The sequence below is a fragment of the Musca domestica genome, unplaced genomic scaffold (genome assembly GCF_030504385.1).
Source record: "Musca domestica strain aabys unplaced genomic scaffold, Musca_domestica.polishedcontigs.V.1.1 187, whole genome shotgun sequence".
Classification (NCBI taxonomy): Eukaryota; Metazoa; Arthropoda; class Insecta; order Diptera; family Muscidae; genus Musca; species Musca domestica.
This window is the reverse complement of record NW_026712243.1, coordinates 166,293-238,381: the sequence shown is the minus strand read 5'-3', so window position 1 is coordinate 238,381 and position 72,089 is coordinate 166,293. Positions and strand designations below refer to the sequence as shown.

At 35.8% G+C, this 72,089-nt stretch overlaps 3 protein-coding genes across 3 annotated transcripts; 2 read left to right on the top strand and 1 right to left on the bottom strand.

Moving 5' to 3' along the window:
* Positions 1-19,688: 19,688 nt before the first annotated feature.
* On the bottom strand, positions 19,689-20,932 carry LOC131801945 (small ribosomal subunit protein uS11A). The gene is made up of 3 exons (XM_059121085.1): positions 20,775-20,932; positions 20,172-20,421; positions 19,689-20,098 (listed from the first exon to the last, which is right to left on the bottom strand). Exons 2-3 carry the CDS (start codon positions 20,406-20,408, stop codon positions 19,880-19,882), a joined length of 456 nt encoding a protein of 151 aa, XP_058977068.1. The 5' UTR covers positions 20,409-20,421; positions 20,775-20,932; the 3' UTR covers positions 19,689-19,879.
* Positions 20,933-24,746: 3,814 nt separating this feature from the next.
* LOC101888150 (zinc finger SWIM domain-containing protein 8 homolog) lies at positions 24,747-47,919 on the top strand. Its single transcript, XM_011296599.3, has 8 exons — positions 24,747-27,367; positions 38,667-38,909; positions 39,007-39,170; positions 39,434-39,744; positions 42,213-47,003; positions 47,072-47,410; positions 47,468-47,617; positions 47,704-47,919. Exons 1-8 carry the CDS (start codon positions 26,971-26,973, stop codon positions 47,768-47,770), a joined length of 6,462 nt encoding a protein of 2,153 aa, XP_011294901.2. The 5' UTR covers positions 24,747-26,970; the 3' UTR covers positions 47,771-47,919.
* Positions 47,792-62,252, top strand: LOC131801949 (probable basic-leucine zipper transcription factor Q). The gene is made up of 2 exons (XM_059121091.1): positions 47,792-49,362; positions 62,147-62,252. The coding sequence occupies exons 1-2, from the start codon at positions 47,792-47,794 to the stop codon at positions 62,250-62,252; spliced, it is 1,677 nt and encodes a 558-aa protein (XP_058977074.1).
* The last annotated feature ends 9,837 nt before the right edge of the window (positions 62,253-72,089 follow it).

Below are 72,089 nucleotides of genomic sequence, written 5' to 3'. Positions count from 1 at the left end.
TTCTTCAAATTTCATGGGGAATTTCCGAATCCAGAATCTCTCTCTTTTGGGACTCAGTCACATTATTCTTTATATAATCAGCATGGATTTTAAATAAAATTATTCAATTTGGTATTATTAACTGCTTGCAGGTAATCTTCTAATTATTATACCCTACACCACATAGTAAGGGTATTATGTCTTTGTGCCTTTGTCCGTAAAATGGAGAAGGAAGCGAGATAGACCCATAGTTACTTTTGAGAAACTTCATAGAATCACTTTCTGAGTCGATTTATGCATGTCAGTCCGTCTGTGCATGTATTCTTGTGAACAAAATGCAGGTCGCATTTGTTATCCGATTGAGATGAAATTTTCCATACAATATTTGCTTGACTCAAGGACGAACCCTATTGGTGATTATCGGATTAGATTAAGATATAGCTCCAATATATCTTCAACCGATTTCGGTTTTATTGTGCACCAAATGACCAATATAAGTGCAAAATGGCCTGAATTCCAACCGAATTCAATGTAGAAGCAAGTACATCAAATTTGGTAAAAATCGGTTCAGATATAGCTATAGCTCCCATATGTAGGATCCATCAGATTTGGGGTTTTAAGTCCCTCACATGCGTAATATGCTCTCCAGTAGAATGATATTTGCTACGAGACATCAGATACTGCTCGAAAATATCTGTCAAATTTTTTGGATATCGGTTCAGATTAGGCTCCTATATTAATCCGATATCAGGTTTATTGTGCACCAACTGGCTAATATCAGCCAAAATGGACTTAATTTTGGCAATTACGACTAAATTTATCCTATAAAGGAGTACTTGAAATTTGGTGTAAATCGGTTCAGATATAGCTATAGCTCCCATATATATGTTTTATCCGGTTCGGGGTTTAAAATCCCTCACAAGCGTAATATGCATTCCTCAACAATGATCTTTGGTACCAGATATCAGATACAGCTCTGAAATAAGTGTCAAAATCGGTTCAGAATAGGATGTAGGTCCGATATATATCTTCAACCGATTTCGGGTTAATTTTGCACCAATTGGCCAATATCTGTCAAAAAGTCCTGACTTTTGGTTTATCCGATCGAATTCAGTCTAAAAGCATTGGAATTTGGAGAAAGTCAGTTCAGATATAGTTATAGCTCCCATATATATGGGAGGATTCATTCGATTTGGTTTTAAAGTCAATCACATTCGTAATATGCATTCGACAACAATGATATTTGGTACCTGATATCGTATAGAGCTCGGAAATACCTTTGCCAAATTTTGTCGAGAACGGCCAAGATTTGGATATAGCTCCCATAATATCCTTAATACGATTTCAGGTTTATTGTGCAAATAATGGTAAATATCAGCCTAAATGGAGTGAATTTCGAGAGGAATGTTTCGATTTTGTGGACCTCGGCTCCGATATATATTTTTTAATATAAACCTTTTCATGCACTCTTTGGCAATGTTATTTGGCATAAAAGATTAAAATGTCTCCGTCTAATTTAGTGAAAATCGATTCAGAATTGGATAAGCCTCCCATATATTAGTTCGACCTGAAACCAAATTATAACTGTTCTAAAGCCGAATGTTGACTGGTGGTATGATCTACTTCAAATAAATTCTTTTGTTACGGGAGCTCTACTAAATATGTATAGTAATGTAGGGTATCATATAGTCGGCCCCGTCCGAATTTTGACTTTTCCTTATTGGTTTTGTTTTATGGTTGCTAGTTCTCTTCACTTTAAAGAAGGGAGGCCTCGAAAAGCCATCGGTTAAGTGAGAAAAAGCAGCCATATGGTTTGATTGTTGATTCGATTCTGATTTTATTTTAAAAAATGTTCGTAAATACTCCAAAATCTAACTTAACCTCATTGCAGCCACAATTAATTATCTTTTCAAAACCATACATCCAATCAATTCCACACTTCGACTTGAAAAGTAGTACAGAATGAATTTCAGATCATTAAGCTCACCTCGATAGAGAAATAAACACAAAATGTTTTTATTCCCGTTTTTATTTATTTTTCTACATCACACATTTCTTGGTTAAAGCTGAACATTTTTTGGAACAGCAATTATCATCGATCTAACAATTTCCTCCATAACCCATGCAGGGAATTATTGCTTGAGACATTTGAAAAAAATGTTGCCAAAATAACGAAGATCGCTAATGCAAAGAGTGCGAAGTTCATTGTCGATCCGCTATGTATGTATACGTTCCTGATTCGAGTGGCTCTTACAACTGTCATACTTCACTTTAAATGACAACGTTATATAGGTACTGAAGAAGGGAAATCCATGCACTTGCGTAAATATTGAATAATGTCATGCACTTGAGTAAATATTAGATTTTTTTTGGCATGAATTGAATGAATTGAAATTATTATTTAATATTATTTATAGAAAATAATATAAATATAAAATAGCTAAAAGTTTGCATGTTAAGTTTGGATAATTTTTACGGTACGTTCTATTTTAGAGATGGCTAACAAGTGACAGTAATATTGAAACTTTCTATTGCACTTATTTCAAAATATCTCTGTTTTCCCATAAATGCTGCAAAGTGTAAGAGGTATTTACCATGCTCGTTCTTCGTTCTAATATGTTTCGAAAAATGTGGGTTTCAGTTTCTAGTCGGAATTTATTTATAAAAATTATGTAGAAATCTAAACTACTTCAACTAATATTACTACTTCACTTTACAGTACCGTTTTCTTTGGGTTTACCTTCTGTTCTCTTCGGCCCGTAGGACTAAATGCTGAGAAAAGAAACCAAACACGGGTTCCTTATTTTCAAATCTAATTTTATTTATCAACTAGCAAGAGCCCGCTACTTCGTCTGCGAAAAAATCTTTCTTAAAGTGATCGTGTTAGGTCTTTTGATACCCTCCACCATTCTACGGAGGGTATATTAGCTTTGTCATTCCGTTTGTAACTCTTCGAAATATTTATAATAGACCCCACAAAATATATACATTCTGGATCAGGGTAAAATTCTAAGACTTTCTAGCGATTTCCGTCTATCTGTTGTAATCACGCTATCATTCGAACGAATTGAGATCGAAAGCTAAAATTTTGCATACATACATAGTTTACCAGTCCACGTCTTCGTATAGCCCCATGTAACGGTACCTCTCGATAGTCGGTATTTTGATGATTTCAGCAACATTCTTTACCGGAATCGTTCCAAATTTCATATTTGAATTTCGAAATGTGTACTACAACCTATAGCAAATAATTTTGTATGCAGGTCCACGTCTTCGTATAGCCCCCATATAACGTTACCCCCCGATACTCCGTATTTTTATAAGTTATAACTTGACTGAGGAGGATATCAGTAAAACCATTGCAAAATAGACCCACATCCAATTTTTCTGTCCAAAACTATTTCAACGTCTCCATATGCACATGCAAGAAACCAACAGTGACCTCAATAGCAAATTTCAGAATTTCAACGCTATCCTAGTAACAAATCTAATAACATTTAGTATATATATCAAAAATAATTCTGACCTCTCCATCCTAGACCCCAACAGTGATCCAAAATTAGTACTTTTCGAATAATAATAGTACACAGTTCCAGCAGACTTTAATATCAAATTTCGAGATACCAGCTCTATACATTCACCCAATACCAAATTTTGTAACATTTAACAACTTTTCGTACAATTTCCAAAACCACCTCTATATCTCAACCACAGAAACCAACAACTTTAGAATTTTAGCGCTTTAACTACCCCCATTACCAAATTAATACAATTTAGTACTTTTCAAACAACTATACTATGTATTCTCGAACCCACCTCCATATCTAAACCACAGACCCCAATTGTGACATCTATGTCCACAATTAAGTACTTTTCGTACAATTATAGTACATATTTCTACAACTACTTGCATATCTCAATCGCAAATACCAACAGAGCACTGTAATTTCCCCTGTTGCCAAACCTAGTACCGTTGTCAAACCTAGTACACATATTCAAAACTGTTTCCATATCTCAATTCTTCACCCAATCTTCTCACCCAATACAAAATTTGGTACCATGTAGTACTTTTGGTACAGTTTACACTACAATTCCTTCACTCAATACCACATTTAGTACTATTTAGTACTTTTCGTAAAATTATAGTACGCATTTCCACAAACCACCGTATCAATCCCAGATACCAACACAGACCTCAATGTCAAATTTCGAAATTCCAGCCCTTACCCTTCACCGAATACCAAATTTAGTACCATTTAGTATATTTCGTACAAATTTAGGACGCCATTCCAAACCACCGTCAAATCTCAAACACAAATATCATCAGTAATGTGAATATCAAGTTTCTGAATTTTATCTCTATCCCTTCACTCAATACCAAATTTAATGTATCGTATAAATAAAGTACCCATTTCCGCAATCACTTCCATGTATCCAGACTACACATGAACAGTAGCCGTAATACCAAATTTTAGATTTCAAACACTATATGTTTACCCAAAGCCAAATTTGACGAAACCTAGTACTATTTAATAGTACTGTGCCCCCACTTAGTACATCTTTCCAAAATCATCTTCGTATATTAAGCTTAGCTTTATTCGTTCACATTAAACCAAATTGTAGCATTTTCGAATTTTTGTAACAGTTTAGAACATTTCCAAAATTTAAAATTCGAATTTCCATGCACCTTGGTGCATCTATACTGCATTCCGCCAGTGACTCTCATTCCAAATTTCAGAATTCCAGCTTCATCGGCTCATCAAAATTCCACTCTGTGCCAAATTTAATAGGAACGAATTTCCAAAGCTTCCTACATGAACTTATTCTACACCCCCACAGTAATCCCAATTCCAAATTTTAGAATTCCGCCCCTGTTGGTTGTACTTTATTTAGTACATTATAGTACATATAAGTACGAATTTCCAAAACTTCCTATATAGCCCAATCCTACACTCCGACAGTAGACTTATTTCAAACTTTAAGGAGACGAACCGTATTGGTTCACCGAAGTCCAAATAGTACAAAATTAAGTACCATTCAGTACATTTAAGTTCAAATTTTCATAACTTCTTACATCATACAAAATTTTTGTACCATTTAGCACATATAAGTACGAATTTCATTCCTCAGTCCTAAAATTTAATGGTAATCTTTTTTCTATATTTTAGAATTCCAGTTCTATCAGTTCATCCAAATCGAAATTTTATAAAATTTAGTACCATTTAGAATCTTTTAAAATCTTTAAAATATCTAATATAAGAAGGTGCCGATACATGGGGGGATATACGATATTGTGGACCTATAAAGACAAATCTATGTCTGCGTGTAAAGTACTCACAAGGAACTTCTTGTATGGATTTTCAGATAATTCCATTGAAAAATGTGGCAAAAATCATCAAAATACCGAATACCGTGGGAGGGCTACATATTGGGGACCTGTACGATATTGGGGACCTATATAGATAATTCTCTGCCGAGGTATAAAGTACCCACAAGGTACTCCTTGTGTGGATTTTCAGACAATTCCGTTGAAAAATGTGGGTAAAATCATCAAAATACCGAATATCGGGGGGGGTACCGTTATATGGGGGATGTACGATATCGTGGACCTGTATAGAAAATTCTCTCTCAGGGGGTAAATTACTCGCAAGGGACTACTTGTGTGGATTTTAAGACAATTCCATTGAAAAATGTGGCAAAAATCATGAAAATACCGAATATCGTGGGGGTACCGTTACATGGGGGCTGTACGATATTGGGGACCTATATAGATAATTCTCTGCCGAGGTATAAAGTACCCACAAGGTACTCCTTGTGTGGATTTTCAGACAATTCCGTTGAAAAATGTGGGTAAAATCATCAAAATACCGAATATCGGGGGGTACCGTTATATGGGGGATGTACGATATCGTGGACCTGTATAGAAAATTCTCTCTCAGGGGGTAAATTACTCGCAAGGGACTACTTGTGTGGATTTTAAGACAATTCTATTGAAAAATATGGCTAAAATCATCAAAATGCCGAATACCGTGGGAGTACCGATACATGGGGCTGTACGATATTGGGGACCTATATAGATAATTCTCTGCCGAGGTATAAAGTACCCACAAGGTACTCCTTGTGTGGATTTTCAGACAATTCCGTTGAAAAATGTGGGTAAAATCATCAAAATACCGAATATCGGGGGTACCGTTATATGGGGGCTATACGACATCGTGGACCGATATAAGCCATCTTCGAACTTGACCTGCCTGCAGACAAAAGAAAGATCTGTGCAAAGTTTTAGCTTCCTATCTTAAATCGTTTAGACTGTAGCGTGATTACAACAGACGGACAGACGGACGGACAGGGCTAAATCGTCTTAGAATTTTACGCTGATTAAGAATATATATACTTTTTTGGGTCTAAAATGATTATTTCGATGAATTACAAACGAAATGACGAACTTAATATACCCTCCATACCTTTTTTGGTGGAGGGTATAAAAGGTAAACAATCAAACGGATCAATTAAAAGCTGAAACCAGTAAGGAAAGGTCAAAAGACGGGCGGGGCCAACTATATGATACCCTACACCACTATGCGTATTTAATAGAGCCCGCTTAACAAACATGTTTATATCGGGAATTTAAGTGAAGTAGATAATTTCAACTATGATCCAAATAACATTGCTGTATTGTGCATGGTATGATTTCGATAAGGATTATATTAAAAAATATTTATTGGTGCAATAGATATACCGTACCGAGTTTCACGGCATGGTAAAATTCGCTTGAATATGAAACAAGTTAAAAAGCCGTAAGTTCGGCCGGGTCGAACATAGGATACCCTCCACCATTTGAACGAATTTGGAAATTTTCAAAAAATAAAATCAGTTAAAAATTCTGTTAAAATCTAAAAAAATACCGAATATAGACAGACGACGTGGACCTACATAGAAACTTGAAGTAAACGGTGAATAAGGTAGCTAAACTCATCAAAATGACGTATATATGGAGGTTCCGTTATATCGGAGCTATACGAAGACCTGGACCTGCACAGACAATTTTTTGTCACAGCCTGTAGCATCCATTACGAACTTCAAATACGACATCTCAAACAATTTCTGTGAGTATTGTACCTAAAATCATCAAAATACCGAATATCGGGAGGAACCGTTATATGGGGGCTATATCAAAACATGGACCTGCACAGACAATTTTCTGCCATAGGCTGTAGTATCCATTACGAACCTCAAATACCAAAATTGAAACAATTCCGCTGAATAATATCGCTAAAATCTTCAAAATACCGAATATCGGGAGCTACCGTTATATGGGGGCTATATCAAAACGTGGACCTGCGCAGATAATTTTCTGGCTTAGGCTGTAGTATCCATTTCGAACTTCAAATACCAACTTTGAAACAATTCCGGTGGATTGCACCACAGCGGGAATTAAGTAAACCCGTTAATAATGTAAATATACCCGTTGATAAAGATTTCGATTATTGCTTATAGTTTCATTAGATATTATAAAACCATAACTATTAACACGACTGCAAAACACATAAATTGTTCCAGTCGGTTTCAGATTGCACTCCTATAGAATGGGCGGGTTTCATATTAAAATTTATAGACAAATTGCTACAAAACAAAAATAAAAACAACAACATTTCTTACGCTTATAAGTGAGACTGGTCCAAGAAAGCCAGGTTGAATATACGTCTTCCACCTCATTTATGACTACATCCGATTCGAATACTGCCCTACTTACACTCCATCACTTCTCATTCCTCCCTGACATGAACTTTAAATTGTGTATAATAAACAAGTAAAGAAGCAGCTAAGTTCGGACGGGCCGAACTTTTTATGCACTCCACCATTCGCAAGGAACTTGAAAATTTTAAAAAAAAAAATTCCGTCGACATATGCCGCTCAAATGAATATATGGGGCAATACGATGACGTGGAGCTGGATAATTAATTTTTTGTGATAGGATGTAGTAACGATTCCGAATTTCAAATACGAAATTTGACGCAATTCCAGTGAATAATGTTGCGAAAATAATGGAAATATCGAATTTCTGGGGTAGCGTTATATAAGTGCTGTACTAAAATGTAGACCTATATAGACAATTTTTTTTAGGGGGTAACGCACTCACTGAGAACTCCTTGTGTAGAAATTCAGACAATTCGATAAAAAATGTGGCTAAAATCATCAAAATACGGAATATCGGGAGTTAAGTTATATGGGGGATATACGATATCGTGGACATATATAGACAACTAGCTGAACCCGGTGCGCTTCGCTACCCCTTTTGATTTTATATGCATTCAAAATTTTATTTACGAATATATGTTGGATAAAAAAAAAACAAATTTAAAAATTAAAAAAAAAAATATTGCACTAATTTAATGCGTAAATAACCAAAACCATTAGAAAAGCAGAAAAATGACATACATACACGAAGGGTTTGTCCTTCGGATTTATTTATTTTATAGCAAATACCAAGCGTGCAGTAAACTGCAATCTTTTGAAGTTGAGTGGCATTTCTATTGCAATTAGTGAATTCGAGATAGCAAGATACTTCGCCGTAATAAGCGTATTTCAAATCAATTGTTGTGTTGTTTTTTAGTGTTAGCCTAAGGCGTTGTGGGTCAATGGTTCTTATTAAAATGATATCCCAATCTGATCCGGTTTAAATATAATTTTAAAAAAATTACTTTTACACCAAATTCCGCCACACCTTTTATATTTCATTGAAATTAGTGCGTCAAATATGTGAAATCGGCCAATAATATATATATATATATATATATATATATATATATATATATATATATATATATATATATATATATATATATATATATATATATATATATATATATATATATATATATATATGGGAGCTATATCCAAATCTTAACTAATTTCCAATTAATTTGTCACACCTCAACTGATTTTAATATAATTTGGCAATTTTTTCTGGTGCCACATTTTGTGTCTCTCGCTTTGGGTGCATCAAATATGTGAAATCGGCTGGGTATATATATGGGAGCTATAATCAAATCTGAGCGTATTTGAATATAATTTGTCAAATTTATTTTTGTACCAAATTTAGCCACCCATGCCGAATTTCATTGGAATCGGAAATACGTATCGTGTTTTGTGCATCAAATATGTGAAATCGGCGGAAAATATATATGGGAGCTATATCCAAATCAGAACGGATTTTAATATAATTTGACTAATTTATTTTCTAATCAAAATCCCGATACATATTCCAAATTTCTTTGGAATCCAACATACATATCGTGTATGGTGCATCAAATACATGAAATCGGTCGAAAATATATATGGGAGCTATATCCAAATCTGAACCGATTTCAATTTAATTTGACAAATTCATTTTGTCTCCCAATTCCGTTACTTATTTTTAATTTCATTACAATTGGAAATACATATCGTGTTTGGTGCATCAAATGCTTGAAATCGGCCGAAAATATATATGGGAGCTATATCCAAATCTGAACCGATTTTAATATAATTTGACAAATTTTTTTTTCGGATTAAATCCCGTCACACATTCCAAATTTCATTGGAATCGAACATTCATATTGTGTTTGAGGCATCAAATGAACGAAATCGGTCGAAAATATATATGGGAGCTATATCCAAATCTGAACCGATTACAATATAATTTGGCAAACTAATTTTTGTTCCAAATTCCGTTACGTATTCCAAATTTGGAGACTGAATATTCAACCAATCAATAGATATGTGCATATAAAATCTAAATTTTTGGGAGGTACCTCCGATTCTGATGCTATATCTCCAGTTCCAAGTGGAAATTCAAAAATGTATATAGCCTATGTCACTTTCAGGCGATGTTGCAGTATATATGGAAATTTTCTGGAAAATCTATTCACCGGTTTTCGAGTCCATAAATTACAAACATACAAACATTTTCCTCTTTTATAGATATAGAAGATACACATTCAGGGTATTAGGTACTCAGAGGGAAATCCTTGTGTGGATTTTAGGGCAATTCCATTGAAAAACGTGGCTAAAATCATCAAAATACCGAATATCTCGGGGCACCATTGTATGATGGCTATACGATATCGTGGACCTATATAGACAATTCTCCTTCTAGGATAAAATACTCACAGAGAACTCCTTGTTTACTTTTTAAGCCAATTCCATTGAAAAATTTGGCTTAAATCATCAAAATACCGAATATATCGTGGACCTATATAGAAAATTCTCTTCCAGGCGATAAAGTACTCACAGTGAACTGCTTCTATAGAATTTCAGATAATGTCGTTAGCAAATGTGGTTAAAATCATCAAAATATCGAATATAGGCAGGTACAGTTATGTGAGGGATATACGATATCGTTCTGTAGAATTTCAGACAATTCCATTAAAAAATGTGATAAAAATCATCAAAATACTGAATATCGGGGGTCACCATTGTATGGGGGCTATACGGTACGTGGACCTATATAGACAATCATCTTTCAGGGGTTAAAGTACTCACAGAGAACTCCTTGTGTACATTTTAAGCAAATTCCATTGAAAAATTTAGATAAAATCATCAAAATACTCAATATCGAGAGGTACAGTTATATGGGGGATATACGATATGGTGGACCCTATGGTACCTCCTTGTGTAGAAATTCAGACAATTCCATTAAAAAATGTTGTTAAAATCATCAAAATACCGAATAGCGGGGGTAGCGTTATATGGGGGCTATACGATATCGTAGACCGGTATAGCCCATCTTCGAACTTAACCTGCCTGCAGAAAAAAATAAAGATCGGTGCAAAATGTTATCTTCCTATCTTTATTCGTTTTGACTCTAGCGTGATTACAAACGGATGGACAGGGCTAAATCGTCTTATTATTTCCATGAGTTACCATGCTATGTATGATGAAGGGTATAAAAACTATCATAAAATTTGAATTTAGTTCCCGATTTTTCTCTAGCTTCCTCCATCAATATATCGATATCCGCCTGATACTGCTCCCGAAAACGATCGAAATTTTGAAAAATAGTTAAATATACAAGTACTGAGCCAGTTCTACAACATAGAGGAAACTTGGCACATGTCAATTAAACCAAACTAAGGCCGAACCATATGCTGACAGTATTGACTGATTACTTTCAAACTGTTTTGATAACACATTTATGAATTTAGTTATATTTCCTTTTGCAAACGCAGGGCTATAGTTAAACACATTGTTTGTTTTCGGCACTTTGTGTATATACTAACAAGTAAGCAAAGGCTATAGTCGTGCGGGGCCGACCATGTGATACCCTACAACACTAAAATATATTGGAAGCCTTCTTATGTCCAAATCTATTTTGGAAGATTTCGCTTTTGAAATTATGTCATAGAACACTGCCAACATATTACCCTTAGCTTTTTGACCAGGGACATATTCCCAATATTTGCGCACTCCGTCGGGCTGTTAGTTGTTGTGGTCAATTTACAGCTAAATATAATCTAATTGTCATCTAAAATGCTAGGACTTCCTCCCTCTCCTTAACTCTCTTCTCAGGCGTGTCGATTGGCTTCAATTGTGTGATCAGGAATACTTTTCTGTTTTTGGTTCATTTGGTATTTTTTCACACAAAAGTAGTGGTCCATTCTAAGCGCTGTCCTAAACTCTAACTTCATGCGAGATTGAGTGTCCTTTGGTTTCTATTTCGACTGCAAAAACAGGAACATTTTTCCTAGTTGGTTCATTTCAACCCCTAAATATATTGCGGACATCTTTGAAAACAATAGGTTTAGCCCTTCTGAGCCTAACTCTACCTTCGTGAAAAATTTCGTGGGCATCGAACGATAATTGCAATCTGTATATAAATAATAACCCCAACCTGTGTTATAAAGTGAAAAAATATTACAAAATATACACTTCAATATTATAAGTCAAATTGAAAAAATCGCATGCGATAAAAAAAATGAAAAAATAAAAAAATGTCACAAAATACTACAAAATCTATATGAACATCATTATTGGCATATTTTTATGCGATTGGTAAAAATCGCTCCAGCCATTCTGGAGATATAAGCATTCTAGCTAACATCCCCTTCCTTTGTATATATACATTGTATATATTTCGCTATTTATATCCGATATTTTTACTATCGGCATCTACGTAACGGTCAGAATTGACCTGTTCCTCTATTTGTGATTTCGCCGGCATTAAAAATATTCGCGGTTTAATGGAAAATTTGACTTTTATTTATCACAAATGCTATGGTCTATTTCAACCACTAAGTATTACCCGATGACCATCAAAATTGGAAGGCTTCTGCCCAGCCCAAAGCTCTAGCCACATGCTAACTTTCGCTTCGATTGGTCTATAATTGCGACCTGTAGAGCAACTGCAAAATCATGAAATTTTTCAGTTTTTGGTCCATTTCAACCACTAAATATTATGCGATCATCTCCAAAAGAAATAGGGTTCTATTCCGACCTTAACCCCACCTACATTCTAAATTTCGTGAAGATCGGGCCATAATTGCGACCTGTAGAGTGATTACAAATTAACATGGACAGACGGACAGACGGACAGACGGACGGACGGACATACATAGCTAGATCGACTCAGCTCGGCGAGCTAGGAAGATCCATATATACTTTCCTATGTGGGAAACCAATATTTCGAGGTGTTACATAATTTTTGGCCCAATCAAACTTATAATACCCCAACACATAGTGTTGTAGGGTATAAAAACTAACATTTACTCAAGTGCATGGATTCAAATGGAAATTATGAGCTCTAACTTATTATAACTCTTATTCTTTTGTATATAAGATGGACCCTCAAATGCGAAATACAACAGAAGTCGGAGCCGCTGGAATCTGGAAACATATACAAAACGCATTTAAAAATGAATTTTGCTCTTTCGTTAACTATCTTCGTTATTTTGGCTACATTTCTTCAAATGTCTCTTGCCATAGATAAAGATATTCCCTGTGTTGGTATTGGCGGTCGTTGTTACACCAGTGCTCAATGCTGTTCCAAACATTGTTTAACTTATGCCGCAAAATGTGTATCATAATTTGGAAAAACGAGTAATAAAGAGAATAAAATAATTTGAATTATATATTTTGAGTTTTATTATATTCAAAGTCAAAATACTTTATAGCGACCAGGCGGGACTTTGGGTACCAACTTAGAACTCAAGTTGTTAAAAATATATGATCTATTCCAGAACTGTAAGAATATAAAACTTTTACCACGATTAGCGATTTTTCTTCTATGATATCGAAAACCAGTAAGGAAAAGTCAAAAGTCGGACGGGGCCGACAATATGACACCCTACACCACTACCCATATTTAGTAGAGCTCCCGTAGCGAAAGAATTTCTTTGAAGTAGATCATACCACCTATCAACATTTGGCTTTAAAGCAGTTATAATTTGCCATAGAGTGCATGGTATCTCTTCGAGAAGAATAAAATAAAAAAAATATGTATGGGAGCCGAGTTCCACACAATCGAAGCGTACGTCCTGAAATTCACTCCATTTGGGCCGATATTAGCCATTATTTGCACAATAAACTTGAAATCGGATTAAGGATATCTATGGGAGCTATATTCAAATCTTAGCCGTTTTCGATAACATTTGGGAAAGGTATATACGAGCTCTCTAAGATACCTGATACCAAATATCATTAGGCATGTTCCAGAACTGCAAAAATGTAAAAGTTTTTACTACGATGTCCGACTTCCCTTTATAAAATCGAAAAAAGCTTCTTTCAGGTTCTGGGACAAATCTATTGTTATCGAATGCATATTACGAATGTTGGGTACTTAAACACTAAATCGGATGAAACATATATATGGAAGCTTTAACTATATCTGAACCGATTTCCACCAAATTTAATGTACTTGCTTCTAGAGTGAATGATTTCGGTCAGATGTGCCAAAATTCAGTCCATTTGGGCTGATATTTGCCATTTGGTGCATATATATATGGGAGCTTTATCCTAATCTGAATCGATCTCGATAAAATTTGACAGAGGTATTTTCGAACAGTATCTGATGTCCGGTACCAAATATCATTCTTATGGAGTGCATATTACGCATGTGAGGGACTTAAAACTCCAAATCGGATGAAACATATATATAGGACGGACGGAGAGACGGACTGACGATTCTCTACCACTATGCGGTGTAGGGTATAAAAATTGCAAAAATAGTAGATTCTTGCAGTTTCTGAAATAGATCAAAAAATTTTGGGAATGAAAGGTACTCCCTCGAATTTTTACAAAGTGTTAAATTCTCTTTTAGGAGCAGAAAAAATCAAGCAAACCCAATGTTTCGACATCGCTCAGTATGAGTTTTTTAGTGGGAGCAAAATCCGTTCAAAACAGATTCTACTATTGCCGAGTACTTTTTTAGTGTTTGTCATAACCAATCAATCGCCAACAAAAATGGACCAACAAACTTTGTGATTCCGTTAGTAACTCCTCGAAAAACTCATGTCAGACCCAACAAAGTATACATATTTTTGATCAGCCTAAAATATGTCTATCTGTTGTAATCACGAATTGAGAATAGAAGGCTTTCAAACGAATTGAGATAGAAGGCTAAAATTTTGCACGGATGTGCATTTTTTCCGTACGTTCGTGAATGGTCGATGCCGGTTCACGTTTCCGTATAGCCCCCACATAGCGGTTTTTCTTTAAACGGTGTTTTTCGACTGAATTTTTGGAAATTTTGCAAATTTCTTTAGAATGATGGAGAATGTTAAAAGTTGAGTCCGGCTGAACTTAGCTGCTCTTTTACTTGTTAACGATTTTTTTTATTTGAACGCCCTATACTTTGCTCAAAAATAATAGAAGCTGTTCGTTTACCCAAAAGTTCAATAGGGGAGAGAGATCCTAATGAGAGAGACATTTTGACATTTGCAATTCTTGCTTAGAAAGTTTCCTCAGTAAGAATTATCCGGTAACATATTTTGTAAACAAACAAATTTAATCAATCTACTTAAAACAAGTAAAAAGCTGTAAGTTCGGCCGGGCCGAACTTTTAATTCCCTCCACCATTTGGTACAAATTTGGCAATTTCCAAAAAAAAAAATAAATAAATAAATAAAATCCGTTAAAAATTCTGTTAAAATCTTAAACATACCGAATGCCTATACGACGACGTAGACCTGCATAGGCAACTTTTGTCATAAGTTATTACAATATTTAAATGCGAAACTTGAAGAAAAATCTATTTATAATGTAGCTAAAATTATCAAAATACCGAATATAGGGGGTACCGTTATATGGGGGCTATACGAAGACGTGGACCTGCACAGACAATTATCTGGCATGGGCTGAAGTATACATTACGAACTTCAACTGCGAAATTTGAAACGATCCCGGTAAATAATGTCGCTAAAATCATCAAAATACCGAATATCGGGGGGTACGGTATGTGGGGGTATACGAAGACGTGAACCTACATGACCCATTTTCTGTATTATGCTGCAGTATCTATTACGAACTTCAAATTCCAAATTTAAAACGATTCCGTTAAATAATGTCGCTAAAATCATCAAAATACGGAATATCGGGGGGTACCGTTATATGGGGGGCTATATGAAGACGTGGACCTACATGGCTCAATTTTTGACTTAGGATGTAGTATCCATTACGAACTTCAAATACCAAATTTGAAACGATTCCGGTAAATAATGTCGCTAAAATCATCAAAATACCGTATATCGGGGGTACCGTTATATGGGGGCTATACGAAGACGTGGACCTGTACAGATAATTTTCTGTCTTAGGCTGTAGTATCCATTACGAACTTCAAATGCCAAATTTGAAACAATTCCGGTGAATAATGTCGCTGAAAGCCTTCTATCTCAATTTGTTCAAAAGATAGCGTGATTACAACATACAAACAGACACGACGGACAGACAGACAGACAGACACACAGACAGACAGACGGACGTGGCTAAATCGTCTTAGAATTTTACGCTGATCACGAATATATATACTTTGTTGGGTCTGACATGAGTATTTCGAGGAGATACAAACGGAATGACAAAATTAATATACCCTCCATAGTATGGTGGAGGGTATAAAATGCTTTTGATTTTGTATTTGGATAGTCCAAACTTTACGCTATTCTATACCATATATACGATAGGGTTACTTTAATTTTATACCCTCCACCATACATAATATGAAGGGTATATTCATTTCGTCATTCCGTTTGTAACTCATCGAAATAATTTAAGACCCAACAAAGTAGATATATTCTAGATCAGCGTAGAATTCTAAGGCGATGTAGCCCACATTTTTCAATGGAATGGAATGGAAATTCTACACAAGGAGTTCTTCGTGACTACTTTACCCCCTGAAAAAGAATCATCTATATAGGTCAACGACATCGTATATCCCTCATATAACTGTACCTGCCTATATTCGATATTTTGATGATTTTAACCACATTTGCTATTGGAATTATCTGAAATTTTATACGAGGAGTTCACTGTGAGTACTTTATCCTCTGGAAGAGAATTGTCGATATAGGTCCACGATATCGTATAGCCCCCATACAATGGTGCCTCCGATATTCGGTATTATGATGATTTTAGCCACACTTTACAATGGAATAGTCTGAAAATCCACACAAGCAGTTCTCTCTGAGTCCTTTACCCCCTGGAAGAGAATTGTCTATATAGGTCTACTTTTTAGTATAGCATCCATATAACGCTACCCCGATATATTCGGTATTTCCGGGATTTTCGCGACTCCAAAATTCCGTCAAATTTCGTATTTGAAGTTCATAATGGGTACTACAACATATGACGGAAAAATGTTTATGCAGGTCCACGTATTTGGTTTTTTTTTCTTTTTTTTTTTTGATGATATTAGCGACATTCTTCACCGGAATTGTTTCGAATTTCGTATTTGAAGTTCGGAATCGTTATTACAGCCTATGACAAAAAATTCCCTATCCAGCACCACGTTTTCGCATAGCCACCAATTTAAAGGTTTTAATTTGAGCATTATTTTTCGATGGAGTTTTTTTGAAAGCTTTCAAGATCCTTTCGAATGGAGGAGGGTTAAAAAAATTTCGGCCCGGCCGCACTTAGCTGCTTTTTTGCTTGTTGCCATTCTGTTTGTGAGATACCGAATTATCATATCGACATGTTATATATTCTTGATCAGAGTACAATTTTATGTTAACTTGTTTTGAAATTCACCCCATCGAATTTTGAGTTACCGACTAGTACCAATTATATGAAAACATGATCCTAATACCAAATTTTAGATTTCAACCTTCCCCAAATACAACATTTTAAATTTTCGCTCCATTGGTTCACCCAAACCTGAATTGTACCCAATTTAGTACATTTCTTGCTCCGTCTTTTCACTCACTTGTACCATTTACTACAGTTCTTTCCAAAACCACCTCCTCATATTAATCCCACTTCTCAAATTCAATTCTAATACCAAATGTCAATATTTTAGTACGCTCATTTCGAATTTCCAAAAAAAAAAAAAAATATTTCCATACATCTATCTCACAACCCATTAGGGACGCTCATTATAAATTTCAATTGCCCAATACAATTACTTTTGGGTGAGAGATACAATTAGGAGTCCACCTATATTGCCCCACTCTGAACTCGAACATGGAATGGAATACCAATATTTTATGCCATCAGTCAGTTTTGTTTTCTTTAAATATATGTTGAATTGCGTTTACCAAACTGTTTACCTTTAAAATGGGGGATTCCGAAGGTATGGGCGAAAATTGTCCATTTTGTATCTGACCTAAGTCGGATATAAGTTTTACATCGTGCCAGATTAGGACTATACGGACTACTTCCTTTACTTTAAATGAGATATGTGATAGTTTTTGGAAAATATTGAAATGTGTGTGAAGTAAAATACCAATAAAATCATTATGCAAATAATTGTTAATAAAAATGTTATCCATTCTGGGGGAAGAACCAGGAGTGGGCCGATAAATTCCATACTCACATCAGATCTCTGGTTGAAAGAAATATCTATATATACCAAGTTGAAAAGAATTGCTGAGTTGTTTCGTAAGTTATGAGAGTTTGTTTATATGAATATTGACAATAGTAATCCTCTGTGGGAGAGGTACCAGAAGGGGTGGTCTATCATCTTAACACCAGATTTTGTGTTATTTTACATATTGGGAGGTTTTCGAAAATTGTAAAGAATCGGATGCTTATTTCCAATTTTTTGAGAGTTATAATTTGACGCTTTGTGGGGGATGTATGATTGGCCGATATTGTCCATTTTCGAACTCGATATAAGTTTGGGAACAACTCTAGTTTAGTAAGAACTCTTCGAGTTTTTCGAATTTTTTACCAGAGATAGTTATTTTTACCCTGATTCCGGGAATCAATTTTTTTCTTGGGGACGGACCCGGGACCCCCCAGATGTTTGACTCGAAAATCCGGGTTCAAGACCCCGACGAGACCCGAATCCACATAACCTATATAGATAGTATAGGTAGGAAATTTTATGAAAATACCTATCCAACAAGAGGTCACATGAAGGGTTAATTTTTAAGCGGTTTGTTGTTAGTCAAATTATTGATTTTTTTGGACCCGTAATTTTTTATAAAAACCGTTTATGGGGATCAACCAAATTAAAGACAAATTATTGCTGACACTTTTACCTTTCCAAAATGATGCAATTTGTGCTAATACCTTTTTCGGTTACGTTCAACCGGTTACGCGAACTGAAGTATTAGCTTAAGATTTTCTCCTCTGTGTATGCCCCACACCGGGTAACGCGAACCCAAGTTTTCCAAATTTGTTACTTTTATAATTCCAACGCCGGCTACGCGAAAAAAAATACCTTCTTTTATTGAAAACATAATTTTAATGAACTGGTTAGAATCGGGTTATGTGGGTGGAAAGACCCATGTCTCTGAAGCCAGAAAAGATATTAGCGTAGCATTTTGGAAAGGTAAGAATGTCATTAATAATTTGGCATCAATTTGGTTGACCCCCATAAAGGACCCTTTTTCGACTTTTTGGGGGTTTTATAAAAATCTGGGTCCAAAAATCGATAATTTGACTCTAACTTCCGAAACCTATCCAATTATTGGATAGGTATTTTCATAAGCTCTCCAACAATACATAAACTGTCTATATCGGGTAAGTGAATCCGGTGGATCTAGTCTGGGTATTGAACCCGGACTTTCGTGTCAAAAATCTGGGGTCCCTGGTCTGTCCCCCAAGAAAAAAATAGTTTCCCGGGATCAGGGTAAAAATGCCTACCACTAAAAAAAATTAAAGAGTTCTTACTAAACTAGAGTTAAGCCTAAGTTTGATCATAATACTACGATCTAGCGTCCATTTGTTCTCGCTGGATAGTTACTGAAAACTGTTTGCAAAACAAAAAATATTAAAGACCTTAAAATGTACAAAACAACATTAAATCACTGCAATTATCTGGAAAGTACAAATATTTTATTCACCGCAATCCAAATACTAATCCCCGCTTCGTAAGTAAGCCCATTGTAACAGTTTATTTCAAACAACTTAATCTTGTTTGTGGTAGGTTGGAAATCATTGCGACTATAATATTTCTTTGGAGCACATGGACAGCTTTGAATATCTTTCCCTTCCACCGTCCACTTAAATTCAAATTGTAAAGGACGCATGTTTCCGGCATCCCATTTGTTTTACATTTCAATCATGAAAAATCGTTATATTCACATTTGTTTTTGTTGTTTTTATTTACGATCACTTATTAAAAAATAATAGTCTGAATTTGTACACCTTGCAGCATCCATACAATAACGTTGAAATCTGCAGCTTGGAAAGTGACAAAATTGTGTTGTTGTTGTTGCATACTTTGTCCAAGTAATAACACACAAGGCAACAAAGAGCAAAATGTTTACAAACGGCGACCGCGACGACCACCCTTTCTGCGGGTAGAATCTGAGGGAATGGGGGTAACATCTTCGATGCGGCCAATCTTCATGGAAGAACGGGCCAAAGCACGGAGAGCAGATTGGGCACCGGGTCCGGGGGTTTTAGTCTTGTTGCCACCGGTGGCACGCAATTTGATGTGCAAAGCGGTAATGCCCAAAGTCTTGCATTTTTCAGCGACATCCTAAAGAGAAATAACAAAAAGAAATAGATTAGAAATCGTCAACAATTCCTGCAACATTTCATGCTTAACTTACTTGAGCAGCCAACATAGCAGCGTAGGGTGAAGCTTCATCACGATCAGCCTTTACCTTCATGCCACCAGTGACACGGGCAATGGTTTCACGACCAGACAAGTCAGTGACATGGACGAAGGTATCGTTGAAACTGGCATAGATGTGAGCTACACCGAAAACGAATTCACCATCACGCACTTGGGGGCCCAAAGAAACTTGGACTTCTTCTTTTTGAGCTTTAGCCTTTCTGGGAGCCATTGTGTTTTAGCAACTGCAAGTGGTCAACAACAAAAAACAAATCACATAAATATCTTGGTTTTTAAAACACATAATAGTTTAAATTTTCATTTCATTTCTACAAATTTGTGAATTTTATTTTCAATTTTTATTAATATTTTGTGTCACAAACACAATGTTTACATCCTCTTTGGGGGCTTCGTTTCATCAATCGCACACAAAATCAAACATTCATAGTTTCCATTCACAAACATCCAGCGTACATTTTCTTTTTGCATTATATTTCCAATTGTTTCACATTTTGTTAATTCTTATTTACACGTTGGGATAACACTTGAATAATAAAATTCACAAATTCCATGAAAATATAATAAAATTTTTTCGCACCTTAATAAAAAACAATCCAATTGCGTGAACCGGATATTAGAAAAGAAAGTATAGCAGTTTTCGGCTGTCAAAAATGTCAAACTGCTAGAACGCGTTTTAGGCAAATGTCAAAACTGCTTGAATGTGTTGGCCGTTGCTACACTGCGTGTAATATAATGTGCGCCAGACAGATGGCGCTGAAAGAGAACAAAAAACAACAAAGATGTTCACATGTGAAGCTTTGTAAATATTTTTAATTAAAGTCAAATTAAATTAAGTACTATCATGGTACAATAAGGACGTAAAACAGCTTGGTAAAACTACACAAATACAGCCCTGAGGCTATGCCAGCTTCCTGTCAGAATTATTCAAAATTATAGGCAACAAGTAGTTTTTCACTTATTTTGTATTTTTTGTTAATTTCTAAATTAGCCAAATATCACGAAATATGAATGAAATGCCTGGACGTTCAATTTTTCAATTCCATGGCAAATCTGGGTAATACCGTTAATACGCGCCCAGCAATTTAAGTTTCTTCTAATCATTGGTTTTGAAAATGTTTTGTTTTTATTTTTCAAAACAACAAACACATACACAAAATTGACAGAAGTCGGGCACACTTAGAAAAAAATTGTAATCCGCAGGGAGCTCTACCGTACCTTTTTATTGTACCATGGGTACTATGTAAAGTTTCTTTGGTTTTTTTATTTTTAAAAATAGTAAATTATGTAGCTATAATATGCCCTGTTCCAGAACCTGCAAGAATCTACTAGTTTTGCATTTTTTTTAATATCAAAGGGAAAATTTGTTATCATATTAAAAAATGTAAAATGTTCTGGAACAGACCAAAAGTGCCTTTCGAGTAAAAATTTTTACATTTCGAGTAAAAATTGCAAAAGTTGAGAAATCTTGCGCAACCACACAGAGCTAGTAGGTTTAATAGATCTAAGTCTCAACCCATGGTAAAATTAAGAAAGCAAAGTCACAATATCCATTTTTGTATTGTCTGTGATTTCCTTGTCAAATTTTACTGAATAAAAAAAGATTTCCATCTGTGGTTTGTGTATATACAATGGATTCATAAATATACCTTACATATTACCTTCTTGATTCTACCATGCTTCAATGATCAATCACATTTCTGATAAAAAAAAAATCTAACTTTAAAGAAGAAAAAAATATTAAATACATAGCGATATGGTGTGTCTGGTTACTTCTGCTGCAGGAATTGTCCAACATCATTTTTCTGAGAGAGTAGGGTAGTTCTTTCTCTTTTGCAAGAAAACTGTGAAAATTAAACCGCGGAATCCCTGCAAAAACTTGCAAGCAATCTGCTGATTTCTCGTAACAAAACATAAACAGAAATGAAGCATGAAATCATGGTCAAATTACGAAGATAAAGTCATTTCAAATAAGCATACCCATCTCTGTATTTTCTGTAATTTTCCTTGTCAAATTTCACTGTATATAAACTAGGTTTCCATATCTGATTTGTATATTTATAAATATATACAATTTTTACAATGAGAAAAAAAATGTAATCCTATGTTTGCATGATTTTACCTTCTATGCAATAAATTAAAAATCACAATTATAGTTCACTTTTGTTATCTCTTACTTTAGGAAAAGTGAAGGATAAAGTTCACATTATCGGATTCTCATTATTACACCTTTTCTTTAAAGTATATGCATTTCTTACAGAGATATGACAAGCCTTTTGTAAAAGTAACTGGTAGTCACAGCATTTTTTCACAATGGCATCTTCATTTTAGCTTGAAAATAATAAGCAAAACGAATTTGTAATTAATTTCGTGAAATATTTTTATAATTCATTTCTTCAATAAAAAATAAATGATTTGCGTTATCCATTTCTTTATTTAAATATCTTTTGATGTTATTGTCATATTATCAATGTAATATATGGCAACATGAATTCAGTAAACTTCACGTTAAAAGATAAAGGGAAGATTGTCTGGCCTTTTGCTTATCGGACAGTTTTTATTTAAATGAGACTTGTAATAACGAAAAACGGTTTATGTGTCCGACAACATCACTTTTTTATCTATAGGAAAGATGTAATAATCGGCCATAAAAGACGTTTTGACTGGCTTTAGTAATCGGCTGGCTTCTTCGCAAAAGAACAAAGAAGCGTAGGGCTAAAATTGAACTAAGTAAACCTAAAAGTCCTTTGTTCCTCTACGAAGAAGCTACTCGAAGACTTAAGCCAACCAAAAAAGCGTTTTATGTATTCTCCCCTTTACGCTTTGCGAATTGAAGAAAACGTTCGTGTTTAAAAAAGTTGAAATAAATTGCAAAATTTAGTGAAAATTTTTATTTTCTCTTAAAAAATCACTTCATATGGCTTAGCTAAGCTTTCTGTTTCTTACTCAAATATGAAAAGCCGGAAGGACAAGACTTGCAAGCATGATACAATGAAAAGCTAAGGTAGAGCTACCAGCTGATTACGATTTTTTCTAAAGAATACCTAAATTCTGAGATTACATAAATGGCTTTTTCGACAGGCTTAAGTCATCGGCTGGTTTCTTCGTAAAAGAAAAAGGACGAGGAGGAGGGTTGACTTAGTTCGATTTTAATTCTGCGTTCCTTTGTTTTTTTTACGACGACTTAAGCCAGTCGAAAAAGCGCTTTATGTATTCACACCTTAAGTGTGCCTGACTTCTGCCAATATTGTGTATGCATTGATTGTTTTGAAAAATAACAAGTTAAAAAGCAATAAGTTCGGCCGGGCCGAACTTTGAATACCATCCACCATTTGGAAATTTTCAAAAATAAAATCCTTAAAAAATTCTGTTAAAATTTTAAAAATACCTAATATAGCCGTTATATTAGGATCTATACGCCGTGGACCTAGGCATTGTTTGTCATAAGCCATTACCATATTCAAATTCGAAACTTGAAATAAACGGTGAATAATGTAGCTAAACTCATCAAAATATCGTACGAAGCCTCCTGATTTTACCATGATTACAAGTGATTGCCAAGTTACAATTTTGCCGTCACTTTTATAATTTATATGCATTTCCGTGTGTATGTCAAAATGGTCATTTTACATATGACTCATCATTTTTACAATCGCACACTTGCATATGTTTTTTATCGCAGAATGTAATTAAATTCTGATTATACTGTATTTCCTAAATAATTATAATTTATGGATGTGTTTTTAACACAAATTGAATTTAATATATTTTCACACAACAAACAAATGACCCTTTTAATTAAATTAAATTTTCCAATGGGGTTTATACAAGATTAATTGTAATGAATCATAATTTTATTTTAGTACCACATACACACTTAATACAATAATTACAAGGTAGGGTAGATTGATTAAATAATAAACATACAGCTCTGAGGCTAGAGTCCTGTTACTTAAAAATTATTAATAACAAATGATTTTATTTCTATTTTATACTTTTTATTTTATTTTATTTGATTCTTTTTCACCATATTTTAATTTAGGTTCCTAATATGACAATTTATTCAAGTAAAAAGCAAAAAGTTTTTCAACCAAAAAACTATACATTTGAAAATCGATTTCAACAAAATTTAACAATTTTCTATATTATTTTGATTACTATTGATGTGTGTATGTATTTTGACATTATTAGACTACCGTACTTTGAAATTACACAAGACAGTGATGAAAATAATCCAAAAATGTGATTAATTTTGTTACTGTCTTGTAAATACAATGCAATGTGTTAAAACATATTAATCTTATTCGACTCGAGTAATAAATGAATTTTATTTAGGAAATAATGAATAGAAATTTACTTCAAATATATAATAATAATTCAATTATTACAACTATTGGCCTCAAAGTAAACTCCGTCAAATGAATTAAGATTTGTCAAATACACATACAATTGTTAAATCCTCTGCATGTAAACATGCTTTAACTCATATTTATATTTTCAGCTCCGTTTTGATCCTTATTTCGATATCCGCTTTGTCATTCATTCGTAGCCAAAAGTCGACTAACGTATCCCTATTCGCTGATAATTGAACAAAGTTTTTATAGCTCCCAACGACGCGACGGAAAATTTTAAATTTTTACTGTAGTCCTCACAATTATCAATTGAAATCCATACAAACAGCAAAAGGACAATAGTTTTTAGTGGAAACCCAATAAAATAACAACCAAACATGTGAATACAGCAAGCAAAAAGTAAATGAAAAATTCCAAAGCCACCATTTCTAAGGTCGTCAAAAAATAGTTTTTCTTCTTTTAAAAGTCGACCAAGCAAATGAAAATACATAAATATGTGAGCGTGTATAACAATGTCTGGAAAATAGAAAGTGAAAATTTGTAAAAAAACAATTTAAAATGATTCAATTCCATTTTCAATATTAATTTCAAGATGAAAAAATTTGGTAATGTAATATAAGGGTAAACGAAGAAGAAGTGAAGTGGCAGAGAAACAACCACAAAAAAGTTTGAACGATAAGAAGAAAGTAAAGAGAGAAATAAAAAAAATATTTTGGTGAGAAACAAAAAGTGAAAAGAATTCAGAAAAAATGGTGTTTGGGTGGGGGTGAGAATCAAAAAAGCAAAACAGCAGCAATTTTGCGACATGCACAGGCGAATTTGTTACAAAAACATTGAACAAAGCGAACTAACAGCAGCGACGATACATAAGCAAATTCAGGTGTTGGGGGCCAAGTTTTTAGCAGCTGTTTTTGTTTTGTGTTGTGCGTAAGCGCGTAAGAGCAACGAATCAACGAATATTAAAACGACAAAACAACAATACAGTGAAGCTGGCCTTTTGTCACATTGCTATTCTTTGTCGCGAGTTGCGTTAATTCATTACTTTGTACAAATGGTCAATGTGTGAGTGAATGTGTTTTCGAAAACCACCTTTAAAAAGTCAATGCACTAACATAATAACAAATAACATCGTCAGCGTCGACAGAGACCAACGATCGACGTCAACGTACACAGTGCAGCGGCTACAGAACGCAAACACCGACCAACCTTAACACAAAAGAAAGATTCTTCTGTTGTATTCAGGAGTGGGACTTTTCGTTTTGTATTTCTTCCTTGCTTCTTGAAAGCAATTATTATTCCCTTCTTAAGAAGATAGAAGGTTATAATCGAAAAAGAAAAAAACCAAAACAAAAATACATAAATTCAAAGTAATTGAGAAGTGTGAGAGAAAAACATCAACAAAGAGTACGCAACACAGAACAGAGAGACAGACAGATAGAGAGAGGGAGAGAACTGACAAAGAGTGAAAGTGAATGTACTTGTAAATAAAAGTAATTTGTCATTACACAGCTATCAGACAGCTTAATAGTGAGTGGACACTTTGTTAAAATGTGTTTAGAACTCTAATGTAACGCTACTCCAATTACATTCGCCAAAATTACTTGTATAAATTCGTTGTAAAGAAAAAATGTGCAAAGAACTTTACAGTTTGTCACAATTGTAATATTGGTCAATGTGAACCCTGCTCGTCTGGTAATAACAAAGGGAATTTGAATATATTTACTTTGATGAGTACCAGAAGCCAACAATAACAACAACAACAACAACAACAAATTGACCTTTTTACTGCCAAAAAGCCCTTACCGCCGCGCAGTTGCATACACATCCCAACGCCGACGACGAGAAAAAGAAGAATAAACAAACTGCGACAGCAGCAGCATCATCGTTTGGCAGTAGCAGCAGCAGCGACAACAAAACATCTGTGGGGGGCAATAACGTGAAACAAAAGACGAAACTCATAAAAAGGACTTGGCTGGTAGTGTGTGTTTGTGGTGGAGTTAAGAACAACATAAAGAAGAAACACAAAAAATATATAAGAAAGCATTCATACCCCATTTTATTTGTTTCCATTGTGTCAAAAAAGCAAAGAAAAAAAAACGCAAAGTCAGTACTTTATAATTTTACGGCTTGAAACCAACTCATCTGCATTAATAATCCACAAAAATAAAATCAGCAATCCGACACTTCTGTTAAACACACAAAAAAAAAAACTATTGGCAAAAAACCCAAACCTGTCGCGTTGTCGGGGAGTGTAAAGAAGGAAGAAATAAAAATAAAACAATTTCAAAAAGCAGCTAAAATATTTTTTAATATAATTAGAACTTTAACATATTTTAATAATAAATACTTCTGTAAATATATATATTTTTCGTCGTCTGCAAACATCACCACCCTCTAACTTTACAATAAAACAACAGTCTCATCATGGTTAATCGCAATAACAATCAGGCTGCCAATAATAACAATAATGCCGGTGGACCAGATCATGTACAGAATCGTCGAAACCCAGGTATGCCCATACCGCCACCTGAAGGTGGCAATGCTGCAGCTGGCGGTGCAGGTGGCGCAGCCAGCGGTGGTGGCGGTGGTGGAGCAGCTGCCGTCGATTGGGTCCAAGAGGATTTAGAACGTTACAGCTTTGATGATTCCGATCGTTTTGAAGAGGACTCTTTATGTAGCTGGAGTTCAGAGCCTGAATCATTGTATAATAATTGGAGAGGTTGGAAGAAACCATCAAGTTTTGGCATTGGAAATGCCGCGGCTACAGCCACAGGAACAATTGGCATTGATGCCACGGCGAATGGAAGTGGCAAAGGAGCAGGTAAGCAAATATGTGAAATATGTAGTATTTTTTACTAATATCTATTTTTCAAGACTACCTTGTGACTACTTGTAATTTAGCAAAAAAGTTTAGCCAGGTGTACACGGTGAAATGTCCTGAGTTCTACTTCAATAATAACAATTGAATGATCCTCGTCCAATTCGTTCTTATGACAAATTAGCTAAACATTGAACATTCGTAGCAATGATTACGGCATACAGAAATGCCTGAAACTGAAAACTTATTCGCATTTTCTTTTCGTTATATTAGAGTTTTGAAAAAGCCTTTAGCTTCGAATTTGAATAACTCAGTGCGTCGCGTCAGTGGACGTTTGAGTCAAGTTTCAGTTAAATTGTGGCTCTTTCAAAGGAAGAATACGGTTTCTACCATACATCAAAGTGATTGGACATGTCACCCCTTTAGGTTGATCTTTCATTCTTTCTACACTAGTCTGTTTGCTGGTAAAATACTTTACAGATCCCAGCATGTGATAGTTACGAGCTACTGTTGCTACCCTGCAGATGCCAAAATGAAGTAACTGACATTGGAGGATAATTAGTAAATTGAGAGCAACTATTAATTTGGTCCCAAAGTCTGGGGAAGGGGTTGAATGGATTTAAAACATATTCCCCAAGATCACGTTTTATGATGTGTAATGTTGCAAGTATAATTTAAAGCACTTGGAAAACTTTGAATCCGAAGGAAATTTAACTTCCAGACTTTGGAAAGGAACGCGATTCCTGGCTCTTCTAGCTGTGTCGGTAGGCGGTAGAAAATGTGAACTAATTGAGTATTATATTATTAGGATAGTTTAAAGGATGCGTAATTGATCTTAAGACAACTGCTTGACTCGAATACCTACTGGTCCATTGTGTTATTCCTCAATAGAAAAAAATAAGAAGAAGGAGGATATTTGTAATTTATGATGAGATATTATCGTTTTGTTTTCAGACGTTTCTGGCCAGTTCGATACAAACATATATTTTGGTCAAATATTTAATGTTTAAAAATAAACTGATGGTGGAAGATATAAACATTTCTACGAACATTTTTGTGCCCTTCATTTCCAATCACCAGCCGTGGAATTCGCGTTATACATTTAAATTGAACTTTGATTGATTTGCCCATAGCAAAAATCAAAAGCAACGAGAAAAGAATAGACACGAAAACACTTTTTGTTTTTCCCTTCTACTCATCATTGATTGGCATCATCCATATTTATTTGCCGTTTTATATTTAGAACCATGGTATTCTCTTTATTCCCTGCAATAAACATTTAACGTTTAAATCACGAATAAATAAAAACAAAAGCAACAATAATTTTGAGGTAATTGACAGGGAAGTTAAAGCAAACAGGCTTGAATAAGCAGCACTGAATTCATCTCGTGTCAGTACCAATGGAACGTGAATGCAGCAAACGAATGGAAACTGAGAGCAATGTAAAAAGCAACACTCTGAAAATTCGATATTGAACATTAAAATAAAACAATGTTGCCAAAACTTGAAATCTTTTGTATAGCTTTGAGGATTTTGTTTAGGGGGCAAACAGTCAGTATATACACACATACATAAATTTATGCCATTGAAAGGCATATATATGGACGTTGCAGTTAATGTTTAAATGCATTGTTCTCTTTTTGCCATTGAAAACGTACACATAACGTCTGTTTGTCTGTAGCATAAATGATGTCCTGCTCAAATCTTTGTTACTCCCTTCGTGGCATAAACATGTTGGTGTGCGAGCAGCATCAGACACAGACACCAGCAGTCGGACAAACAAACAAATATTACTGTAACGAAATACTTCTTTTACTTCACTTGGCTTCAGAGTCCAACATACAGCCGTTGCCAGTCCCCTATGATTCGGTGGCTTGTGATTATTTTTGTCTTCTTTTAAATGCTTCTCAACAATATTTCTAAATTGACTTTCAGGCAGGCAACCCGAGCAGCCAACTTGATCCAAAAGATGAATCCGTGAATTGACATTGATTGGAGATTTAATGCATAATTTACGATGCAATCACACGTTTACAATATCAGATTTAAGGGGTAAACTTTTCAAAGTAAAAATACCTACAAACTTGGAGCATATAGATTTGTACATTATATGCAACTTCAAATACATAAATATTTATGCGCAATTATGTTTGGTTTCAAATGTTTTCAAGGATAAGACAAGGTTAAAATGAATGTTTGAACGGTGAATTCCACGCCATCTGAGGCAAAAAGTAGAAATATATACAGAAAATAGCTCCCATATAGCAACTTATTCTGTTTTGATAGGGTGATTGTATATTATTTTGCTCCTTAATGAAATAAATACTTTGAAAATGGGCTATGTAGGTCCATGTTTTGGTAAAGCCCCCATATAATGGTACCTCCCTATTTTCGGTATTTTGGTGATTTAAGCGACATTATTCACCGAAAATGTTTCTGTTGTGCTTTTATAGTTTGAAATAAAAGCCAATGTTTGTTAATACTAAAGGTGTAAAGATTTATTGGATGATGAGCGTTCACAGCTACTAATTTAAAAAGAATGAAGAAGTTACAATGTAGTGAGTCAGACTCGAGTGACAGACAAAACAAGACTGAGCAAGCTAAAATGGCGGTAGCACGGCGTCCTATTATATGGGCGTTGCCGTATAGGATGTTGCAACATGAGATGCCATATTGTTAATGTGGGTTGCCCCAACATCTCCCTCCTTAAGATGAGAAGGTGATCTTGAAATAGGTTCGACTGGTTGTCTGCGACTTGTTATTCTTTGAGGTGTCCAGTTTGGTGAACCTGTTGGAGTTGCAAAATGTTCTTGATGGTTAGGCAAAGCGATTTCGAATTCTTCAAGTAGTACGTCCAATGGTAGTTTTTGTCGTTCTTGACTGCTTGACTCTACCGATTTTCTATGTCGAAGTTGATCAGTATGAGCTCGTACTAGAATTTTCCTGTCCCCAACGTCGATTAGAGTGTTGTAAATGACTTTCCCTTTACGCTCGACTATTTCGCCTGTTGTCCAGTAACTTTTGTTTCCTTTGAAGTTTCTGGCATAGACCAATTCTCCGTTGCTAAACTCTCTGTTTTTGGTACCGTGTTTGGTATTGTACTGCTGTTCCATTTTGTGATTGACGTTATACTCAGGCGATTGTTGCTTCCTTAGAACGTCGAAGACCGTTCTCATTTTTCTTCCGATGAAGGATTCTGCTGGAGACTTACCTTTTGTTGCATTGGGATTTGGTGTGGATCTGTAGACTTCTAGGAAGGTTTGGAGAGATTCCGTAGGCGTTTCTTCCCCTTCTAGTTTTTTTAATGCACGTTTAAGTGTATCAACGAAACGCTCGGCTTGTCCATTTGAACTTGGATGAAAACGAACAGTCCTTGTGTGTTTAATGCCTTTTTTGCTGCACCACTTCTCAAATTGTTCTGAACAGAACTGTGTTCCGTTGTCCGAGACCAATTGTTCAGGATTTCCGAAGAGTGCACAATATTCGTTTAACATTTTTAATGTTGCATATGTGGTTGTCGTTGTTGTCTCGTATATAACAGGGTATTTTGAATACGAGTCGATGATAAGAAGATAATATTTACCTTTTTCTGGACCAGCATAGTCTATATGTATCCTTTCAAGAGGGTGTGAAGTTAATGGCCATGGGCAAAGATTTGTTTTTACTGGACTTTTTGCCGCATGTTGACAATTTTTGCATTTCCGAACAAAGTCTTCAATTTGTTTGTCGATGTTTGGCCAATAAACATAACTTCTGGCGATGGCTTTGCTGCGTTCTGCTGATAAGTGTCCTCTGTGAAGTTGTTGTAAGATTTGTCTCTGATATGATTTAGGGATTACTATACGATTATTGAAGAGAATACAACCATCGAAGGTTGAAAGATTTTCCTTGTGGTTGAAAAATTGAATAATTGATGGGTTAATATTTTTCTTGCTTTCTGGCCATTCTGTTTGAATGTATTTGAGGACCATTTGTAAATCCGTGTCTTTTGTTGTTGCATCGACGATCATTTTAAATGATACTGGGAGAACTGACATAGTTTCATTTATCTCGTTACGTATGTCTTCTTCGAATGATATTGAAGCCACTATAAAGTCATCTGCTGGTTTTTCGTGATTGTTGACTTTTGTTTTGCACAGACCTGGGGTACTGTTATCAAAAACTGATTGATAATTCGTTTTCAATTCTGCTATTTCATCAACGAAGTTTATTTGATGACACCATGAGGTTATTGGTTTCTGCCATAGATTGAATGCTTGAATCCAATCGATTCCCATGATATTGAGTTTTTCTATATCTGTTATATAACATTTTAATGTTTTTGATGTTTTGTCGATTGTGACGTCACATTGAAATTCTGCTAGGAGCTTGATTGAGTTTGCGTTTGCGTCGCTAGCGTTGTCAAAAGTTTCGTAGGCTTACCTATAGCTTTCCATGTGTTGATAGATACAATTGATATGTCTGATGCAGTATCAATTTGAAGTTTTACAGGATTGTTGTTAATTAGGACAGTTGTGTATTTCCTTAAGTCGCGGAAATTAATGTTGTGTGTTTTGAAACTGCCTTAGTTTTGAATGATTTCCTTGAATTGCTGTATTTCTTGAATTCGTTCTGGTTGTTTTCAGACGATGATTTGAAATTCTTACCAGTCTTAGCGATGTTGCAAAAGTTATTTTTATGACCCACTTGATTGCATGTTGTGCATTTATGTTTCTGGAAAGGACAAAATTTGACGTAGTGAAGGTCTCCGCAATACCAACAGGGTGAATTGGGTGTTTTGTGCTTCTTAAAGTCTTTTGCGTGCTTGTTGAGTGAACAGACGATTTTTGATTGATGTTCAATGAGAATGTTGTCCGATTTGAGATCTAGAATTCGTTGTGTTTCGTCTACTAGTTGATCTAGGTTCATTGTAGTGTTTTCATCATCCAGTACCTTTAGTAAGCGAAGTCTTATGTCGTTGTCCTTTGCTGACTTGAGTCCTAAGACGAAAATGAGACATTTGAATTGGTCGATTTTCAGTTCTTTCATTTTGAATAGTTCGCATTGTAGGTTTACTCTGCTTGCGTATTCTCTGAAATCTTCGCTGTCGCCTTTTGCTAGCTGAAGGCATTTGTATCTTTGTGAGACTTGTGTTTCTGTTTTACCAAAGAGTTTCTTGAGTTTCTCTACTGTATCCTTTAGAGTCATGTCTTCAGGTTTTGCTGGTAATACGTAGTTGGCAAATCTTTCATGTACTTGGTTCGACATTTTTCTCCATAACAAGGCCACTTTGTCATGTTCTTCGAGTGAGCTTGCTTCTTTTTCGAAAACATGCACAAACCTGTTGTACCACGCTTGAAATATCAGACCGCTCTCTGGCTCGTATACGAATGCTGTCATTGACTGTGCTAGTGATTCCATTAGTGCTGCTTTGGATGAATTTGATGTTTGTGGTGAGTGTGGTGAATTTGGTGCTCCTTGTGCTTGAAGAAGATCAGCCATATGCTTTAGCAGTTGCGTTTGTTGCGACATTGCTTTTTGTTGCTCTGTTAACAATTGTAGAATTATGTCTTGAGACATTTTTGCGGATTGTTGTGTGTGCAATTATTGATCAATTTCCACTATCCTCGTCGCCACTTTTGTTGTGCTTTTATAGTTTGAAATAAAAGCCAATGTTTGTTAATACTAAAGGTGTAAAGATTTATTGGATGATGAGCGTTCACAGCTACTAATTTAAAAAGAATGAAGAAGTTACAATGTAGTGAGTCAGACTCGAGTGACAGACAAAACAAGACTGAGCAAGCTAAAATGGCGGTAGCACGGCGTCCTATTATATGGGCGTTGCCGTATAGGATGTTGCAACATGAGATGCCATATTGTTAATGTGGGTTGCCCCAACAGTTTCAAATCTGTATGTACAGGTTCACATCTTCGTATAGCCTCCATATAACGGTACCTCCTGATTTTCGGTATTTTTATGATATTAACGACATTATTCACCGGAATTGTTTCAAATTTGGTATTTGAAGTTCGTAATGGATACTAAAGCCTATGACAGAAAATTGTATGTGCAGGAACCATATAATGCTTCCTCCCTGTATTCGGTATTTTGATGATTTTAGCTACATTATTCACCGATTTTTTTCAAGTTTCACATTTGAATTTTGTAATGGTAAATATTGTCTATGCAGGTCCACTTCGTCGAATAGACCCTAAAATAACGTATACATTTCGGTATTTTTTAAGATTTCAACCGAAATTTTAACGGATTTTATTTTTTCGAAAATTGTCAAATTCGTTCCAAATGGTGGAGGGCATACAAAGTTCGGCCCAGATTACGATATATAGCTATATCCGATTAATCGTGAGTAGTATTGCTAACGTACAATCGAGTTGGAATGACCAACCAAAAACATATATCTGTGCTTGAGAAATTTTTAATTTGAATATGGGACGAAGAATCTATATTACACGATTTTTGTCTATTTTTGCTGTTTATTCTCTACGAATTATAAAAAAAGAAAATATAAACAATAAAACTAAAAAACCTAGAAGAAACCGCAACATATTTTATCAGTAAGTTCTTTACTGTTCAGTTTTGTGTGTGCGATAGATTCATTTTTCAGTTTCCCCAAGTTTTTTCTCTCATTTTTCAGTTTATTTTGTTTTCTGAAAACATTTTCAGTTTCCACTTGTTTTGTTTCGCTGTCAAGGAACCCCTTCAAGGATTCAATTTTGACTTTCTGCTAGTGAACGAGTCTGTGCGTGTGTGCGTCTTTAGGTTTGATATCTTTTTAATGAAATTAACATCAGTTACAACCACGAGCGATATTAAACGCGAAATTTACTTTAGAGAACCCCCCTCCCCAAAAAACAGCGAGATGTCTTCCTTTTGAGTAACGTTGTAAACATTGTATACTTCTCGTTGTGTGTATGTCTGCCTGGCAGCATCTTTTTCTTCTGCTTTTTCATGATTTTCATCTTTTCCATTATTTTAATCGTTTTCGAGGTGAACAGTGGAGGAGGGTATGTTTTTTGTTTGTTTTCGTTTTTTTTTTTTGGTATGACATTGCTCTTCTCGTGGGTCTTCCTTGTGCTCTTGCAAGGCATGCAATATACGGATGAAGAAGGTGCGTGCTATGCTGTTAACTGATATGTTTTTGTACTATCGAAACAAGTTGTTTTAGTAGTTACATGTTTTGTTGTAGTCTTATTTTTAGCAAGTGTACGTTTAAAATTATTGTAATTTAAAACATTGTAAAAACACAAATACAAACCTAGATAAGGAGGCGAAGTTTCTTTTTTATTTCAAAGTGCTGGACGATTGTCTCTCTTTAAAAACAGGATTTGATTTTTATATAAAATTAATTTCTGGTTTCAAAAAGGATGTGCATTTTACTAAGAAATCAGCGATCAATAGTGTAATTTTGAAAAAAAAAAGCAAAACCAGTAAAGAAAAGTCAAAAGACCGACTATATGATACCCTACACAACTATGCATGTTTAGAAGAGCTCCGTAACAAAAGAATTTATTCGAAGTCGATCGTACCTCCTGTACACATTTGGCTTTAGAGTAGTTATAGTGTGGTTGCGGAGGGAACTAATATAAGGGATGTACATTCAATTCTAAATCGATGTTCACTAAATTTGACGGAGACATTTTAATCTTTAATACCAAATAATATTTCTATAGGGTGCATATCATATGCAGTTATCACTTCGAGAATAATTATGTAAAAAAATATATATATCGACTGATATTATCCGTTATTTGCACAATAAGCCTGAAATCGAGTTAAGGATATATATGAAAGCTTTATCCAAATCTGAACCGATCTTGATAAAATTTAACAGAGGTAGGGTGTATATTGCAAATTTGGTGACAATTGAGTTGATAGCTATAAGGGGTCGCTTGGCTATATCACTGCCCAGTGCCATTTTCCATCTGTATAAATTGACCATGGAGTTTGGCGTGGAGGTTATTACATTTATTACAGTATACTATCACCTACACCTAAGATATTAAAATGTATGGGTATATCCACGATTCGGGCAAGTACAAAAATTGAGAAACTGAGCCAGAAGATCCAGTGGTTCGAGATTAAGCACTGCGTCCAACGAAGGAGAGGTCTCACAGAGCTCCAATTTTTATCAAAATTAGATCGATTTCTGAACCTATCTTGATACATTTTGGCAGAGGTATTTCTGGGCTATATCTGATATCTGGTACCAAATATCATTCGTGTGGAGTGTATGTTACGAATGTAAGGGACTTAAACACCAGATCGGATGAAACATATATATGGGAGCTATAGCCATATTTGTACTGATTTTCCACAAATTTGGTGTACTTGCTTCTAGACTGTCGTCCGGTCGAATATGCCAAATTTTAGGTCATTTGGACTGATATGGGCCATTTGGTGCACAATTAACCCGAAATATTTGAAGGTATATATGGGAGCTATATCTAAATTTGAACCGATTCTAAACAATTTCAATAGTTCTCGTTCTTGGGCCAAACAAATATTATTTCAACAATTTAATTTCAATCGGATAACAAATGCAACCTGCATTTTCTTTACAAAAATACTTGGACAGACGGATGGACAAAAGGACAGATGGACTGACATACATAAATCTACTCAGAAAGTGATTCGATGGAGATCCTCATAAGTAACTATGGGTCTAGCTCGCTTCCTTCTCCATGTTACAAACAAATACACAAAGACATAATAGCCTTATCACCATCTGGTGTATATAATAAAAACCCCGTAGTTGCATACTTTTGTCAACTTTTCCGCTCTGAGACCTGGTAATCCATTTTGTCTATCATAGAAAAAAATCTTATGAAAAAATGAGTAAATTGGTCAGTCAGAACGTCCATTTTACGATTGAGGAATGGCACTGGTAAAGACATGAATTTTACGACAGAGGAATGGTTCTGGGCATGGTATTGGTCTCATAACTCAGTATCGATTTAAGTGTTGGTTTTGCCTCGAAGGAGGAGGTAAGATCTTGGATTCTGTGCTCTCTTAAATCAATTGATCATTTCGAGCGAACGAAGTACTATATACAGTTCAAATGTGGAACATCGTAACATTTAGATAAGACTTAAGTCAGGTGTAAAAATGACCACCTCAAAAGTAAAAATGACCACCACCCATACTTTTAGATTGGGAAATAAATGTCCGATTTTATTGAATTTTTTCACATTCCAATATATTGATACCTTCCTTACAAAAACTCAAAAATATCGTCTAAAATTAGCCAGATGCAACCATGGAAAATATTTACGACTCAAAAATTGTTGATTTTATTCAAACTTCACAATCCCTTCTTCTGATAACTTTCCTACATAGTTTCAATCATTCACTGTCAGCTTTAGCATTTATTTGATTATCATAATTCCCTTACAACCATATAATCCTCATTCTATGTCCTTTACCTTAGTTCCAGAATTTGGGCGGAAAACGCGGCATTTGCATGAGCCAATATCCTGATTCGAGTTGAAAACGTTTGTGACCATGCCTTCCTTCTGTAAATATAACCCAGTCTGTCTAGTCATCCCAAATTGGACCAACAGTTTGGATAGACTTCAGATCGGAGTATACACCCCCTGGATTAGAATCATTATACAAAAAAATCCCCTATCAACCTTTAATAAATTTACTAAACATTTCCACCGTATATGCCATCGACATTTGGCCGCTTTTTTAACGAAGCCTTTTCTGAGGGCAATAACTTCGTCAATGTCATTGAAATTTGTGTTATTGTTGTGATTCCGTTTTCATCTCCTCGTACTACCCCATCCCAGTCTGCGACCAATTGTTGTGGTGTATTTTGGAACAAAGAAACATTTTTTATCCTTTCGCTGGAATTGTGTTTTATTTGTCTTCTACTTGCTTCGATGGTGTGAGTGTGTGTTGTTTATGTTGCCATGTTTAGATTTTTGGTTTTATTCACTTTATGGTGGTGTTGCTGTTTATAGCGATTATAATAACAATCATGATTATTGGTAGTAAAGAACGGAATCGAAGAATTTACTTCATCAATTTATTTTTGATATAGGGTTTGATTTGATCTGGTTTAAGGATGTGCAGCTACGCAGGAGTTGCCTCACTTGGAGAGTTTTGACCCATTCTGGGAAGAAGAATTAGAGATACGACAGGGAAAAATATCAAGATGTGAGGGGTAGGATATACTTTTACCAAACCTATAGATGATATTGGAATCCACGTCTGAGAAGAATGCTAGAGCATCTATTTCCCATCTACCAAATAGCCTATGCCTCCTTATTTATATCATGGGACATCAGCATAGCAGGCGTTTAAGCGCCTCTGCCTCTTCTTCATCCTCAAATAGTTTACAGCAGTTAGGACCATTGTTATCTCATTTTGATGTTAGATATCTGTTACTACAGTGGTCAGTCAATAAGCCTACCACGAATCTTATGTCAGACCTACTAATTGATAGAAAAAACAGGTCATTATCCTACTCGAGATTGTCGGCTAGATGGTCTTAGATACAATGTATCCGGTTTCCAAGAGTTATTTCAGCTGACCTAATAGTTTTTTGGTTGTTTTGATAGTCGCATCAATCGGTAAATCATTCGAATGGGAACCACCCCGAGCCAATGGTCTGGTATCTAAAACACATTGGGCCACCACTAGACCTATCAGGTATTATTACATTTATGTAACTAAAGCCGAAAATCCTGGGCATGCAATTGGTAATACTATCACCTACACCTCAGATATTACAATTTATTGGCATGTCTACAATTCGGGCAAATACAAAAAGTGAACATGTTCATTCTCCCGCTTTCCGTAGCTTCAGCACACTTTTTGCTACCTAAAACTGAGCCAGAAGAATCAATGGCTGGAGATTTAGCATTGTGTTTAACGAAGGAGAGCCCTCACATAGCCCCTAAGTGCTCCGGTTGTCAATAAGGACGCGACTCGGATGGGTATGAGCAATCTGAACTCAATCACATGGCTCCGGAGGAATTATCAAACACGGCGTGTTAGGTCTACGTTTTGGTATAGCCTCCTTATGACAAAAGTTGCCTTTGCAGGTCCACGTCGTCGTATAGACCCTAATATAACGGCTACATTCGGAATTTTAACAGAATTTTTAACGGATTTTATTTGTTTAGAAAGGCATTTTTCTCAGGTGTAGCATTTAATTTTTGACATAAGGGACTTTAAAAACTTTTGTGAATAAATGATTTCAGAACAAATATAATCTTTGGTCTTCTCTCACCTTTTGATTTGATAATTTAAAATATTTACTTATCATTCTTATCCTCCTCCTTCTATTTTCAGAAGTTCCAACACTTACAGAATTGGCCGCAAAATGTGTTGCTTCGTATATACCCTTTGAATTGGTGGAACATGTCTATCCACCAGTACCCGAACAGTTGCAATTGCGCATTGCATTCTGGAGTTTTCCGGATAATGAAGAAGATATTCGTTTATATTCTTGTTTAGCAAATAGTTCATCCGATGAGTTTAATCGCGGTGACCAACTATTCAAAACTGGTGCAGTTAAAGATCCCCTGCAAATAGGTAAGTCTTTCGGGCAAACATACATCCTTTTTGCATTTAAAAAGAAAAAATACAAACAACAACAATAACCACTTATCATAATTACAATTCTTTGCAGGTTTCCACCTTTCCGCAACGGTAGTGTGTCAAACACCTAGCCAGAATTTTAATGTGGCCGTTACCTTCGATCGAAGACGTATATCGTCATGCAATTGCACATGCAATTCAAGTGCATATTGGTGTTCTCACGTTGTGGCCGTTTGTTTACATCGAATACATTGTGTAAGTAAAGTTATGTTTGCCACAAATGACCGAGACGACAGCCACGACAATATGCCACAACAAAAGGGCATGCAATACCATAAGATGTTGTTGTTGTTTATTGTATTGTTGCTGTTGTCGTTTCTATGCACTGCCACTGTTGCATGGCGGTGGCGGTGGTTTGTAATTTAACAGAATTCCTAATTATGGCAATTTTCATATTTTGCCATACTTACCTTTTTTCCTTTCTTGGTCTTTTCTTCCTGTTCAATTAATTATTCAAGGCTTTGGAGGTGTGTTTAAGAGCTCCTGTCTCTGAATCATTAACCCGTTTACAACGTGATCAATTGCAAAAATTCGCCCAATATTTAATAAGTGAATTGCCGCAACAAATACTGCCCACAGCTCAGCGTCTGCTAGACGAGCTATTAAGTGAACAACCGACGGCTATAAATACAGTGTGCGGAGCTCCCGATCCAACAGCAGGTGCATCGATAAACGATCAAACAAATTGGTATTTGGATGAGAAGACTTTACATGAAAATATCAAACGTATTCTTATTAAATTTGTTATGCCAGCACCGATGGTTTATAGGTAAGAAAAAAAAATAGGGATAATATTTCAATTAATTCTACATTTCTCTCTCTCTCTGCGATATATTTGCTCTTTGTAAATCGGCTTATCAGACATATATGGCGTTGAAGACTCACAATATATATCGAACTTATTGGGATAGTGCAAGGACAACCAGGACAAATTTGTTGTTATTCTAGCAAACTTTTTGTTGTGGCAGATTTTTCAGCACACCTACTATTGATTGCAAGGTTTATAAATGTTTTAAGAATAGGGAAATGCCAGCATAACCCAAAAATGTTGTATTTTGTTGCGAGAGGTTTATCGACAACTTAATATTTGTAATCTACAAACGGTTCGTAATCTGTAATCTGGTCGGTTTGGTAACCTTCCTGGCGTTTAAGCGTCTCTACCTCTTTTTCATCTTCACATAATTTACAGCAGTTAGGACCATTGTTATCTCATTTTGATGTTAGATATCTGTTACTACAGTGGTCAGTCAATAAGTCTACCACAAGTCTTATATCAGACCTACTAATTTATAGAAAAAAACAGGTCCTTCTCCTTCTCGATATTGTCGGCTAGATGGTCTTAGATACAATGTACCCGGTTTGGTTTGGAATCCTTCCTGTCAGAGTGCGTGTAAGGTCTTAACTACAGCCACATCTCCTTTCAAACAAATTGAATGTGGATGGATTTCATATTCAGGTTCAGGTTATATAATGCACAAGATATGACTTATGATTTACGTGACAGAAGAAAATATATTCATAGATCAAGTAGGACCGATGAGATAACTTATAATTCAAGATCTCATTGACATAGTCTTCATGGCAGTATGTTTTCATGGTTTTTATCGAAACTTTATTGTGGAGTGAAATCTCCCAGGATTGTAGAAAACTCCAGTTACACATGTAGCATCATGCAGCGGCCATGCAGCATCACCTCGCTATTAGATCTTTGGTGGTGTCCAATCTTTTTTTCGCTGAAATCCCCAAGGCACATTCTTCAATTTGCCAAACAAATAATTTTCCTATTGTTTCGATATTTCAGTTACCTGACACGATCCCCGTCTTGTTCATTTATCTCCTTCGTTGCAAATGTTTATTTGAAAGGGGTTTTTAAAGAGTCTAGACGTCCCTGTGAAAATGCGGATATCAAGCTATAGATATAAATATTCATATGTTATAAGTTTTCCCCATTGCGCTTCGTAGAATCCACACTATTTAGCATCGGAGTTGGGTATCCACCTCGTCATCACAGAGTTGGCAGAGGTCACTAATATCTCCTCCCCATTTAGACCTGAGATGATGTTCAATCTCTTAAGTCAATATTCTTCAGTTTGTCGCTCAAAAATACGTTCTTCAAAATATGCTTTCCACTCCAAAACCCTATATTGTCTAAAAATGGGTTGTTAAAGGGTAAATACGTTACTATTAGAATGCGGATATCAAGCTGTTCTGGGTACTTTTAGAGAATAATAAAACTAATCAGCACGAGTCCAGTGCAATCTCTGGAGCACTGGCAATTGTTTCAAATCCCATGCCACCTGACTAGCATCTGGCGAATAATCGGCTCATACGTTCATTAACGAATGATTTTGCCTCTGGAGCAGGATCCAAAGATTTCTTCAAATGCCCTCGATTAGTCTAAGTCTTCGATTTTAGCTATTGTTGCTAGTTTTATCACTTTTTATACCCTACATAGTAGGTAAGGGTATTATGTCTTCCTCCATTTGTTTGTAACATGGAGAAGGAAGCGAGATAGACCCATAGTTACTTTTCATGATCTTCATAGAATCACTTTCTGAGTCGAATTATGCACGTCAGCCCATCCATACATTCTTGTGAACAAAATGCAGGTCGCATTTATTATTCGATTAAGATGAATTTTTCCAAACAATATTTGTTTGGCCAAGGACGAACCCTATTGAAATTGGTGACAATCGGACCAGATTTTATTTTTTAATAAAATATATATTTTTTAATAAAATCCTTCTCGAAGTGATATCCTGCACTCTATAGCAAACTATAACTGCTCAAATATTGATAGGTAGTATAACCTATTTGAGATAAATTCTTTTGTTACCGGAACTCTACTACGGGCTCCGCCCAATTTTTGACTTTTCCTCACTGGTTTTAAATATGTACCCTACAGCCACTTCGACAGCATTTTGCTACTATGAGATATCATTTTATCAAAGAAAAGGCAATCTCTCTATTTTCCGATTAACCTTTTCAGTTCGACCAACCCGGAATGATGCACAGACCATCGTCAATGCAGCAAGGTTGTTATACCTTAGACATTTATTCCCAAGATCGTCATAAATTTTGTTGCCTATTTCTATTTTTAAAAGCATTAATTCTAGAAAGCATTAATAACAAAATTCAGAAACTTATTCGGAGCCTTGCATTTTGATAGCCCTCTATTATTCTCTTTAATACATTATTTAGCTCCATCACACACTAACACTTTTTTGTTTTCTGCAGCGATGTAAATTATTTAACAAATTCCGCCCCACCGGCTGCCACTGAATGGAGTTCTCTTCTGCGACCGTTAAGAGGCCGAGAACCGGAAGGCATGTGGAATCTCCTGTCCATAGTTCGTGAAATGTATCGTCGTTGTGATCGCAATGCTGTACGATTATTGGAAATTATCACGGAACAATGTATGGCCTGTGACCAACTGCTGTTGTGGTGGTATCAGACCAAACTCTCGTTGATGATGGGTTCACATGGTCACAGTGGCGGTAAACACTCCAGTACGCATTCAAATTCAAAAGCCATCGAGCATGCCTGCAGTTCGTTATTCGATGAAATAGTTGTTTTATGGCGTTTGGCAGCATTAAATCCAGGCTTGGCACCAGACGAACGCGATATGCTACATGCCCAATTTACCGCTTGGCATTTGAAAATCTTGGATCGTGTGGTTAAGTGTCGCATAATGCCGTCATCGTATAACAATAAACATCAGCAGAATATGAGGTCAGATGCGGAAATGTTTGTGGGCTTTAAGCCGGCCATAGAGGCATGCTATCTGGATTGGGAAGAGTATCCGATTGCGGGAATAACTCATACTCACGAGACAAATCCAATTTATTATTCGCCCTTTACATGTTTCAAACACACTGAAAACAAGTGCGAAAGTAATGGTGGACAATTGAATGCTACCCAGGCATTGATGGCAAATAATAAACACTATAATTATATTAGTTCATCGGCGGATCATGGTCAGCATGGTGCATTCAAGCAACGTTTGGAACGGCCATTTCGTGAACGTTTCTATATATCTTCTAGCAATAATTCAAGTAATTCTTCAAGCGACAGTGTTCATGCTCGTCTACATCAAGGTATAGAAGGGTCGCAGCAGCAACAGCCGTCAGCATCTGGAAATGGTAATTCGGGAGGTGTTAAAGTCGGAATTGCATCTGGAGCGTCAACAAGTTCAGGAAATGCTAACTCTAGTAACTTGGGTAATTTAGCGGAACGTAATGGTAGTGGAGGGAATAATATGTCATCGTCAGTTGACGCTAGGCCTTCCACATCATCACAATCTGCCGCAGCATCAGCTTCTGCTTCAGCAGCAGTTGTTCAAGGCTTACCACGGCGAATTCCCTTGTCAACCATGGGTGGTGGAGATGGTAATCGTTCAAGTGCAAGCAGTGAAGGTTTCTGCGAAAATGAAGATTTTGGTGGCGATAGTAGCAGCAACAATTTATGCATATCTGACAATGATAATGGTCGGAGTATAAATCCAAATAAATTTCCAATGCCGCAACAACAGACGTCGACTTCTAAATCAATATCACATTCGGATTCACAGCAGTCATTTAATGATTCGTCTCCCGACGCCTTGGATGTGGCCGATGAAGGAAACAAAATGTCGGGTTTCTCTTTGCCTACAACACCTACGAATAAAGCTATCGTTGCCACACTTGCATCGCAATCTTCATCAGATTCTTCAACTTCATCTTCCTCTTCATCGAACTCTTCTTCATCTTCATTGTTGATTGCGTTGGGTTCTGAAGCGCCCGGTTGTAGTGGAAGTGGTGCCGGTGCACTCGAAACTGATAAATCTTTAAATCTCCAAGATGCCAGAAGGATATCGAAAGATGAATCATTTTCGTCATCAAGTGATGAATTTGTATCTCAAGACGTTAGCAAACATCGCTCCGCTGAAGATTTAACGCCAGTGCCAAGTACATCGGCCGCTGCCAGAGCGGCTCTTATGAAGGCTCAAGGCAATGCAAGCTCACCTTCACCCTCGAATACAGTGGTAAACGAAGTGGCCACCAGTGCACCGCTTAATAATAAATCGATGAATCCTACGACTCCAACAACTACCGCATCGTCGTTATATGCCGGGCCCTCGACATCAGCACAGGCTATGGCGACGAATATGGGCCCACTGCCTTCGACATCTACATCCAATACCACATCGGAAAAGCCACATATTTTCTCAAACCTCAGACCATCCGAAGATGCGTGGGACATTCTCCTGGCCCGTGCCGAGGGCTTACACGCTCATGGACATGGTCGGGAGGCCTGTATATTGGCAGTACGCTTGGCTGAGGAAATGTTGGAAAATCCTCCAAATTTGATGATGGAAATGCCACCAGCTCCCAAACGAAAAGGCAAAAACAAGAATATCAATCCAATTTCTCATCATCTGACCGTATTGGCCTCGGCCACGCTGACCAAGTGCGCTTTCCTCTGCACTGTACTTTCAGAAAATTCTGAACACTATCATATTGGTTTTCGTATTTGTATTTTTGCTTTGGAAATGGCTCGTCCGCCGGCAAGCACTAAGCCATTGGAGGTTAAATTAGCCAACCAGGAGGCTGACATATTGACGCTCTTGAAGAAAATACCTATTGACGAACCAGAATTGGAGGTAATACGAGCACGCGCAGAACGTCTACGCAATGGCACTATGAAGTCACGGGGGGAGGCTTTGTTGCCCATCAATTTGGCTTCATACATCTTTGATGCCCTGGTAATGCCATCCGTATCCATGAAAGATCAACGAATACGCAGCATGAGTATCTATCGGCCCATAACAGATGAAAATCTGGGCTTTGAAGCGGCTGTGGCTGCGCTGGGCTTGAAGGCAAATGTGTCCGAAGCAGAACATCCTTTGCTATGTGAAGGTACTCGACGCCAGCGGGGTGAACTGGCTTTAACACTGCTGTATTTCTATAAAGATGACCCACATAAGATTGCCAAAATTATGGAGAAATTATTGGATCGGGAAATACACACGTTGCTGAAGACACCACTATTACCGGCATACTATTCCAACAATCCACCCGTTAGGACTCCCAACAATTCGGTTAATAGGCATGGTGAGGGTGGTGATTACAATAATCGACACGGCAACAATGCGGCAGTCATAACAGGTGGTTCTGGAAATAATATTGGTGGTGGAAATATGGATTTGTATCATGCCGATTATGCTTCTGTCGGAGGCAATAGTCGACCAACAAGTTCCACAAGTGCAGAACTGGATGTCAATATGGCTGGTTTGAATATTTCATCTCCAGCGAATTCTTCTCTAATGGCGACATCCCAACAAAACAATCAAAGTATGCCAAGCAATGTGCCGACCATGGGTTCACAAACCACCCAGACCACAACAAGGGCAAAAGACTCCCGATACAAAGGCAAGCGAGCATATCCCTCAATTCCGAATCAACCCTCTGAGGCCAGTGCTCATTTCATGTTTGAATTGGCGAAAACAGTTTTGGTAAAAGCCGGAGGAAACAGTTCGACATCATTGTTTACTCAAGCCACGGCCAATCACAATCATCATGGTCCACACAGAGGTCTGCATATGTGCGCCTTCCAATTGGGTCTGTATGCCCTGGGTTTGCACAATTGTGTCAGTCCCAATTGGTTGTCTCGGACATATTCCTCACATGTCTCATGGATTTTGGGTCAGGCTATGGAAATTGGGGCACCGGCTATAAGCTTTCTAATCGATACGTGGGAAGGTCATTTGACACCGCCCGAAGCTGCCAACATGGCTGATCGAGCCTCTAGAGGTTGGGATAGTAATTATCCAGCTGCAGAATTGGCCCTTTCAGTTTTGCCACACGCCGCCGCCCTCAATCCCAATGAAATCCAGAGAGCCATACTTCAATGTAAGGAACAAAGCGATTATATGTTGGAGAGGGCTTGCATTACGGTGGAAAATGCTGCAAAAGGTGGTGGAGTTTATCCCGAGGTGCTGTTTCAGGTTGCCCGTTATTGGTATGAGTTGTACATGCGTAACACCCCCAACAATGGTGGTGGCGAGCATGACCAACACGATGATCACTTGGATCATTCTGCAGCTGTGAGCCTATCGGCACTCATAGAATCTCATCAGCATCATGAAATGCAGATGCAACAACAAGCAGCAGCTGCGGCGGCGGCTGCTAATCAGCAAGCTATGGTTGGTCCTCCATTACAGGGTGGACCGCCCGTACCGCCTGGTGGTCAACCTGGACAACCAGGAGGACCGGTTGTTGTGACGTCTGCTCCTCCAGCTTTCCAACAACAAGTGCCAGCAATGGCTCCCGTGGGAATGGCACCCTATAATGCCTATGGCTTTTGTCAGGGAATGTATCATCACAATCTGCCATATCCGACCAATCAAATTCCCATGTATGTTCCGCAAGGACCACCTCCAGGACCACCGCCCCAAGGGTATCCGGGTTATCCACCACCGCCCCAACAACAGTCTGTTAATCCCACAGCACCGCCACCGAATGCTGGGGTTCCACCCCAACAGTCTCCGTATGTACATCAGGCACAAAATGCTGGAGTATTTGGTCAGATGACGCCTCAAGCAGCCTATCAAGCGGCCACAATGCAGTGTGGACCACCATCGTCATTTGTGCCACAACCACCACCACAAGGTCCCTCCGTCCCGCCAAATGGACCACCACAAATGGCCCAACCACCTCCAGGTATGCAGGCGGCCGCAGCAGCAGCTGCTGCTGTTTACTACGGTCAACAGGCTCCTCCTCCTAATGGACAGCATCCGGCCCAAGCTGCAGCACAGCAAGCAGCAGCTGCTCACCAAATGGCCGCAATGCATCAAATGAGAGCAAATCAACAGCAAGGAGCAGTATATCCCTTTGTACAGGTTCCCCAACAGCAACCTCCGCCACAACAACAAGCTCCACATCATCAACCACCGCCGCACAATATGGTCGGTCATGGAGGGGGACATCATCAGCAAATGGCTCCACCGCCTCAGGGTGCCAACCGTCAAAGACACCCACACCAGTTTACGTGAGTACCGATTCCCTTTTAGATTTGGGCAAAACAACATTAAGTGAATTTTCTCGTTTTTATCGTAGACCCGCCCAATTACGTTACCTCTTGGCCGCCTATAATGTTGGCATGTTAGCTATGGAAACATTGGCAAGGCGCGTTCACGATGATCGCCCTCAGGCCAAGTATGCACGCAATCCTCCCTACGGTGAAGATGTAAAATGGCTATTGAGAATTTCAAAGAAGCTTGGCTCCCAGTATTTACATCAGTACTGCGTTTGTGCCGTCAATTCAATAGTAAGTCCATTCGTCTTACACGATGTGGCCATAGAATCGGCTCATTATTTGGGACGCAACAATCATCAATTGGTCATGCAACATTTGAGATCGGCTCTAACGCCATTGGTACAAAAATGCCAACAAATGTAAGTAAATAGATGAGGATTTTTCGGATTTGAAAATAATTAAATTTTTTTCTGCAGGTATATCCAATGTATACATCAAAAGTTGTATCATTTAACACCAGCGGATTATGAGGACTTTGCCAGCATAATTGTGGCAGCTCGTGCAGCTTTCCAAATTACACCAGAGGGTAGTGCACAATTCAAGGACTGGTTACAATCCATTAAAAGGTGAGGTTACTACTTTTCGCCCATAACTTTAAGGAATGCTTTTCCTACCATTCTGTCATAAATAAATGTTGTTTCTATTTCAACAGATCAAAATCTTGTAAAAAGGAGCTGTGGACACAAATAAATGCTGCCCTTCAAAGTAATGCCAAATGACAAAGACTTGATTCGCATAGTATGACCACATCAACACAACAATCTTCTTCATCAACAACAACACTGGCAGCAACATCTGTCCAAGCGTCCGCATCAGTAGTGGCAGCAGCCGCTGCAACAAGCAATAGCAACATAAATACAACAGGAGCGTCCACAAGTTCTAATGGATTAAATAATATTGGCAACATTGGTGGCACAAGTACCACTGCAACAACAGGTGCACCACCTCCCCTGTATGATGGTCCATCCAGTAGTAAAAATAGTCTTGTCGCTAATGAAACTTTAGCTGTGCGTAATTTGAATTCACCGCTATCGACAACATCGGTGTCTTCGACATTGTCGACGACACCCACAACAACATCGGCTGCATCATCGTTGACCTCTTCGACAAGTTTTTCATTGGGTTATGGAGGCAGTGGTAATGGTGGCCCAAAATCAGATTCAGCTGTTGCCTCGTCGTCGAATAATGTAACAATGCCAACACAACACCAGGTAATTGAGGGTGCCGCTAGCGTAAGTGTAGCTGGCATTGTTGATAGCAATACAATGCTGTCGGATGCATATCATCATCAGCAAATGCAACTGCAGTTGCAACAGCAGTTTGAGCAGCATTATCAAATTCAAAGCTATTATCAATCCCAACACCAGCAACAGCAGCAATCAAAGCAATATCAAGGTTATTATGAACAAAACATGTATTTGCAGCAACAACAGCAGCAACATCAGTCTCAATCCCAGCAAAAGCCACCATTAATGGGCCAACAACAAAATCTGTTAATGTACAGTTCGTCGGAAATGCACAGACCAGCGATTCCCGTTGTTACGTATCATCACCAACAACAACAACAGCATATGCAACATCATCCTTCCTCATCATCCTCTGCTACCATGACAGCATCCAGACAAAGTATACCGCCACCTCCACCACCACCTCCTCCTCCGCCAACATCACAGCAGCCGCCACCACAATCTATTGTGCTAATGGCTGCCAATACAACAACATCCTGTATAACACAATCAAATGCAGCTGGTACTGCAACAACAACGATAACAACTACAACAAAAGCTAACAACAACCACTTGTATACACAACCACAACAACAATCAATGAATTTTGTAAATGTCCCAAATGCTGTTGGAAGTGGAGGCGCTGTTGGTGGAGTTAGTGCAGGAAGAGTTGCAGGATCCAGTGGTTGTGCAGTTTTCAATGGTGGTAGTGGTAATACCATAGCAATAGAGTTACGAACTTATAATCAACAACAACAACAGCAAACACAACATCATCAACAATATCACAATAATTTCAATCATCATCACCATCTTCAAAATTCAACAAATAATCCAAATAATGCTGCTGGCACAGCTTCTTCTACATCTTCGACATTGCCATTACCATCAACTGCTGCAACACAACAACCAGCCGCTTCTTCTTCGTCATCTGCATCCGCATCGGCGTCATCATCATCTTCTACACCATCGTCATCATCATCAGCATCATTTGTACCGCCATTAGTTCCACAAACAGCTCCGCCCGCTGTAAATCTAATTATGGCCACTCATGGCCAACAAATACCACCACCACCGCCGCCAACGTATCAGCCACATCATTATCATCACCATCATCATCACGCCCCTCATCAACAGCAACATCAGCATCAACAGCAACAACAATTGCATCATCAATATCACAATTTGTCTCAACTCGGCCATTATCATCAGCAACTTTAACAACGTTTTTATTACATGTTCGTTGAATTGTAAAAATTATTTTGATTATATTGAATTTCTTCTAATTTCAACCCTGTTCGGTATACTCACACTTGTAATTGTAATTATTTTCATTTATTTTCTGGGTATATTCTAAAAAAGAAAAGAAAAACTTACACGTACATGCGGCATAGAAAAAACTTCTATTTGGCAAAAAATCGTCAATGCATTGATTCTTTGAAACAAATATGAACTTTTCTATTAATGGAAAAGCTTTTACTGGCCACGTTTATAGATCGAATGGGATACTTACAGAAAAAATATCGAAAATTCATTGTCTTCAATTTATTTTCTTATCAAAATTGTTTTCCCAATGGAAACATTATTTTCGTCTACTTATTTCCCATCCGTCTATCATATCAATGATTTATAAGGGTTCTAATAATTTTCTCTATTTTGTTAAAATTAATTGATGAACTTTCGCATATGATTTATCCATTTTTGTTTTCTTAAAAGGTTCATATCTTCTTTTATGGACCCCAAAGGGGCTCATGTGCACGTTTGTGGTTCCCAAACAAATTTCAATGTAAAACTTATTTTTTTACAGTGTAATTGTTTTCCCAATGGAAACTTTATTGCCCTCTATCTATTTCCCATCCGTCTATCATATCAATGAGTTATATGGTTCTAACAATTTTCCCTACTTTGTTAATTTTTGCCTAGCAGGTGGAACAAACATTAATTGGTAAACTTTCGCACATGATTTACCAATTTTTTTCTTAAAAGGTTTATATCTACTTTTGTGGGCCCCCAAATGGGCTCATGTGCATGTTTGTGGTTCCCAATCAAATTTTAATGCATTGGAGTATTGCTAGATATTCTTGGAGTTATTGTAAAATTTCGATATACAAAATTTATTTTTTTGTAGTTCTGAATTGGGGTCATGTTAGAATCAAGAAGGTAAACATATATCTACATTTTTTTTCCAAAATTCATTGTCAAAATATATATTTATAAATCCCATTATAAGTACACAAATCAGAGATGGAAACTTAGTTTTCATGCAGTGAAATTTGACAAGGTAAATTACAGAAAATGTAGAGATGGGTACGCTTTTTTGAAATGATTTTTCCTTCTTAAGGTTATCATGATTGAGGACACTTTATATAATGCTTTTAATTAAGTTATTTAACACTAAAAGTTAAAATATATGTTCTTTGGTTCATACTGTCCATATGTAACTATGCCGTAGTTAAGTTTGGTTCAAAAATTGGAACAAATATATTTTTTACAGGTCCATATTATGATATGCTACATATACCAGCAATTTTATTCAAAAACAAATTGTTTAACAATCCATAATCAGGTGACACATTAACTATTTTGGGTCGTTCAAGTTATGCAATTCATGTATAGATCTGTAAGAAAATCAATTCTGAAATGAAGACACCATTATTCTTGTGTGTGTAGCACCAAAATCCGAAGACTCCACTTCTAATTGAAATTTCTGTTACACTATTATTTGTTGTGCTCTATAAAGCTAAAAATTAAGGTATATAATCTTGTCTATGCAGTGGAAAAAATTTTCGATAAACAACATTTCGAGAATCATTTCAATTCAAACTTTGTAACTTTTTCTTTTAACCAGATCAGCGCAGTCAAACCATTTTTGAGCAGACTTCACTCCAGCGACTTTTTTGAATGAATTCAATTAGAATCTTCTAGGTCGACTTCTAAATGAAAACCCCTATGTTACTGGAAACCATTATCTTTTTATACCCATCAACGTGGATTTGAGGACATATTAAATTTCGTAAAATTTGATGAATTATTTGAACAGTTTTTTTTTTAAGAAATGTTTTAACAAAATTAAATTGAATGACGTTTGGACTGCTTCAATTTCTAGGTAATTGGTGGCCGAAAACGTCTTGTTTTGGATATATGTTAGACGGTTTTTAAGGGGTTATCGTAGATTGAAGTCGATGTTCTATGGGTGATGATAGGAATTGTTTATTCCGTTTTTTTTATACCCTACTCCGCAAAAATTCGATGGGTTAGAACATATACTACAAAATTTAGCCTAGAAGTACGAATGTCAAATTTGGAATCGGTTTCATCCATTTTGATATTTTAGTCCCCCAAAGACGTTATTTGCATTCTAGAACAATGATATTCGGTATACGACTTCAGATACGGCCTAGAAATATCATTGCCAAGTTTTGAGGAGATCCGTTTAGATTGGGATATAGGTCCCATATATATCCTCTCCGGATTTGACGTTTGTTGTGCACCAAATGTATATTATTATCCCAAAATGGATGCATTTTGGCACATACGACCGAATGTGAGAGTGCAACAAATTTGTTGAAAATCTAGATTTTAATTTAGGTCCAAGCAGTGATATCTGGTACGAGAGGTCAAAAATGCCTCCGTCATATTTAGTGGAAATCAATTAAGTTATAGCTTCCATAGGTTGTCAAAAGTAAACCGCTCTAAAGTCGTTACACGAAATCAACGGTTATAGTTGGAATTATTTGATTCACATAAATTCCAAATATAAACGATTATTTGTTGCAGGAAGTGGTGTTGTCGGACCCGCCGGACTATTGTCCCTTCTTTACTAGTTTCCAGCCGTATATACTTTTTTGCCTCACTTAAAACGTACATTTTTAAAGCCGAATATTTTGTTTCCAGTCCAACAATTTTATCCGACTACAATTTATACGCTCCGACTTGGGTTCCGAAGCCCTGATTATTACGACTAAATGATCCAGAGTATAAATCCTAAATGGTTCAGATTAGAATGCTTAAATAGTAGTCCTTTTGACCGTTATGGTGGATCGCCTATAATCTATATCTCCTTGCTTTTTAGAGACACCAACAGTTAGACAATCGACATTTTGAATTCTGATGCTCAACTCCAAGGGTATTTTTTTTTATTTTTAATGCAGAAGGTACGTTTTCTGTATGAATTAATTGTTTCTCCTTGGTAACATTTCTAATCAATGTCATAGCGCAACTTTTACAAATTATATCTCTGATTTAAGGGCAGATCATATTTTTTCCTTTTTTCAATTAGAAGGAATTTCATTGTGTTTGAATACCTAACTTTTACTCTAACCTAACCTGTGGAATATTACAAATTCGACAACGTTGCTTAAAGTATGTTGAATTAGTGGGCAATTTCTTTCAGCAAGACAAGAGGAAGGACGAAAATCTTTTGATACTGTTTTTGTTGATAAAGTAGTACTTCATTATTTTGAGAGTAATGTACAATACGAATTTTAGAATACATATATTTTATCATCAATTCACACCACCGCAAAACAGAATAGAATCGATATTTTTTATTGTTAATTTATATTTGTTTAAAATAATGCATATAACAATTCAATAATCTCCAATTCCCAAACTCCCCCTCCCCCATCATCAATGCAGCTTCACCTACCTACCCACCCACCACTCACACAGACTGACCCGACTGACATTTTGTTATTTAAGATTTCGTTGCAGAGTAAAATTAAAAAAAAAAAAAAAAAACAAAACGAAAAGACAAAAAACATAATTGTTGAATGAAACATTTGATTTCTCTTTGTTCTCTTTTTCTTCTTGTATTTAGAAAAAATATACATATATTTTAGTTTATTTTTTTTCTCTTAAAAATTAAGGAAAATATTGAAAAATAATAATAAAAAAAATCAAACAAAAAAAAAATCATCATTTTTCAAAATCATTAAAAAATTATCTCTTTCTGAGAACGCTACTGATTTGTTTTTGTTTATTTTCTAATTTCAAAATGTGTTCATCATCATTTTAAAATGATTTCTTTTTATTTAACAAATATTTTTTACATTTTTATATACATTTTTTGTTTTACAAAAAAAAGAAGAAAATCATATAGATATTTTATATTAATATATTATTTACATATACACATTTTTCATAAATTAATTTTTTTATTATAATTTTTTTTTTCAGCCTAATTTAAGAATTTTATATTTAGTTACATTTTTTTTCATTTATATATATATTTTATTGTGTAATTTAGAAGTTTTGAATAAATATGGTTTTTTGGATTTATTTCAAAACTCTCGCAAAAAAAGGATTTTTTACGTCTTTTTTTAATTTTTTTATTTGGTCAGTGACGTGGACTGTTTGCCTCATAGCAATTAATAATTTTATATTTTTTTAATGCAAAAAGTCGGTAAATTTTAACGATTGGGAATTTTTTTTGTTGCACAAGATGTTTATTTATTCTTTGATACAACTGGACGGGGAAGTTCTCTCCGCAGTTCTCTAAAACGGTAAACTATCTGAATTTAGATCAATAAACATTCCCACAGCTAAGGAAATTACTAAGTTCAGATTATCTTAGATGACACGAGAGAGTTAAAAGATCTGAGAGCTATCCACCTAACTAACAACCAAAACCGGGCAAGACAAATTAATTTTTATACCCCCAGCCATGCAGGGTGAGATAAAAAACGCCATAATTTTTGATTTTTTTTTTTTTTTGAATGAAAGCAAAAAATGTCGAAAATAGCATCAAATTTTAGAATATGTTTAAATTTGTTCGAATTGGTCACCTTTGGCACGAATTATGTCCTTCAAATGGCCAATGAAACCATCACACGCTGGCCGTATGTTCCTCTGCGGTATTTTGGCCCATTCCCGGCGAAGCGCTTGCTTGAGATGATCGACACTTTTAGTGCCAACTTTGCTTTTCAAAATACTCCAGACACAATAGTCCAACGGATTGGTATCCCAAGATTTTGGTGTCCATTGTGGGCTGGAAATGAAGCGAGGAACCTCATTTTGGAACAATTCTTGGGTGGCGTGAGCTGAGTCCTGTTGAAATGTTTGCGTGCCCAAGGCTTTAATACACCCTGCAGAATATTTTCGCGAAAATATTCGGCATTTATACTGATGCCACGATTTATTAATACGAGAGCGACATTAGGCTGTTATGGCGGCCCACACCGTCACCATGGCCGGCGCTTGAGCTCTGGTGGCCATCCGAAGGTGCACATTTTCAGCTGACCTCGCGGGTTTCGATCAAGTCGCTTCCTAACTTTTCGAACCATTTCTGCTGATGTTGCTACCCATTGACTGGCCTGAATATGCAATATATCGGTCTACTTCTTCTGCTACCTCCCCCACAAAGGGCCAAATTTTTGAATTACCATGAAGCTCATAAAACACGAAATTTACATCCGATTTCATTTAGACCTGGCACATCTCAATACTTCCATGAACATAAGATCTGTTAAAATTGTGGTAGAGATCGGATCATTTCTTCTGGTACCTCTCCCACAAAGGGTCAAAGTTTTGAATAACCAAAACAATCATAAAATCCGAAATAAGCGTCTGGTTCTCTTCAAATTGCACACATCACAATATTTTTATTAAATACAAGGTCTGGTGTGAATTAGGGATATATCGGCTCACTCCTTCTGGTACCTCCCCCACAAAGGGTCAACATTTTGAAGATGAGAAATTAACATTCGATTCCATTCAAACTTGCTACATCTCAAAATTTCCCTCAACACAAGCTCTGTTATAAAGATAGTAGAGATTGGACCATTTCTTCTGGTACCTCCCCCACATAGGGTTTAAGATGTTTGAAAAACAAAACGCTCAATGAAAGATAAATAAGCATTCAACTCTCTTCAAATTTCATACATCCAAATAGTTTTGCTAACGCAAGATCTGTTATGAAGATGATATATATCTGCCAACCCCTTCTGGTACCTCCCCACAAGGGGTCACAATTTTTAATACCTATATCTGTCCTAACTAGCAAAACAAGTCAGCAATTCTATACGAGTTGCTATGTCTAAATATTTGTCTCTCAACCAGAAGTTTGATATAAATACGTAAATTATCGAAATTTATGATTTCTCATAAAATTGGATATAAATGTTCGATTTTCTTGTAATTTTGCCCATACCAAAACTGGTCTTCGGTCGACTATATCTGGTACCTCAAGCATTTTTTATCATTTTCTAAAAATTATCACATATCTCATATAGACTGAAGGAAGTAGCCGATATAGTCAAAATCTGGCACGTCACAATATTTATATCAAATTTATTTACGACCGATACGACATGGACAATATTGGCCCATTCCTTCGGAACCTACTCCATAGATGGTCAACAATTTGAATAATCATAGCACAAGCCACAATATATATTTAAATAATCGGACATAGGCTGAGGGAATACATGTGTCGGCTAAATTCTGAAAAAAAAAACAATGCACTGACAAAATATTTCAATTCATTCCTTTCAAATCGTATATCCTTTCAAAAATTCTATTTTTTTCTTCCTTCAATTCAACCACACCCACACACATACACACTCACACTCTCAAACCATTTACTGTATTATACTAGATGTGATTCTCTTCAAATTGAAGATTATATTGTACATTTATTGCTACAAATAGATCAAAATAGCATCTATACATACTTACACAGAAAATTACATAACTACAAAATATGAAAAGAAATAAAATACAATTCCTTTAATACTTCATTCAAAAAAAGATATATGCATTTTAAACCAAACAAAACAAACCAAAAAAAAAATCAATAAATTTAAATAAAGCTTATAATACTTACATACCAATATACTGCCACTTATATTTTTTGTTTGTTAAGAAGAACGAACAACAGCAAAAGTTCGTTCGTATTTTTATTAATTTTTTTTTTTTAAATTCATTGCTGTAACTGAATTTCAGCCATAGAAAAAGCAAAGAACAAATAAAATAAAATTGATGTGTTACATATATATATATTTATAAAACTAATAGAACAAACAAGAAAATAACTCACATTTTAAACGAAGCAAAGCAATATTTACTGGAAAGCCACAACAACAAACAAAAATTAGAAGAAAATAAAAAAACTAAGTTTTATGCAACTTTTTTCCTTTTTTAAAGAATTGACTTTCTTTGGCGCCCAACGTAAATAAGGTGTTTTGGTGTTTCTGTAGAAATTAATTTTTTTCGTTGGGTTTACAAAAATATCAACCACTGCTGTATAAAATGCCATGAACAAAATTATGAAAATAAATAAATATATTGTAGATAAATTATAAATTATTCAACAAAATAAATCACATTTCTATAAGTAGTACTTTGAGGGCAAATGATTTGGGGTTTCATTCAGTTTTTTTATTTTTACAAAAAAAAAATATATATATATATAAATTTATAAAAGATGATAAAGTGACATTAGAATCTATGGAAAAGATAGAAGTTCTGTTATTTTTTTTTAATTAATTTATTATAATTAATTTTAAAAATAACAAGTCTTCATTTATAGTTACTCTACGTCATTTGGAAAGGATTTTGGGACCAGCAATTTTATATGTATATCGGTTAAACGAAATAATTGCTAAGAATTTTGGTCAATATTTCCAGTATTTATGAAATTAATGGATGGAAAAAGAGGATTGAGAAAATCGACAGACTTTCGAAATTAAGAGATAGAGGGTGAGATAAAAAAAAACTGCAACAAAGTTAAACGCCATAATTTTTATGTTTCAGTGTATTATGTCTTTGTGCATTTCTTTGTAACAGGCAAAAGGAAACGAGATAGACCCATAGTTTCTTTTGATGATTTGCATAGAATCACATTCTGAGTCGATTTATGCATGTCCGTCTGTCTGTCCACCTGTCTCTCGTCCGCCTGTCCATGCATTTGTGTAAACAAAGTACAGGTCGCATTTATTGCCCGATTCAGATGAAATTTTGCACAAAAAATTTGTTTGACCTAAGGACGAACTATATTGAAATTGGAGTTAATCGGTCAAAATTAAGGTATATCTCCCATATATATCTTCGTCCGATTTGTCTTTTATTGTGCTCCAAACGTGTAATATCAGCCCGAATAGTATGGAATTTTGCACGTACGACCAGATTGGACGTGAAAATAAGTATGCCAAATTTGATCGAAATCGGTTCAGATATAGATATAGCTCCCATATATATTGTTCATTCGATTTGTTATTTTTATCCTCCGCAGCCATAATATAGACTCTGTAACAACGATATTTGGGGAAATATATGAAATACAAGTCAGAAATACCCTTGCTAAATTTTATCGAATGAAAGCAAAAAATGTCGGAAATAGCATCAAACTTTAGAATAAGTTTAGATTTCTTCGAATAGGTTACCTTTGGCACGAATTATGGCCTTCAAACGGCCAATGAAACCGTCACACGCTGCCCGAATGTTGCTCTGTGGTATTTTGGTCCATTCCCGGCGAAGCGCTTGCTTGAGGTGATCGACACTTTGGTATTTTTATGCTTTCCAAAATACTCCAGACACAATAGTCCAACGGATTGGTATCCGGAGATTTTGGTGGCCATTATGCGCAGGAAATGAAGCGAGGAACCTTAATTTGTAACCCATCTTGGGTGGCGTGTGCTGAGTGCGATGGTGCTGAGTCCTGTTGTTGGCTATAATACAACCTCCAGAATATTTTCGCGATAATATTCGTTCGATTATACGAGCGGAGATCGACCATCGGCTGTTTTGGCGGCACTAGAGTTCTGGTGGCCAACCGAAGGTCCACATTTTCAGCTGACCTCTTTGGAAAGTAAACACGAACATTTTGTTTGTTTACAAACTGCCGGACAACGAATGTTTTCTCATCGGAGAAAAACGAATTCGACAGTTCACCATTTTCGGCCAAGCGAAGCAACTCTTTAGTTCTTTTGAGTCTATTTTCTTTCTGTTGCTGTTGTTGATTTATTCACATTTAAATGCTGAAGTGCTCTAACGATAGCCTCTTGTGGTTTTCCAGCCAAATATAAAGAAATCACTCTATCACGCTTGAATTCCATCACGAATAACTTTTTTTCTGGAAAATTCTGACCATAATGCTTTTGTACGCTTGTAAACAATATAATGAGCTGTCACTGGAATAATTTTAACAGCTGTAAGACGAGTGGCTTAGAAATGACAGCAGTCTTAAGTTGGTTACAGTTTTTTCATCTCACCCTGTAGAAGACCACGAGGTTTTCTATGCTCCATACAAAACATGTTCCATAGAAGAGCCGGAGGTCTTCTATGCTCCATAGAAGAGCCGGAGGTCTTCTATGCTCCATAGAAGAGCCGGAGGTCTTCTATGCTCTATTGAAGACCCGGAGGTCTTCTATGCTATATAGAAGAGCCGGAGGTCTTCTATGCTATGTAGAAGACTCGGAGGTCTTCTATGCTATATGGAAGACTCGGAGTTCTTCTATGCTATATGGAAGACTCGGAGGTCTTCTATGCTATATGGAAGACTCGGAGGTCTTCTATGCTCTATAGATGGTCCCGAGTTCTTCTATGCTCTATAGAAGATCCGGAGGTCTTTTATGCTCTTCTATACCTGGAGGTCTTCAATGAACTATAGATGACCTAGAGGTCTTCTACTTCTAAATATTCACAGTTCCAATTGATATGACATTGGTAAAACAGTGATTATTGGCCATATTTCATTAGTATTTATTTATTTTGTTTAATCCGAATGTTAACAAAATGACGTAGAGTGTAAATAATTATTTATTTTTAATTCCAAACAAAAGTAGAAGTTCTTATTGAAAATTTGTTTTCAAAAACACACACACACTTTGACATCTAAAACGAAATCTTAATGAAATAGAACAATATCAAACCTGTAAATAAAAAATAATAAAGAATGAAAATAAAAACTATATAGAAACTTATAAAGATACATGCATACATAGCTAACTAAAGAAAAATAAACAACAACAAACATATTGCGTCTTTGAAAAATAAAAACAAAAACAATAGTAGTGATTTTAAAATAAATAAATATAAATATAATGAAAAATATGAAATATATAGACGGAGCAAAGGAAAAAGTAATCAGAATAACTATATTATACAAAAGAGAAAAATAATAAATTTGAAAATTAAAAATGTAGAAGAAAATTTCAAAATCATCCATACGCACAGACATCCATTTTTAATCAAATCAATTGCAGTTATATCAGTTTTTATTATAAATATAACAGTCACACGAACACATACACACACACAAACACATTAATATAATGATAATAACGAAATAACATTTTTACCTCATTTTCAAAAAAAAGTATATATACATAAAATAAATTAATAATAAAAATCACATAGATATAAATATAATAACATACATTAACTATATAAATATAGTAATTACTAATAATAACAAAATATCAAATTTAAGGATATAAACTCCAACATTTATTTTAAAATTTAAAATTTTATTTTATTAAAAATTTAATTTACGAATATAAATTTTAAACCAAAAGTGCTTACATTTCCTAGTGACATCATAAATTATTTTGTAATAGATATTCTTTCTCTCAGAGAACACAGAGAACATTTGACCAGAATATCCATTGAAAATCGAATAGAACTCCTGTTGTTCTTTAATGGGAAGATCATTCGATTTTCACTGAGAATATCAATTGATTTGTGATATTTGGATTTCCTATACTGAGATCTAAGGACCTTCTCTGCTCAGCTTTGTAAGCATGGAGTGTAATGGAACTGATTTTCTTAATTTTTAACCCTACACCACATAGTGGTCAGGGTATTATGACTTTATGCACTTGTTTGTAACATGGAGGAGGAAGAGAGGTAGACCCATAATTACTTTTGATGGTGTTCATAGAATTACTTTCTAAGTCGATTTATGCTTGTCAGTCGGTCTGTCCGTCCCTCCGTCTGTCCATTTATTTTTGTGAACAAAATGCAGGTCGCATTTATAATCCGATTAAGTTGAAAATTTCCCAACAAGATTTGTTTGGCCCAAGGACGAACTCTGTTGAAATTGGTGAGAATCGGCTCTAATTTCTATATAGCTCCCATATATATCTAACCGATTTCGGGTTAATTACGCACCAAATGGCCAACATCAGTCTAAATGACCTGAATTTTGGCACATTCGACCGAATTCAGTCTAGAAGCAAGAACTTCAAATTTAATGAAAAAAGGATCAGATATAGCTATAGCTCCCACATTAGAAATAAGTGCCTAACATTGTGTCAAGTTCGGTTCAGAATTGGATATAACTCCCATACACATCTTCATTCGATTTCAGGGTTTTTGTGCACAAAATGGCTGATATCAGCCCAAATGACCTGAATTTTGGTACATCCGACTTAATTGATCCTAGAAACAAGTACTTCAATTTTGCTGATAATCGGTGCAGATATAGCTATAGCACCCATACATATGTTTCTTCCGATTTGGGCTTTTAAGTCCCTCACATGCGAAATATGCATTCCACAACAATAATCTGTGGTACCGGATATCAGATACAGCTCAGAAATAAGTGTTTCAAATTTTGTCAAAATCGGTTCAGATTAGGATATACCTCCCATATATATCTTCATCCGATTTCAGGTTTTTTTGTGGACCAAAATGGCTAATATCAGCCTAAATGAACTGAATCTCGGCAATTCCGACTGAATTCATCTAGAAACAAGTATTTCAAATTTATTGAAAATCGGTTCAGATATAGCTTTAGCTCCCATATATATGTTTCATCCGATTTGGGGTTTTATGTCACTCACATGCGTAATATGCATCGGTCGGTTCATATCGGTTCAGATTTTTATATAGCTTCGATATATATATCTTCTTTTTACGGTTATTGCTCACCATATATGTAATGTCAGCCCAAAATGAATTTTACCATTTGGTGGCACTCCGTCCGGTATACCCATTGCTCTATTTTTTAATATTCTCCTTACCGAAGTCATATCATGCACTATACCGTAATGTTATTTGGTTCATAGGTGGCATGATCTACCTCACATACATTCCCAATATACTCTACTAAATACGCATAGTGGTGTAGGGTATCATATACGTCGGGCTCCGCCTCCGACCTTTGACCTTTCCTTACTGGTTATTATTTTTATAAAATCTACACTTTATTTGTGTTATTTAATTTGTTTAAAAATTCCTTTGAAATAATAGAAAATATGGAAACTGTAGATTGCTTATTAAAAAATAAACCGGATGGTGGCATTTCCATATAAAAACATTAAGACTCATCTCAGTTTATTGTTTTGAAAATAAAAACCCACAAATATATAATTACATAATATATTCATATACCAAAAAATAATCTTAATATACACACACATGCTAACGTAAATAGAGGCATGCATATGTTTAGCAATGTAATGAAAGCAAAAAAAGGATAAGGTAACTAAACATATTTACATAAATAAATTATGCAGTATTTCTACATGGAAATATCTTCTAAATATTTATAAAAACGAAAAAAAGTAGTTGCAACAGTTGGAAAAAATAAAAAGCAAAAAAAAAAAAAAAAAACAAAAACTTTCTGAAAACCAAGTAACATGTAATTATAACGTTTTAAGCATATTGGTCAAAGTGTTCTTTTAATTGATAAATTATCATGAAAAAAATTATAACTATATATACAATAATTTAAAAAAAAAATATTGCACTCAGATTATATATTTACTAGCGATGGAGAAACCCATTTTCAACATATTTTAAATCCAAGTAAATCTGAGAACAATTAAGTGTGCATTTAAAATTATGGAGAATTTTAAAAATAAGGAATCATTTTCTCTTTCATAAGATTTGAGACATAGTGTTAAAAGATTTGTTTCATTTTAGATTGCAAGCTTCTAAGTGGTTGATATGTTGGGTGCCCGGACATAATCCCTATTGCAATTATGCTTTTATGTTCAGTTGTTTCGGTCATGATCCCCAAAATAAATAGGGGTTATGTCCGCTTCCAAAACGAACATAATCTCCATAGGAATATGACCGTTTGCTGTGGGGATTATGTCTGAAAATTTTACGGACAAAAAGAAAACAACGCTTAAGTTGAATTTAGATGCTATGCTGGGATTGGTAGTTTTGTATCGGAAGTTTTTGAAAAATCACTAAAAATTCGAAAATAGATCCATTAAGGGTTTTAAGATATACATTATAGCCCATACTCATGCCTTTCCAAAATGGTGCCATATGTATTGGTATTTCCCTCACGAAAAAAATTACTTTGCCGAAAATCAGGAAAAAAATACCTACCCCATAATGGGTTGCTTTCCGCAACTTTCTGGGGATCATCACAGACACAAATCTTTCTGGGTAAATAAAATTTCTTAGAGCGAATTTTGTATTTCCTTCTTTAATTAGTTTTACTCAGAGCTCCGATTTTATAGGATAAGAGTTTACTCTAAGTGCAAAATCGATTGTGTGTTCGTGTGTGTATGTAGTAGCACATACCATGTAAATGATGACCTTTATACAGAGGCTATGCGAAGACGTGAAGATGCATGCCTTTTAGGCATAGGCTGTAGTACCCCTTTCAAAATACGAAATGAAATTTGAAACAATTCGGGTGAATCGTGTCGCTAAAATCATTAAAATATCGAATATCGGGAAGTACTGTTATATAGTGGATATACGAAGACGTAGTACCCCTTTCAAAATACGAATACAAAATTTGAAACAATTCGGGTGAACTGTGTCGCTAAAATCAACAAAATACCGAATTTTGGCAAGTACCGTTATATGGGTGCTATACGAAAACGTGAACCGACACCTGCTTACTGGCAAAATACAAAATATCTCAATTCGTTCGATTACAACAGACAGACGGACAGGGTCTATCATGAATATTTCGAGGAGTTACAAACGGAATGACAAAGCTAATATACCCATCATAGAATGGTGGAGGGGTATAAAAATACTCGTCAAAAGTAGAATCTGCTCGATTTTGAGTGTATTTTAGACTCATTTAAAAAATGAGCAAAACATACTCCCTCTCATTCGCGTGGTAAACGCAGGAGTACTTCAGCTCGAATTTGGGCAATTTTTACTATCCACTCGAATTCGAGCGAGTATTTTGGAGGTTTTGCCATTACAATAAACTCACATTACAATAATCTCTCATAAGCCAATAACTGTCACTGATCTTCCTTTCACTGTCAGCTTTTTCCATAATTCCGAGCCATTTGCTGATAAAGAAGAACAGAATTGGCAGATGGCGGGGTGTTGTTAACCTTCTTGGCATCAGCTTTCTGGCTGGATGCAGAGGACGCGACCCTACATCTCCTTTTTCTTCCTCCCTTCACTATAACGTATAGCTCTGCTGGCTCTTGGCTAGTTTTCTCCATGATACGCTTTCTCTGTTTTAACAGCGGTAGTGCTTCTAAAAAAGAAATCGAACATACTTTATTTTTTCAATCGGTGAGAGAGACTTGAGAGGTCTCTCACATAAAACAATAGAGTTAAGAGTAATCTTCGTGTAAAAATTGTGAGCTTGCAGTTGGATTTGCGGGTGAGGCGGCAATACCACATACCGGTGCGTTATTGTCAGGTAGTTGTTATTATATTCGAGGTCGACCGCTGGGACCGGGATAGGACTGAAACCAGGATATAATTTAGGTAGAGTAAGTCGATTCTTCTCGAATCTTCACACTCTATTAAGTTCTTGTAAAATGTATCAACAGCTTGTTTTGAAGGCTCTGAGCCAGAGAGCTCCTGCGACTTTATTTATCGAAGCTATTTCATTAAGTCGCCGGACATAATATTCTCCGACGCAGTTTGAAACGTTGGGTCATTGACTATATTTGGACGCCTGTTGCGCATGGAACCTGAAGACTTTATGACAACGCCATCCTTGAGGAACTTTTGCCAACTTCTCAAGAGGCTATGTGACGCCAAGAAACTTGCTGTTGTTGGTGGTCTGAATAAATTTTTCATCGTCCATTATTCATCTCTCCTATCCATGTGGTGAATGGGTGGAAAAAGCATTTAGGCCAACTGGTTGCCAATTTTTATCTGATTGGGCAAAAAAGTAAAGTGGATTTTTTTGTTAAATGCAAAATTCGAAGAATTGAAAAAGTCCAAAAGTTGAATTTTGGTCTTCGTGGCAAAAAACCTCAACATAATTCCGGTTTGAGTGTTCCTGGTGTTTTTATACCCTACAACACTATGTGTTGGGGGTATTATAAGTTTGATTGGGCCAAAAATTATGTAACACCACGAAATATTGATTTCCCACATAGGAAAGTAAATATGGATCTTCCTATCTCGGCGAGCTGAGTCGATCTAGCTATGTATGTCCGTCCGTCCGTCTGTCCATGTTAATTTGTAATCACTCTACAGGTCGCAATTATGGTCCGATCTTCACGAAATTTAAAATGGAGGTGGGGCTAGGGTCAGAATAGAACCCTATTTCTTTTGGTGATGATCGCATAATATTTAGGGGTTGAAATGGACCAAAAACTGAAAAAATTCCTGATTTTGCACTTGCTCTACAGGTCGCAATTATAGACCAATCGACGCGGAATTTCGCATGTAGCTAGAGTTTAGGGCTGGCAAGAAGCCTACCCATTTGGGTGGTCATCGGATAATATTTAGCGGGTAAAATAGACCATATCTTTTTTGTTGAAAAAATTCAAAATTTTTCATTAAACCGCGAATATTTTAAATCCCAGCGAAATCACAAAGCCATGACAAGGTTACTTCTGATCTTTACATTGATGTTAACATCCAACAAAACGGATATATAGCAAAATATGTGCGATATATATGTTTATCAAAGAAGATATGCTTGAAAAATCTCTTATATGTCGAGAACGGCTGAACTGATTTCGACAGTTCTCATTAATTCAGAATGGCCTCTTGGCAGGAAACATAAAACGTCTAAAAAAATCGCATAAAAATCTCTCTCTAAAGATGAAAATATTGATTTTGTAAAATTTTCTCATATTTTTTCCATTTTGTCATATTTTTGGCATATTTTCATTTTGAATTAAACATTTGGTAATATTTCTACAGCTAACAAAACTAAGTAGTTAGGATATCAGGATATCATATACAGATCGCATTTATGGCCCGATCCTTACGAAATTTTGCATGGAGGTAAGATGAGGGTCAGAATAAAAGCCTATTCCTTTTGGAGATGATCGCCATATATTTAGGGGTTGAAATGGACCAAAAAACTGCAAAATTGTCAGCAGGTCGTAATTATGGGGGTTACCGGACATTGCAAAAGCCAAGCAGTTTTGGATGGTCATCCAAAAATATTCAATGTGTGAAGGAGTTTGCCAACTTTTATAGACAAAATACGAAAATGTCCATTCCAGTGACTTTTTGGAGAATTCACAAATACAGGAAAGACGCACTTCTGACTATTTCGTTAACGCTGATTTCGTTGAAGAATATAGTCAAATGGCTGTGTCTCATATAGATGCGTTTCAGTCAAAAAGCAATAATAAATGTTAATCTTTTGCCACTTCTTAGAGATTATAGGTCTTTGGGAAATATTGGTTCCAGATCTAGGAAGACCATTTACGTGCAACATCTACCAATAAATTGGAAATGAGCAAATTAGTTTAAGTTGCTATTATACGAAAATTAGAGAACGAAACCTGATGATTTTCTTTTATTATTTGTCACAATATCTTGTGGAATTCTTTCGAGTATCTCGCCTATATAAACTGTATCGTTTATTATAGTGTTGTAGGGTATTCAACGGTCGGCCCCGCTCGACTGTAGCCTTTGCTTACTTGTTTTTTTTTTTGGATTGACTGAACTTACTGAGACTAGGATATAATAGTAACGTCAAGTTTAGGTGAGTCATTGCCAAAACCAGATGGAACTCTCCCCTTGCTAAGCCTCAGTGTTCACTTTGTCTTGGATTCAATTTTCCGGAAAACTATAATTTCCATAATTTTAAATACCTGCACGATTTTTATGCTGTATACATGATATAAAGAAAGATTAACATGGGGTGGGTCGGCAAAAAAGTGAAAGACTTTATTTTTTTAATATTTTTAAATTGACAGAAAAACTGATGTTGCGATTTTTTTAAATATTTTAAAATTTGTAATTAATATAAAAACTTCTGTGTTTTTTTTCGACCCATCCCAATGCACATACTATATATGATGTAATAAAAGATTTTGCAAATAGTAGTTGTTAGCCGAAAAAAAATCTCATATAAATATTTTAACCTATACTTTTCATTTTAGATAACAAAAACCGAAAACTTGTAAAATTTAAAAAACCGGCACTTTTACAACTTAAAATAAAAATTATAGAAATACTCTACAAGAAATATACATGCATACATACACATATATTTACAAAATAACAACAGGTCATAAGAATAAATAAAAATAAAGAAAAGTATTAGTAGTTTAATTGTTTAAAAAAATGCTGTTTTGAAAAAGTTTTTATTCTCAGATAAGCAAAAAAAAAAAAAGAGCATTGAAATATTTCGCTTTATTTAACATAAAATAACATAACTTTAATATAAACTTTAAATATAAAAAAAGAAAGCAAAATATATAATATACATTAAGTATAAATATATTTAAATAATTATATATACATATTAATAATAAAAAATAAACGTAACTTAGAAAAGTTTAAAGCAAGAACATAGCAAGCAACATTTTTAAATATTCCAAAATGTTTTTTTATATTTTTTTAATAATTTTTTTGGTTTGAATAATACACTCCAAATTATGTACCCTGCAAGGCGATGGAGAATGAGCATAGTTTTTCTTTTGTAACTCTTCGAGGTAATCGTGTTAGACTCCATGAATTATAGGTATCGTGTTCAGTATTCAATTTTAATAAATCCGTGGAAAATTGTGGCAAAAATAATCAAAATACCGAATATGGGAGGTACCATTATGTGGGGGTCTATATGAAACCTATGCATACTATGTTCCGCCACCGGAGCTAGAATCGATTATGAACTACAAATACCAGTTTTTGGACAAATCCGTGGAATATGACTAAAATCATCATATCGGGAGGTACCGTTATATGGGGGCTATACAAACACGTGAACATATATATTCTATTTTTCGCCACCGGAGCTAGAAGCCATTTTACCTACAAATACCATTTTTTTAGAAAAATTCGCGGAAAAATGTGACAAAAATCATTAACATACCGAATATTGGGAGGTACCGTTACATGGCGGCTTTAGTAAAACTTGGACCTATACTGGGTGAGATAAAAAAACTGCATCAAAGTTAAACGCCATAATATTTACATTTTTTTAATTTTATTGAATGAAAGCAAAAAATGTCGGATATAGCATCAAATTTTAAAATAAGTCTAGATTTGTTCGAATTAGTCACCTTTGGCACGAATTATGGCCTTCAAACGGCGTCACACGCTGCCCGAATGTTGCTCTGCTGTATTTTGGTCCATTCCCGGCGAAGCACTTGCTTGAGGTGATCGACACTTTGATATTTTTTAATGCCAACCTTGCTTTCCAATACCTCCAGATACAATAGTCCAACGGATTGGTATCCGGAGATTTTGGTCGCCATTGTGCGCTGGAAATGAAGCGACTAACCTCATTTTGTAACCATTCTTGGGTGGCACGTTCTGAGTGCGATGGTCCTTTCCTTTTGGAATGTCCAAGGTCTGCGGCCAAAATGCTTGCGCGCCCAAGGTTTTAATACAACCTCCAGAATATTTTCGCGATAATAATTAAATTTATACGAACGGAGAGCGACCATCGGCTGTTATGGCGGCCCACACCATCACCATGGCCGGCGCTTGAATTCTGCTGGCCAACCGAAGGTGAACATTTTCAGCTTACCACTGTGGCAGGTAAACACGATCACTGTTTACAAACTGCTGGACAACGAATGTTTTCTCATCGGAGAAAGCCAAATTCGGCAGTTCACCATTTTCGGCCAAGCGAAGCAACTCTTTATCTCTTTTGAGTCTATTTTTTTTGTTGCGGTGTAAGTTGTTGCACTTTTTGGAATTACAATGGCTTTACCACGAGCTCATTTTTCAATATTTACCGAATGGAATATTGCGATTGGTTTAGCTCATGAGCCATTTTTTGGCCACTGCGACGCGAATTTCGCTTCAAGTCACTTCGTTACTTTTCGAACCATTTCTGCTGATGTTGCTGTTTTCTTCCGTCCACTTCCTTGACGTCGGGCTACGCTACCAGTATCACGGTAACGAGCGATGGACACAAAAGATTTATTCACATTTTGAAATAATTGCTGGAGTGCTCTAACGATAGCTACTTGTGGTTTTCACGCCAAATATAAAGAAATCACACAAGCACGCTTGAATTCCATCACGAATAACTTTTTTTCTGGAAAATTCTCATCGAAATGCTTTTGTACGCTTGTAAACAATATAATGAGCTGTCACTGGAATAATTTTAATAGCTATCGGATGAGTGGCTCAGAAATGACAACAGTCTGAAGTTGGTTGCAGTTTTTTAATCTCACCCTGTATACTTTATGGCGTCTACGACGAATATTTAGGAATGTTACAAACGAAAAGACAAATTTAATATACCCTTCTTTTCAAGGTGGAGGGTATACAAATATATCCTCCATTCTCTTGTGATAAGCGGCATATTATAAACCTTCCGTATACTTTTAAGGATATGTGTTATCGTTTTCTTTAACAAATATTAAAAAAAACATATTCAAGGTATAGTCATAAAACAATCATTTAAAAACCTCGATTTTTGTCCTCTTTGGAACTTATATGTTTTAGTTGAAAATTAAATATATATTTCTATAAATATGAAAAATTAAAAAAAAAAATACCTCAAACATTTGTGCATTTTAATTTTAATATATTTTTAACCTAAAAAATAAAGATGATTTTGTTTAAATATGATATTTTTAAAGAAAATTGTATTCATATTATATATATATATATACACTCACACACAGACCTACACAACCATTATATAAAAAATACGTATATTATATATAAATAAATATATACAAAACTTATAAATACACTGAATTGTATTGAAAAAAGAAAACTTAATCTACATACATATTAAACATAAAATAAAAAAAAATAAAAATAAATAATATTTAAAAATAACATAAAAACATATACTTATATAAATATAAACAGAAAAAAAAGAAAGAAACCATAAAATATAAAAAATCTTTAAAATACAACAAAAAATCTAAATAAAAAGTAAAAACAACTTCAAATTGTGAGTTTTCTGTATTTTGGGGATGGGAATAATTCGGTGATTATTAAAAGTGGATCTGGAATCTTGAGAGAGCTGCTAATGAGTAAATCCATACCAACTGAAATGCAGGAATTTGATTTGAAAAAAGTTCAAAAATTGTATTTGAAATCCAAATCTGGTCAATTGAAATTCAGAAAGTTTATTTTTACATCACTTAGTGGGAAGGGTATTATGTCTTTGTGCATTTGTTTGTAACATGGGGAAGGAAGTGAGTTAGACCCATAGTTACTTTTGAGGATCTTCATAGAATCAATTTCTGAGTCGATTTATGCATGTCAGTCCGTCTGTTCATGTATTCTTGTGAACAGAATTTAATGTCCAATTGACATGAAATTTTCAAAACAATATTTGTTTGGACCAAGGACGAACTCTATTGAGAATCGGTTCAAAATTAAATATAGCTCCCATACATAAGTTTCATCCGATTTAGGCTTTTATGTGCCTCACATGCGTAATATGCATTCTACAACAATGATCTTTGGTACCAGATGTCAGATACAGCTCAGAAATTAGTGTCTAAAATTTTGTCAGGATCAGCACAGTTTTGGATAAAGCTCCCATACATATCTTTATCCGATTTCAGTTTTTTTTGTGACCCAAATGGCTAATATCAGAACAAATGTAGTGAATAGTTGCACATTCGATCTAATTCAGTCTAGAAGTAATATCATTAAATTTGGAGAAAATCGGTTCAGATATAGCTATAGCTCCCATGTACAGGGTGAGATGAACAAACTGCAACCAACTTCAGACTGCTATCATTTCTAAGCGTGAGAATTTTCCAGAAAAAAAGTTATTCGTGATGAAATTCAAGCGTGATAGTGTGATTTCTTTATATTTGGCTGGAAAACCACAAGAGGCTATCGTTAGAGCACTCCAGCATTTAAATGTGAATAAATCTTTTGTGTCTCGTACCATCGCTCGTTACCGTGATACTGGTAGCGTAGCCCGTAGTCAAGGATGTGGACGGAAGAAAACAACAAAATGTGCACCTTCAGTTGGCCGCCAGAACTCAAGTTGGTTGCATAGCAGATGGTCGCTCTCCGCTCGTATTAATCTACCGTGGCATCAGAATAAATGCCGATTATTATCGCCAAAATATTATGGAGAGTGCATTAAAGCCTTACGCACGCAAACATATGGGCCACAGAACTTGGACATTCCAACAGCACTCAGCACCATCGCACTCAGCACGCTCCAACCAAAAATGGTTACAAAATAAGGTTCCTTGCTTCATTTCCAGCGCACAATGGCTACCAAAATCTCCGGATACCAATCCGTTGGACTATTGTATCTGGAGGTATTGGAAAGCAAGGTTGGCATTAAAAGATACCAAAGTGTCGATCACCTTAAACAAGCGCTTCGCAGGGAATAGGCCAAAATACCGCAGAGCAACATTCGGGCAGCGTGTGACGTCGTTTGAAGGACATAATTCGTGCCAAAGGTGACCAATTCGAACAAATCTAAAGTTATTCTAAAATTTGATGCTCTTTCCGACATTTTTTGCTTTCATTCAATAAAATTAAAAAAAATATTTATAAAAACCCTTTATATCCTCAACCGATTTCGGGTTAATTGTGCGCCAAATAGCCAAGATCAGTTCAAATGACCTGAATTCAGTCCAGAAACAAGTACATTAAATTTGATAGAAACCGATTTCAGGTTATGTGGAGCAAATGGCCAATATCTGTCAAAAAGTCCTGAATTTTGGTACATCCGACCGAATTTGGTCTAGAATCAAGTACATCAAATTTGGAGAAAATCGGTTCAGATATAGCTTTGGCTCCCATGAATAGGCTTCATCCGATTTGGTGTTTAAGTCCCTCACATTCGTAATATGCATCCGACAACAATGATATTTGGTACCAGATATCCTATAAAGCTCGAAAATACCTTTGTCAATTTTTATCGAGAACAGCTATGATTTGGATATAGCTCCCATATACATCCTTAATCGGATTTCAGGTTTATTGTGCAAATAATGGATAATATTAGCCCAAAATGGAGCGAATTTCGGGACGTACGTTTCCATTTTGTGCAACTCGGCTCCGATATATATGTGTATACCCTATAACACTATGCGTTGGGGGTATTATAAGTTTGATTAGGCCAAAAATTATGTAACACCTCGAAATATTGGTCTCTCACATAGGAACATATATATGGATGAGTCGATTTAGCTATGTATGTCCGTCTGTCCATATTAATTTGTAATCAAGCTACAGGTCGCAATTATTGCCCGATCCTCACGAAATTGAAAATGGAGGTGGGGTTAGGGTCAGAATAGAAGCATGTTGTTTTTGGAGATGATCGGAACAAATTAATGGACCAATAACAGAAAAATATCGTGATTTTGCAGCTGCTCTACGGGTCGCAATTATAGACCAATCGACGCGACAAATACTGGGATTTCCAAAGTTTGAACAAAATTGGATGATCCTTTATTGTTTTATTAGATAAATCATTTTCTATGAAAATGTTGACAATTTGTAGGTGAGGTACCAGAAGAAGTGAACCGATATTACCCATCTCCGAACTCGTTCTAAA

Bases quoted from the DNA above. Each gene is read 5' to 3' on its own strand.
- LOC131801945 (XM_059121085.1), bottom strand. From the start codon at position 20,408: ATGGCTCCCAGAAAGGCTAAAGCTCAAAAAGAAGAAGTCCAAGTTTCT. The intron at 20,099-20,171 runs GTAAGTTAAGCA...ATTTCTCTTTAG, and splicing joins CTGCTATGTTGGCTGCTCAA to GATGTCGCTGAAAAATGCAA.
- LOC101888150 (XM_011296599.3), top strand. From the start codon at position 26,971: ATGGTTAATCGCAATAACAATCAGGCTGCCAATAATAACAATAATGCC. The intron at 38,910-39,006 runs GTAAGTCTTTCG...AATTCTTTGCAG, and splicing joins TAAAGATCCCCTGCAAATAG to GTTTCCACCTTTCCGCAACG. The intron at 39,171-39,433 runs GTAAGTAAAGTT...TAATTATTCAAG, and splicing joins GTTTACATCGAATACATTGT to GCTTTGGAGGTGTGTTTAAG.
- LOC131801949 (XM_059121091.1), top strand. From the start codon at position 47,792: ATGACCACATCAACACAACAATCTTCTTCATCAACAACAACACTGGCA. The intron at 49,363-62,146 runs GTATCAGCCACA...GTTTCATTTTAG, and splicing joins CCACCACCACCGCCGCCAAC to ATTGCAAGCTTCTAAGTGGT.